Genomic DNA, 52,579 nt, shown 5'->3' on the forward strand with positions numbered 1-52,579 from the left:
GGATTGAGGTGTTTGTGAACGTCCACGTTTGTTCCTTTCTGTTTGCCGGCATTCTTCCGATTCTGGGTGAGATTCTATGATGGTGTCAGTGCGATCCCAGAAGGGGGATCAGAACTTGAGTGAGCGGGGAGGTACATTCTTGAGGTCTTGGTTGATGATGGGTAGGTGGTTGTCGTTGGCAAGAAAACATGTGAACTCCCTTTTGCAGTTTGCATGTCTCTACGGATATTTGGTGACAGAATGTTCGTCAGAACAGGGAGCCAGGAGATTGGTGTCAGGTTCTTGGTTTGGATATCTGCAGAGTGTCTGTTTTGCCAATAAGGAATTCTTCTGTTTTGGCAATATTTAGCGAGAGTAGTTTGAACCGATCCAAGATGAAACGACATCAAGGCGGGGTGTGGGAGTAGCATGTCGATGTTGGGTTCATGGAGTGATTTTTAATATTTTTTATTCATATAACACCGTGCATCAACATCTAATGGCAAAAATCTTTATGGAGAAAACAAAAAAAACGGCAATTACAGCAGATGTATTGCAACTCGCGTGCCTGCTCAAAGATTATAATTGTAATGTTTATACACTATGATTGGCCTAACTACCAAGTAATTATAAACATGCTGTTCCTTGTCAGATTTTGGAAGCTAAGCAGATTTGGGGTCTGGTTGGTACTTGAATCGGTGATAGTCTGGGAATGCGAGGGTGGTGTGTGCTTGGACTGCAATATGGAGAGTGGGTAGTACAGCAATTGATGTTTTAATCCATCTGCACAGAGCTTTGATTGTTACAACCTCTGCATCTTGAGAATCAGTGAGTCAGTACATTGGTAGTTGGTGTGTGGTGGCGTAAGATGTTGGTATTTCTACCTCTTCCAATGCATATCGCCAGTGTGAAAGAGGAGGCCAAATACCCTCTTGCAAGATATTTGGCCTATTGCAGGGCTCCAACTTTACCGTTTACTTTGATTCACTTCCATGAGAATTGGCTCGACATCCCCAATGCATCACCCTCTTGATTTTCTTTTTTATTGAGACTGATGGTTTCCTGGATGAATGACGTTATCACCATGTGTTCGTTGATGACTCGTATAATCAACGCCCTTGTTTGCCTTGTGTCACGGTTTGTGGGTTTTCTGAGCTATAGCCTAGGCACTACATAGATATAAACTACAGGACGCCAGTCTGCAACCTCGCTCCCTCATCATAAACACGGCACGTGTGCGTGTGTTGCGTGCGCGTGTGTTGCGTGCGTGCGTGCGCGTGTGTTGCGTGCGTGCGCGCGCGCTTGGGGAGCGACGGGTGTAGCGGCTAGCGCGCTGCGCAACTTTGAGTTCGATTCACGATCACGGCCAACACCACTGACGAATAGCTGAACTGGTCCTGGGCCTTCCCTGGGTCGACTCAGCCTTTTGTGGGTTTCTGGTGCGGTGTGTAAAATAAATCAGCACCGGGGAGACAAAGGTGGCCGGGCGTGGTGCTGGCCACTCACCGACTCGTGCGTTGTATTGGCCTTCATAGGTGCTCTTGAATATCACTTTTCCCAACAGTCTGTGCAGGCTATATGGGGGATGTTTGTCTTTTGGGATTCATATGTGATGTCTTGAGTTATGGGCCATCCCGTGCAGGTCCTGCCATGTGTGTATGTGCGATTGATAACCCCAAGGGGCCATCCCCACTGCGTTGGGGTGAGGGGCTTGGGGGGGGGGGGGATTGGGTTGTGGGAGCGTGTATCCCCTTTGCCTACGGCATACAAAATCCGGATTTTATCACACATGGTGTGTATGTGTTGGGACTTTGGTGCGTTTGGTCAATGGCAGTGCCGCAGAAGATGTTTTAAATTCATGGCAGAATAATCACGAGTACATCTTTGTTGTTCGCGCCATTGTTATAGCGCAGGGTTTTCACGAAGGCTCTACGCTTCACAGACGGGTATAGCTTATAGTAGTTTCACAGTAGGAGGCGATGTTGCAATGTGGTTTTACCAAATTAGTGACCTTAGGGAGTTTGGCACGTAATTTTGACATTTTGCAAATTTCTATTCAAATGTAATTGCAAGACGAAAATTTTACGTCCGCTACAATGCAGCATTTATGGTTAATTCACCCGGGGTGTTAACCAGGGTGTCCGCTGGGCTCGCACCGCATGCCTCTGGGACAGGCGGCGAACGCGCGCTACAGCTCGGCAAGTGTGGATATAAAATTACTCTGCAAAAACGGAATTCATTTATTAGCCTGCGTACACTTTCGCTTCACCTGGGGAGCGAGAGCGGGTGCACCGCCGACGTATGTTGGTATCAAGCGCACTTCGGCGGGCGGCTTGCGCGCGATTGGTTCGCTCGTTTGGCATTGGGAGTGCGGTACCACGTGCCCGGCCACTCGCGCTGATGAATGAGCTGTTGCCGCGTGCTTGTTGCTTCGTGAGTCGAGCAGCGCTCGCGAAAGCAAGCGTGCGGCGCCTGTCCCCGGGTAGCAACCCTTAAGCTCGGCCCGGCATTTAATAAGTCTCGCGATTGCTTTGCAGAGACGACCAGACAACCCTTTACGGAGCTCTCTTCAGCATTTCCAGCCCTCTGCTCGAGGCAAAACAGACGAGTCAGTCCTGATCCTGTTGAGCACGGCTCTATCAGCGATGCGGTTTTTAGAGGGGGTGAGTCTCGTACAAAGGTGATTAATTGCATAATGGGCCTATGGAGAATTTCAGCGATACGCATGTTTCAGAGGTGTTTGTGAAGGTGGGCCTTCAGCCTCATGAGTACCTGGTGCGGTGTGTAAAACATCACCACTGGGCAGACAAGGGCGGCCAGGGATGGTGCTGGCCACCCACACCCCCTCCTGCGCCGTGCCGGCCTTCATAAGTGCTACTCGCTCACAACACTCGCCCCAAGAGCCTGTGAAAGCTACACGGGGGATCTCTGTCTTTGCCTGTGAAACAGACCTGGTTCGGGACACGCGCGCGTGTGGTCTGCTGCTTCCCACGCTTCCCGTCAAAGGTGGCCTCGTGGTCAGTGATGTCACCGAGGGTCTTTTTCTCAGATATATTTTGTCGGACCGAAATATCCGCTGAGCTCAGCAGTGCCTGGCACTGGCTCGTGAACCGCTTGTCATTGAGTGGATTGAGCCCTTCCAGCTCGCCGCTTGGAGAGAGGGAGAAAGGTAGCGAGTCTTCTATTACTGCTTCTGTCTTTGCTTGTTTAGCTCCTGGGTCCAAACCACCACCCCTGGAGAGACACCGGCTTCGTTTGGCCAGCATAGCGAGGCACGGGCTCCACAATGCTCCGTGTTTACTGGAGTAGTACCTGCTGTGTAGGAGACACAGCGGGGGGCCAATGAATTGTTTGGCGTTTTTTGTGTATTGTTGTAAGCATTCATCCTCCCTAGGAATAATAATGATCACACATTTGAGGTCAATTCTGCTCCTTGTTTAATGAACAATGTTCCGCAGAGTTGAGCGTTTTGTGTTTTTCGAGACATTTTTTGGGGGTTGGGGGGGGCGATTAACACGCGGGAGCGAACGTCGGTGCCGGGAGATTGAGGGGCGTCCCCTTTAAACAACAAGTCACGATATTGTCTTTAGCATCCATGTGCCTCGCATGTGATCCGTGGCAGGTCTTATCCCCAGCACTGCGCCTGGGGGTTGCGTGGAGTGGTGTTTTGGGGGATGGTGCGCGGGTTGGGTGTGGGGTTAGGGGTGGAGGGATCTGTGCCTGGGGGTGGGGGGAGGGTCGGCTTGCGGTGTGGGTTATATGGAGGGTTTGACTGAGGAGGGGGAAGGGGGGGAATGGAGGGGGATTGTAGGGTGGGTGGGGGGCAGTCGGCAGCCACCTCCTTTGTTTCCTAAAAAAGGTTTCGGGCAGAGACGGAGCCTGGGCTGTCGAGGCAGGGTAATTTGCAGTTTAGCAGGCGCGGGCAGAGCGAGAGCAGTGTGCTGGTGGAGCCACGAGTTGTTGGTCTCTGAGCGAACCGAATATCCTGGAAATACGTAGTCGCCGGAGCCGGCCCCGGGCGCTCGCATGCAAATGCGCGTACTCGTCGCGAGTGCACGCGACCGTGGAATGCGTCGAGAATAAATTGTGAAGGGGGCCTGCTGCCGCTGCTGCTGCCGCCGCTGCTGCTTGCGGGCTAGTTGTGGACAGCTGTGGGGTGTGCGCGCGAGCGTGCGTGCGTCACCTCGCGCGCGTAACGCCCGCGAGAGAGTGAACGCGCGCACTGTGCGGCCGGCTCGGAGACAGGGGGGGGGGTGCAAGTAAGATGGCTGCTTTCTAGCACTGACGGGAGAGCAGGGGCAGAGAGAGAGTAGTGGGGGGGGGAAGCTGAGAAGAGAGAGAGAAAGAAGCGAAGAGACGGAGAGTAACACGGAGAGAGAGGCCACGGGAGGAGAGGCGCGCGGAGGAGCGAGCGAGAGGGAGGCGGCCGCGCCGAAGATCCTGACATGAGGCGGCGTCGTGCAAAAGTAAGTCGGGGGGGGGAATTCTTTCCTGCCGTTTTCGTCGCCGTTCGACAAAAGAGTCGCGGCCGGCCGCCGTCGCCACCGTCTCGTCTCCACTGCTGGGCGAGGGGGGATCGTTTTTTTTTGCTTGTGGGAGCCTTTGTGTTGAGAAAAATGCATTCCAACATGGCTGACCGAGTCGGCTGCACTGCAGGACAGTTGATTGTGTCGGGTGGGATTATTCCGCTCTCGTCGAGCAGTGGAAAGTCTCATTTGGCAGGGAGAGATGGGCCGCGTGGGCAGTGAATTCCAGTTCTCTGTCGAAATGACCACCGCGGCGGCTGCCGAGCGGGGCTCTGCGATCCGCTCTGCGCTCTTGGTGTGAACTGCCGTGCCGAACACGAGTCAAGCAACGTAACGTCGGTCTCCTCGTTTGGGGATTTTAAAGTCGCGTGACGCTCCACGGTTTAGTTGTTCACAGTTTCGTCTTTGTTGGCAGATTTTTGGTCGGGGCAGCATGGCGTGGTTTGTGTGGCACTTTTGGATGTGCGCGGTGTGACATAATGTGGGCATTGTGACAGTTGAATTCGTGTGACAGTTGAGTGACAAGTTGAGGCCGCACGAGTGTTGGTTCTGTGGGACACTTTCTCAGCCTGCGGCATACAGGGCTGCAGTTTGTGCCGCGTGGTCTCCTGACCCTGCCTCCCCCGCCGAGTGTTTGTCATTTGCCACTTATCCGACAGCTGCTGATGTTTGCACAGATGTTTTGAGCGTGCTTTTTGAATGCTCCTTAGCACTGGCTTGGTAGAAAAGTCCCTATCAATTTGAGCCGGTGCCATCCGTCCCAAACTCAGATGGGTTGCGACTCCACGCTGTACGCTCGGTTAAAGACGCGACGTTTGACCATCGTGCGAGCCGCCACCGCGGTCTGTGAATGCCATAAACCCACGGGGCGCTTGGCTGGCTGCTAGGTCGTACTGCATGTTTATTATGTCCCCCGTGCTATCGCAAGAGGTGTGCCGGTAACCCACTTTCTCGATGGCTTCCGCACCGCGCGCGCCGCAAAAGTTTCGTCCGCGCTCGCTCGCTCGCTGGCGCACGTGGTTCCAGCTCCTTGCCGGAACGGCACTTGCGCAACGAGTGGGAAGTGCCGGGAGGAGCTGAGCCTCGTGGAAGTGAACCTCGGGGCGAGGGGACGGCACCGGCTGGCGCGCTTCTCTGCATTCCCGCCGGTGGCTGCCGTTTTACTGAAGGGGCAATTGTGAAATTATTTAACGCGGTGATAATGGCCTCGTCCACGTCATCTGAGCCGTCCGAACGGCGTCCTTGGTGTTTTAATGCTTGTTGTTGAAGGGAGTTGTCCAGAGGCACCGAGCGCCGTCGCGTGAGTGACGTGCGCGTGCTGTCACCCGCTGAAGCCCCCTGTGTGCGCGTGTTTTGTGGATACCCGGCAGCGAGGTTCACGTGCTCCCCGCAGCGCTGCGCAGGACGCGCCTCGGTGTATTCCCCTGTGCGAGATGATTTAACGCAAAAGCGCAAGGGGGGGCCAGCACTGGTTTTTCGTGGTGGGGGGCGGGGGGGGAGTTCAGCTTGTGTTTTCTTTACAATCCAACTGCCATTGCTTTGTTTTCCACTGCCTTGCGAGTGTAAATGCGATTGCTGTTGGGGTCAAAAGGTCACCATGGTCAGATTAATATTTAATTTGGCTGACCCTGAGGTATGGGCCTCGGGTTTTGATAACTGGGTGACAATAATAATGGGGATGAATTCTCGTCTTTCTCAAAGCAGCGTTTGGGAACGGCGCAGAAACTCCGCGCGCGTTCCTTTTTAACTTGCGTCCGCACCCATGGGTACGGCTGTAGGATGCTTGCGATTTGCGCATCACTAATTCATACACGCGTCGCCGTCGCACCAAGGGATCGTGTTTTATCCGACCCGTAACGGCGTTTATTTGGTCGTGATGCACGGATGCCGGGAGGTCGTTGGGGGGTGGACGCGCGACGTGTGAACTTTGTGAAGCCCGGTTATCGCTTCGCCGCTCCTCAGCTATCGCATCTCGGGATGGACGCCGTCGCTTGTGAGAAGGGAGCTGAGGCTGGTTGGGAGCGGGGGACTGGGCAGCCTGGCTATTGAATACATTTAAAGGAAGACGTGTTTATAAACGCGTTCAGGAGGCGTCGGCTCCGAATCGCAAGAAACCCTGTCGACGTTTAAGGAGTGGGGGTGGTTGTCGGTGCCTCTCTTATTCTAACACCTGGTAAATGTGAATGGGGGGTGCCCTCTGGATGGAGGGAGGTCCTCCGTGTTGAGGCCGCAAGGAGGTGTGGGCTCGTATGGAAGAAGAGATTTATTTGTTGTTTGTGGGGGCTGGGCAGAGGCAAGCGGCAGCGGTGGTGGGAGGGAGGGCGATGGGTGGGGCAGAGGGGGGGGCTGAGCTAAAACTGAAGCTGATTGCAGCTGCATGAATATGCAAGCCTCTTTGTGCTGTCCAGGGGAACGTGTAGTGTGGGGGAGCAGAGGCGGGGGGGGGGTGTTGTGGGCGGTGAGTAAGAAATATTTGTTTTGTTCAAGAAAGACAATCCCGCCTACCCCCTTTAATGATTCTGTGGGGGAGAGTTAGATATTAGGCAGCAAACAAAGGCTGAGGTTTTTCTAGGCAAATGTAATTGGCAGCAACCCTGCTCCTTTTCTCCATCCTCCTGCCCCTACTCCAGGTTCGGGCGAATGTAGGACATCATAAAATTCGCAACATTCACACGTGTGTTTGTGTGTGTGCGTGTCGTGCCCAGTCAGCTCCCTTACACCTGACAGCAGGCCCTTGCTGTTATTGTCCAGGCAGAGTGGATAGCAGGAGGAGGCGGGGGGGGGGAGCGATTGGGTGGGGGAGCAAGAGAAACGATTGCGCGTCGACGTGCCACATCAGCCTCCCGTGTACGTCCCCACGAGTTGGCGTGCCTCGGGCCTCCGGATCTTCTTAAAAGCCTCATAGGATGAATGTCTAGGTTTAGTGTCACGCGGTCGTGTATAGACGTCATGAGTGTGTATGCGCGCGTGTCGTACGAAAGTTTGGTGCGCGTGTCACGTGACAGTGTGTTTGGTGTGCATGTCACGTGAAAGTGTATGTGTGTCACGTGACAGTGTGTCACGTGACAGTGTGTTTGGTGCGCGTGTCATGTGGCAGTGCTTGGCACGTGGTCGTGGGTTTTGGTGTGCGCGTGTCACATGACAGTGTTTGCGTGTCACGTGGCGGCGTGTTTGGTGCACGTGTCACGTGACGGTGCGTTTGGTGCGTGTGTGTCACGTGACGGTGTGTTTGGTCGTGTGCGTTTATGCATTTGCTGGGCAGACACCGGCGCTGCCGCTACCCCTTTGGGGAGGGGGGGGAGGCTAGTTATCACCCGCCCGTGTCTCCGGCATCGAGCCGCGCGCGCGAGACAAACTTTCACGTGCGCGCGATTTGGGCGACCACGCTCCCAGCGAGGGGCAACTCACCTGCGTACCGCCGCTAGGAGATTTCCCTTCCTGCCTGGATTTTTCCTCGTCGAAACTGGAGGTTTCACTGCTCCATTCCCATCTTGTATTGATGGTTGACAGGTTCTAAAATGTCAGATTGCGATGTCAAAACGCAACTCCAGGTGGTAATCCTGCACCTCCTTTCGTGAGTGACCCTTGGATCTTGAGGCTCGGCGAACGGAGTTGACCATTGCGTGTGTTTCTTCTTGATGGTTATTTTGTTGTGGATGGTGGTGTAGTTGTTGGGGACAAGCTAACCTACGGTAAACACCACATTGACCTTCGTGCATTCCCCCCCACCCCTGTTGAGGACTCACGACTACCAGACGCTGACTGTTTTGTCTCGTCCACGCTGCTTGCTCACCCGCTCGCCCGCTCATTCACCTGCTCGCTGACGGACTAACTCGCCCTCCCGCTCAATCGCCCAGTTTCTCACCACACTGCAGGCCACACACTTCTCTTTTTGCTTCTTTCTGCTTCTCTCCTCGCACAGGTTCGCGAGCAAGCTATTGCAGCGCCGCACCTTTACGTTCTCCAAGCCTCTTGCGCTGCTGGTTTGTGGAAGGGCTGGCCTAGGACAGAACTTGTCGCAGTTCGTGCTGTGCTCTTAACCAGTTAGGCCAGACTTTGATAACAGCGTCAAAGCTCAACATGTCTTCATACTCCGAACAAACGTGGTCAAGCGAAGCAGAGATCTTCTTTTCCTGCTTCGGGACACAGGGGTCTAACGAAGGGGGCTCCGGGCCCACCCCTTTCAACCTGGCACTGCCCCGCTGTGTTTTACAGGTGCCGAGTAGCGCGCTTTTGAAAGCTTCACCCGAAATCGCAATTGCTTAAACCTCATTTGTTCCGGTGGTGGGGCAGCAAGGATTAAGGAGGTGGCGGTGGGACGTCTTGCTTTATTTTCGCTTGATTACCTGCCCCAACGGATGCTACACCTTGGGTTTTTGGGAAGAGGAGGGGGGGTCGTGACACGCACGGTTGGTTTCGTTTCAACTCTGGACCCGGGACACGAACGACTGCATGTCTAGAACCTGGCTACACCGTGGCGAAAGCTGGAAGCTCAGGTGTCTCAGTCGGCTCCTCCGCATTGAAGTTTAACTGGAGGCAACGTTTACTTCCTCTTTGAGTCATTGGTTATGTCTATGCGGACGGGGCGAAAGAATGACGAAAAACGCAAACGTGGAAGCGACGGCGGTTGTAAGTGGCAATGTCGACGGGCACGTGTAACCGAGAGTAGATCGGCTCTCCCGTGGACTCGGCATGTTTGGTGCAGCCGGCGCGGTCGGGGTCCGGCGCAGGGTTCCGGCGCCGTGCGGCACTGACGGGAGAGACCGACACGTGGTCTGCGGCACGTGGTGCGCGCGCACGTGGTGACGGTGTTTACAAACCCCCGGGTCTGCGCAAGCGCGTAACAAGCGCGCGTGGTACGTGAGCGCGCCACGTGGTTGAGCGCGAGACTTCTGGTGGGAGTTTGGCCGCCTTCGCTTTGTTGAGCGTCGCAACTTTTCGTTTCATCGACCCGTTTGGGGGAGCTTCCAGGAGTTTTTTGGGAAACCCGTCTCTCTCGGGCGTCAACAGCGGCGACAGACGCAGCGTCGCACTGTCAGTCCGACGCGTTAATGGCGCCGTTGTAAATGTTTTAACAGGCCTAGTCAGACTTTGTCTCTTATTTGACCATTTATACATTCTTTGATGTTTACTCGGATGTTTTACATATAACCGCGAGACGCTGGGCCGGTCGCTGATGATGATGGGGCATGCCAATGTCAGGAGGTGGGAAGAGAGGAGAATGCAGGTCACTTTAGAGATGGAAGAGGATGAGAGTGCAGGTTACTGAGGAGGTGGAGATTGCATGTCATTGTGAGGAGAAGGGGCAGTTCACCGAGGAGGTGGTGGAGAAGTGCGGTTCACCGTTTCGGAAAGGGGTACATCACTGTGAGGATGAGGAGGAGCATGATGAGAAGGCAGGTCACAGTGAAGTGGAGGATGAGGGGCCAGTCACTGTGGAGGGAGAGAGGCAGGGGCTGCGCTGGCGGGGTGGGGAAGCGTTGGGATCTCTGGTGAGACCGTCGCTCGTGACCGCTACCGGCGGCCGTGATTGCATTTGCGATGTCGTACCGGTGCGAGTTTTCGCGGAGTCTTGTTTTTCAAGCTGCTTACCGTTGACTTGTTTGTCCGCTTCGGTGAACGAGGGGGTTGTGTGGCGCACGTTGAAGGAAGGGTCCTTGCCTCGAATAGCATCTTGCAGTTCGCAAGCGTTGATTCGAGCAAGCCTGGCTGCTGATGAGATGCTGTGTCGAAACCTGTCCAGAGCTTTGCTTGTACTTAATCAATGCGGCTAAAATTATGCACTCCCAGAAGGGCGTTAATGGTTTGTGCAAAGTAAAAGACTTTTCATTTTGAGGCGGATATACAGATGTGTGAAGGAGACGTATTTCCCAGCAAACATGGAACGTTGGGCCACCGTTGGCCCAACGGTTCCACCCCGCATGCCAACGTTGGCACGTTACCTTGGTTTGACTGATTGTTAAAAGCCTCCGATTCAATTCGGAAGTGTTCTTATTGGGTCGTGTATATACGCTCCTCACAACCTTACGATGGAAGAGCCGCCTGTGTTTGCTTTTAGAGATTCCCTGCCTTTCGATGGGGCCGTGGGGGTGGCGGCTTATTAACTTGGCCGTTAAACTCTGAACAAGAGCAGCCACTGTTGCACAGAGTAGTAGTGGCCATCCACCTTTGCCACGCGGAGTCGGTGGTGTGAGGCCAGGCGCTCGTATGAAGATTGCAGTTGGGAAGACTGCGATCCAGACTTCCAGACCCCCTTTTATCTTCGCAAAGTCCCACAGAGCCTCCGCCTCCCCCCCCCCACACCGGCGCATTTGTGGAGGTGCGACGCCAGCGCTGTGAGCGAGCGGCGCGGTTTAGCGCCGTCTGTTAAATTACCCTCCCGTGCCGGCACTTTAAAAACACAATCCCCGTCGGATTAGCGGTGACGTAGGCTCCACCGAGAGGACCGTGGAATTGCGCTCGAATGAAAGCGCCGGCTGTACGGCGCCGCTCGCGACAAGCCCCCCCCCCCCGCAGTTGCTCGTCGAGGCTGCGGCCAGAGCGGTCGTTTGCCAACTTCTTCGACAGAATCGTACCAAACGAGGACATCAAAGGGGGGACGAGTGCCAACCATGCCTTGATTTCTCTGTCGGGTAGGTTTGTTCGTCCAAACTATCTTATTGCGACACACCAATGCGGGGATGTCTCTGCGCGTGAGCTGATTGAGTTCCGAGCGCTGCTGTTATATCCGAAGCTGCCGTTTTCATTACGACGTTGAAGTGGCATTTTTCGCGTACGCGCGCGGTGTCGGAGTTGAACGAATGATCACCTAAATAATCGTTGTGCAAATAACACGGCACGATTACAATTCTGCCTGCTAACAAACATTTTTTTAAAAACGGCACACGTACCAGGGTTTTCCCCCGTGCGTGCCGCGCAAGTCGTGCGATGTAACGTTTTCTGTTTGTCAACTTCTTGCCCCAACCGAGTTGTGGGCGCGTGCACACTCGGGCGCGTGATTGCGAGCCTGCGCACACAGGAGCTGGTCCTTGGCGAGGCGCTCGTGCGGCCCACGTGCCCGTGTTTGCAAACACACGTCCCACAATGCCTTGCGGCGGTGACGTAGGTGCCGCTCGGAATGTGATGAGTTGGTATAACTTGGCGGGGCGCATTTCAGCCACGGTGCGCGTGCGCCTCTTTAATAAAAATACATATAGCCTTCTAATTTATAAAATATATAGCTCCCTAATTTATAATACACATATATATAAAACGCCCTTCATTTCGTCGACATTCGCTTATGCGTGAGAGCAAAACGTCTGCAGTTAAAATGATTCCTTCGCTCTCAAAATGGTATAAATTTATCAGTTTATTTTTTTTTCTCCTGCACCTAAAGTGTCATCAGCTGCCTGCATTTGTAATTCATTAGTCTGAAATGACTCGTTCGTATCCTTCCTGATGCTCAGCGCGATATAAAACTTGGCAGACTTATTTGGAAACGTTACTTTCTATACTTATAAGCTCGAGCCGGACAAATTCGTAATGTCAAATTCTGGCTCTTATTGGGTTTTAAAGGTCAAACCAAAGCTAGAGTCTGCTTTGCCTCCTTCCCAGACGCAACGAAACACTTTGTTTTAATAAAACTATGAAGAAATAGCTCTGGCATAAACATGAATAACTACGTTGATAAAAGCCAGAATAACACTGGACTGCTGCATGCATCGGCCCTCCTTGCTGCACGGCTGGCAGTGTGCGTGTTTGCATGCACGCGCGTGTGGGTGTAAGCCAGGAGAGGAGGAGATTGATTGATTAGGAGCAAGAGACAGAAAATGGAGGCTGCTCTCAGCTCTGCGGCCAAACAAAATGGCTGCTGTTGAAGGGAGTCTGCGGCGGGTGTGGGGAGGGGGTGGTGAGGGAGGGTGGAGGGAGCACGAGCCGTGGTGGAGGAAGAGGAGGGCCGAGTTATCTCAAGCACTGCGCAACAACCACCACCACGGCGAGCTTGCAAGCCTTGCCACACCAGCTGTTCTAAAGCAGCGCTGCGGTGCAAAGGTTTAGCGGTCCGGCCGTAAAGGCATGCACGCCTCGTGCGTGTGATGCACAAACACCCCGATGTCTTTGCACGAACGTGTTGAGCCATTGAATTGGGTCGGGCATTTCGCGTGCACCAGGCAGATGTGTGTGCGTGGTGCTTTGCAAGCGTCGTCGCGATGTTTTCAATTAACCATTTCGTTTGTCACTTTTCTCACGGTGGCGATGCTCTTCCTGGGATTCGAAAGGAATGCACGGGGATTTAGTTGCAAATCTGGTAATGCTGGTGCGACAAATCAAACCCGCCGAACTTGACTTCTACTTGACTCCTTTCAACTCGTGCGGTGTACCGGTAATGGCGCTCGCGTTTAAAAATAGCGCTTTGGTCTTTTTTTGGCACGCGCGTGCCCGTCACGTTGACAGCTCGGCGCTTGCGCCCACTCGACAAGGTTGGGGGGGGGGCAGCAGCTCCAGGGAAACGTGGAGATGTGGCGGCCACCCGCTGCCGATGGCGCGGAGGCGGTAGCGACGGGGAGGCAATCGCGCCCCGTGCGAATCGAGCGGCCTCAACCGGCCACTTGCGCCAACGCAGCGCTCATTCGCACGGCTAGCTCCGGCCGGAGCAGCGGCGGCGCCCGACGCCACCACGTGCCGGAGTCCACGTGGCTCCGCGCTGGCCCCTCCTCTGCCGTCCGCGTCCCATCACCGGTCGGCCATGTCACCCCGCCGCACTCTCGCAGTCGAGCCGTGGTGGTCGCCGAGCGAACGATGAAGACGGAGGTGGCGACGTTGGGGTGGGATGCCGGGTGGAGGAGACGTTTGGCGTCGCTAGGAGGAGGAAGGCAACGCTCGCTCGCTCGTTTGCTCGTTCGCTCCTCGTGCTCGGCGCAGCGCTCGCGTGACTCCGCTGCGTGGTGCGGAGCGGATCGCCGCGCACTGTCGCCGTCCGCGCGGTTAGCGCCAGCGCGTTCAGGGTAAGGCAAGAAGTGCTGAACGCTCGGGCCGGGGGATTTGTACGATATTTGCAGCAGCGGCGGTTTTTATATTTCGGTCGCTTTGTTGTGACCACCGTGTTGTGTGATGATTTTTTTTTCCTTCCTCTGCTGCGGCACCATTACTGATGGAGCGGTTTCATCTGTGTCTGCTCGTTTGGCCAATCCCTGCAAGGACACCTGTGCATAGGGCGCATTTCATCTCGTGGCGTTTACCCGCTTAAGCATTAGCAATAAATAAAAAGCGCATCCCTCAAAGCGTAGCATTTCATTTCACGGCAGGCTGCCGCGATTCTACGCAAAACACTTAGGGTTCGACTCCTGTCTTGGGTCGTGATTGCTCTGGGTCTCTCTGTGCGTTTGTGCGTATCGTGCGTGTGTCTGCTGAAACAACAACAAGGAAAGCTGGCCGGTTGTGGGTTTTAAAGCCGGCATGGGTTCCGCATTCCTCCTGGGTGCAGGGCAACGTGCCGTGCCCCCAGCGCTGGGGGGGGGAGGTGGGCACAAGTTCTCCGCCCAACCTGGCCACTTGCGTCCGCGCAGAGCAGTGCGTACCTTCTTGAACAAATCTTAGTCCCGTTTCGTGGAGAAGCCTCCTGCGTTTGATAGCTTTGTGCTCGTTTTTGTCGCGTTTTAGCAAAGGATTTTTTTTTTTTAATAGGCGACGGCCACATTGAATCATTTGCGCACTTGATAGATCAGAGCAATTCTGTCCGATGGGAAGCATGGGAAGGGCCTGGATAAATGTGGTTATTCGTGATGACTTCATGGGACTAGGCACATTAGCAATTATGATATTAATCGTAAACCGTTGTTGTTCCACTGCTGCGCGAATTCCTTCCAAAGCCGTCGCCGTATTTCAAGGCCGTTTTCCATCTCGCTCCTGCTCCGTGAGCCGATGTCACCCGCTCCATCTCCGTGGCGGGTCCTCCTCTCGATCGCATTCCCTTCTTCCGCTGCCTTTCCTCTCTCTGGTTCCATCCGTCAGCCATCATTATCCCTCCTCGCAACGCGTCCTGCCCCCTCCCTCTCCCTCGCCGTTTGATTTTAGCGCGAGCGTTTGCACCGAGTATGGCAACAGCTTTGTCATTTTGCAGAACGCAGCAGCAGTGACGTCGCCGTCATTGCAGCGCGGCTGAAAGCCTGCTTAGCAGATACGGGCCTCTGCAAGCGGCGCGCGTCACCGTCTGTCTTGCATCACAGCTGCAGGTTCGGGCCGACGCGTTGGCCCTGCTTTGCGTGGGTTTTGCTGCACGCAGGCAAGGGCAGCCCCTTGCTTGGTCCGTGTGCATGTGTCGGCGTTAATTTCCTTTCCGTACAACATTTCACCTTCCGTTATGAAAGCCATTCATAAAATCAGGATTGTATTTTATTATTAATTCCATCCACGCATCTGTTGTCCATGCTTCTAATACCATCATCGGTAAGATCGCACGGACGTGTCTCAAGGTTCGGCCGTTCTCTTGGTGGAGGGGACCCATGGAGGCGTCGGGCACCGTCGGCGTTGTTGGGTGTTTCCGTTTGCCGTGGACGTGCACGAGGATTGTCGGGTGGCAGCCGTTGATGTTTGCAGAGAGGATCTTTGTTTACATCTCGGGTTGCAGAGCAAAGGCCCCAAAGGCCTAGAATTCTGAACGGCCAATCGCTAAACTACACAACTGAAGGTGTAGTAGATAAATAAACAGTTAACGTATTCGTCAACAACACTGCCTTAAAAGGAGTTAATTTTTTTTTAATAATAGGCGACAGCACGTTGAATCATTTGTGCGCTGGCTAGATCAGAGTGTAATGTGTTTATAGATCGGTGCATGCATGGTCGTACGAGAGGGAGGCATGGAGAGGGCCCTGGGTAAGCTGATGGGCACCAACCCGCTCGAGTCCACCCGAGTGCACTCGGACAACGCGGCATCATTACCATGTCTATGAGAGCGCTTAGATGTGCTTACGCACCGGTCAGAATTAAACGGCAGCAACAGCGTAGGGTTGCCACCTGTTCTGGTTTTCCCAGGATCGCCCCTTTCTCTTTGAGGTAGCTCCCCACTGCCCTGTGAAATCTCTTTAAAGTCTTCCATTGACATGATAAGTCACTTTTTTTTTCATATTTCGGTTACGTAATAATGATACGCCACAACGCATCCACGTGCTCTTCTCTCATCATCTTCCCATTATCTGTCCTGGTGTTGTTCTGGCTGAGGTGGCAACCTTCGAGCGAAGTGAGCATTGTGCACGAACGTACAATGCTGCATGTGGCTTGGGAACAAACGTTTCCTTGAAAACGTGTGTCAACCGGCTGCTATTTGTGGGGTATTACTTGCAATGCATATTTTATCGTGGCCCCTTTTTTTAGCCTTGCAGTTTTATCGACCGCGAGCCCATTGTTCGCAGCGTGCTGCGCGCTGAGGGGAGTGTATCTCGCTTACAACCGCACGCACGAACTAGAGTCCTCTTACGCGAAAAACACTCTGCCTCTGGACCGCTCTTTCTAACGACGCGCACACGGCGGAGAGAGCGTTTTGATGCGTGATTCCACAAGGCGCGACGGCGCCCGTGTTATACACATATATATAGGCGTGCGGATTTTGAGCATTTTGTGTCCGACCGTCCCGACGCACGGCGCAGGCGTTGGAATACGCCGCCGGCTTCGGCGGGTTTTTATCCAAAATAATCTGGGATTAGGAGCTCAGCGGGGGAGTGGTGGTGGTGGTGGTGGGGGGGGTGTTGGCCCTGTGCTCGGTACTTGCTGCAGCAACTCGTGTGTGTGTGTGCGTCGATGCACAGTCAAGTGTGCGTACGTCGCAAGCGTGAGCCCGGCTCGTACAGTGCGAGACGGCGAGCAGGGGCACGGCTACGCCCGCCGCTGAGGTCAGGGGACGCCGCTGGCGGCGGCTAGCTGTATGTGGGGGGGGGGAGAGGAAATGAGGAAAAGGTCAACAGGCAGAGAGAGAGAAGAAAGGTGCGCTCGCTCATAGTGGATAGGCCGGCCGGCCGACAAATCGACGTGTCGTTCCGCTGAAAGGGAAAAGAGAAAATGGTGGCAACAGCTGCAGTGGCTGAGCTTGTCACTGAGAGCTCCAACAAAATGGCTGCCCGTGCCGGGGGAGGGCTGCTCTGCTCTGCTGCAGAGGGCTGCGGCGGGGAGGCTGCAGCTGCGGACGTGGGGAATCGATGCGGCCGCGCGCGGTTAAACGTGGTAGAGGGGGGTTCGGGTTGTGGGGAGGGGGAGGCTTTGCCTCGACAGCGTCGTGCTGCACAATTCGCAGACAAAAGCGTTTTTTTTAATTCCCCGTTAGCAGGCAGAAGACGACAAAGCTGTCTGTTCTGCCTGCGTTGATAGAGAAGAATTGTGAAATATTGCTTTGGTTTTCTTATTGATACGAGGGTATGGCACGGAAAGACTAAATATAATATTCAAAGACGTTATTTTATATAACGGTCCGTCTTGCCTTTCAAGCTACTTATTGCCACCCGGTGTATTGAGACGATGAGAGTTTATTTTAAGCGTGTTTAGTTCAATGCCTAATTGTCGCAAGTCCTTGCAAAGCTTCTCAGCCCGTGCCGATCTCGGGCCGTTACCGTGACGACCGTAAATGACGTAACTTGTCAATGATGTGATTCTGCCGCTCCGCACGTCAGGGCTGGACTCGCACGGACTGGAGCGTGCACGGCCGGCAGAGACCGATGCCTCCCATGATTGATCTTCCTCGCCATCGCGAAACACAAGCCTCGCCATTGGCCGAAACGTACGGGAGACGCGCCTCGCTCACCCTGCGGTCGATGCGCATCCAGCCACGCTGAAGGACCTTCACGCGGTGGGGGAGGGTGAGGGGTGGAGGGAGCCCGTGGTTTTGTCACTTCAGCACGAGACGTTTGAGGCCCGGGTATAGTCGGGCTGGCTGCGCTGTCGCGTCGCTCTGCGAGGTCTTCAGGCGCCGCCTGGCAACTTCTCCCCGGCAATTATTCCATGGCAAATCGTGCGTGGTTACGAATCGCCATTGCAGTGCTCAGAGACCTCCCCCACCCCCCCCTTCCCCAACTTCCTTGACCACCCAACGTGCTGCGTAGGATTGCCACCGCTGAGATAAAGACAACGGGACATCGTAGGAGTAAGGATATCGATACCGCAGCAGAAGGGACAAGTGGATGTTAAAGGCATTGTGTTGAGTGGTTGCAGTGTCATTGTTATTATTATGCAACTGACAAACGGCGCTTTTAATGTCCGGGCAAGACTTAGATTTTCCGATTTCCCCTAGAGACCCACCTCAAAAATTGCACGGTTCTGGGAAAAACCAGGACAGGTGGCAACGCCCTCCACCGCTGCCTTCTTGGCGTCCATAAAGGTGCCTCTCCTATGGAAAATCTTGATGCTTTTTTATTTTCTGCTCCTCCGTTTTGCAGTCGTCGGCAAAATTAGCCAACTTCAGCGCTGAAAGCAACACCGAAAAACAATCCTTCCTCCAAAAAACGCACAAACATCCCGTCGTGTTGTTCCGTCGACGCGCCGCGAAATGCTGACGGTGCGTTGTGCAAGGCCGACTGTTCGAGTGCCGCCCTCGGAGTGGCACGGCGAGCGGATGATCCATGCCCCCCCCCCCAACGTGGGGGGTAGTACAGCGGTGGGGGGGGGGAGGCGGGAGGACCCGCTTGCGCTCCAGGATCTACCGCTCCGTCCTCGTCTGCGGCTCGTGCCGCGCACGTGCTTGCGCGTCTACGCTTGCGCCGCGTGACGTCAGCGGCGCGCCTCCCCCTCCCTTTGCTTTCGAGGAAACGTCGAGCGGAGAAGCTGCCCCTCCGCCCGCCCGCGCGGCTCCACTTGGCTCGGCGATGGAACATTAACCCCTTTCCCACCACACGCACGTACTAACGTACATGTAAGCGCACACGCCACCTCCGTCGGGGCCTACCCACGCCTGCGATTCGTCGTTGAGTGAGCAACCGTTCCGGCTGTGGCTGCAATCGTACGATTGTAGAATAGTAGCTGGCGGACGCGGTCGCGTTTTTGGGAAGAATTCGATAATGACTCGTCCTTTGTGAATTCGGACAAACGCAGGTAAGTGCACAGCAAAGTTTAACTTCGTATGATGTTCATAATCACCGGTATACTTTCGCTTGGTGGAAAGGATTCGAAGGCAATAATTTCATTGCACTGCCACACTTGGTCCCTTTTAGTTTATTTATCTCAGCTGCTCGGGGTTTTTTTTCCCTGTATGTGGTTCTCGCGTTATGCGTGCATGGCGGTTAATATAAATGTCATACGATTCGTGTCGTAAGATTAAACTTTAATTGATGAACGCACACGTGCGTGCACAGAGAAAATTACAAAAATGGGCAGACGTTTCAGGTGATTGCCCTACTTCATTGCATGGAAGCTAGACTCTACGCTACGAGTGTTTTTTTTTCTCTTCTATTTGTGCTACCGACAGAGCTGCCGTTGCAGCGTGACCACGACGAAGCGAGTCTCGTATTGCGTGCACCCATGACGCGCCGTGCGAACCGGCACGCGCAAACGCCGATTGCTCTTTAACACTGGAGGAATCTGAACGGCGACGGAGCTCTTTGTTGTTTTGTTTTGCTACGTATGTCCAGTAACGTTCGTCGCCGCAGCAGCAGGCGCCAAACGCACGCCAGGCCAGCCGAGCGCGAGGAGCGTTCGCCAGCGGTGTGTGTCCACCGGGCACCGCACACGCGTGTACTGCGGCACGATCAACGGCTCGCACACGCGCAACCCATTGCCTGATCAGATGCGATGGCTTGTTTTTGTGGAGAGGAACGCGGGGGGGGGGGGGTCCCCGATGGGGGTTGGGAGGCTGCGAGGCTAGCCGTGGGAGCTATCGTGCCGGGCGTGCAACAGCGTTGGCAATAAAACCCACGGTTAACCGCGAATTACGTGATAATTAGATTAATCAGGCGCCCTTACACAGTGGGCCACGGAGCGCCGGGCGTAATAAAGGAGGAAACGATCAAAGTAATCAGAAAAGACTAAAGAGACAAGATGGAGAGCTGGAGGGGAGAGGTCTGTTTTCAACGTGCATTGAAATCGTGCAAGAGATCCCATATTTGAGAATCGGTTTTCCCCTTTTCTCTGGCGACAAAACAGGTGTTAAGATGTTAAGACACCAGACTGAAACCTTTTACAAGGAATCATGTCTGCATTAACCACAATACTTGTGGTCAGAATGCAAAAAAAAAACGTACTCTGACAATATATGAATTGTCTTTGAAACTGATTGGTCCACACCAGAGACAGCTTTCTTTTGAGCCTCGTCTCAAAACGGTGTTAGACCAGAGGACGCCAAAAGGCGTACAGCACAAAGTCAATGCATTATCAGAGTAATGAGAGCTCGGGGTGAGCAGCGACATCATGGGACCTCCTTTGCCAGTACGAAAATATGAGAAAGGGGAAAACCTATTGTCATATTTTGGTACTGGCAAAGGGGAGGTCCCATGATGTCGATCATATATATTTATATTTGTCTAAGGTTTTTATACGTCAATGCCACCGTCCACAGGACTACTTTCATTTAGCATCCTCCCACAGGGCGACTGAACGTTTGGCTAAATTGGGCAAAGGTTATTTCACATTAAAAAACGTGTTTGTTTTATTGCGATTTGTTTGCAAAAAGAAAAGCATTCGCTACAATGGTGACAAAGAATCGCTTCTCGTTCTGAATCTCGACCCCTGCATTGTGACCGTTTCACCGACTCTGAAGGGGGTGGGGGGGGGGGCAAAATTGTTGCGCCCTCTAATCTCTACTGGGCCTTGCGGAGGTGGGAAAAAATGCCATAATCCAGTCGTACGTGGCACAGGAGGTTGTCTGTTGCTCCACATTGCACGGCGATTGGCAATTCGGAATCGCGAGTTCCAACCAATATAGATATTTGAAGTTAAACGAGCAGCCTGTGCGGGGGGGGGGGACTGGTCTGGTAGGGTACTATTATCAAAGCTGCGCTCAGGATTACGTTGGTCCCACTGCTGGCAGTGTGGAAGGAAATTAGCGGAGCTGTTTGTGCGTCAAGGGGGAATTGTTATGTAAAGCCGCTGTTCGGTGGCTGATGAACTGAGGTCTGAGCCGTGAGAGAGGAGGAGGGGGCATTGCTTTTCTGTAGTTACCGTGGCGACCGTGTAATCTGTAGGATTTGTCTTCGTGGACCGTTTTGGTTTGCAAGGTGATGCTTTCGAAAAAAAACGCGCATGGGTGTAAATATTACTTAGCATCGCCAATAACTCGCGAACAAGCGCCATGTTCCTCCAATTAGCACGCTTGGCTACGTACGGTACGAAAAAAGTTCACGCTCGCACACAGTCGTATCGCCCGCGCGCGAAGGACCCATTACTCAGCAGTGTGTCGGTGACGTGGGTGAGGCTTGCAGGCCGGGCGAGCGAGCGAGGTGGGCGACAGCGAGCGCGTGCGATTGGCTGGCAGGGCTTGGAAGCAAGCGGCTACGTAGGGAGTCTCCCCGTGTGGGCGGCGTGAGACCGGGGAAGCCCTTCCGCCGTGGACGGTGGTGACGACACGAGCGAGGGGAGCGCCGCACTGACGGTTGGTTGCGCCGCCGCAAGATCGCGCGCTCACCGCCGAGCGTTCTCCGCGTTTGTCTTGGCGTGTCGCTCGCTGCGGACTCAGCGTCCCGTGCCTCCTTCGCAAACCTATTTTGACGAAACCAAACTCGAGTGTCGGGAACGATTTGCCAAACTGATGCGGCAAACGCGGTGAACGGTTTGTTTAGTTGGCGGCTCTCGGCACGCGCGCACTGAAAGGGAGTTTCTTCTCGTTTATTCTGTTTACACTAAGTTCTGGCAGTGAGTTTTGTGTAAATAATTTGACTTTTTACGCTCGTTAGTTTGCACATTGCCTGCACGCTGCAATGGCATGTGACTGCCGCCACTGCCCGACGGTCTTGGGCCGAGGTTGTCGCCTTCTGAGAGCTAAGAGAGCTGCTTTGCTCAATGGGGCCTCGCTTGCTGAAACAAAGTCTGTGCGAGTGACTTGAGATTGGGACAAAAAGATGTGACAGTGTGACCTCATGTTCCGCGATATTGGCCAAAACTGTGCCGCATTTAAATCTGGCTTTAAAAACCGCGATCTAGTGATAGAAACAGAAAGACAAACTTTGGTAACTTTTGACATTTATTTTTATCTTACTATTTGAAAGTGGGGTGACTACAAGGTGTCAAATTATTTTAAGAACGGAGGAGCGGGTGCTGGTGGGGGTGTACGCAGAATGAGCAGGTTTTGAGATTCCATTCTAGATTTGAAGCTTTCGTGACTGCAAGGATTCAAACTCTTGGTTCTTTCGGTAAAGTCACGTAGATAAAGAATGAAATAAAAATTAATAAAAACAATAAAATCACGACGTTTCGGAAGCAACACAAGACGGAAGCTTGTGTTGCCTCCGAAACGTCGTGATTTTATTGTTTTTATTAATTTTTATTTCATTTTTTACCTACGTGACTTTACCGAAAGAACTAAGAGTTTGAGATTCCACTTGGCGCTGCATCTACTGACCCCTTCGCAACGCTGTGATCCCCCTGCTCACCTGGTGAGCTCCGTTCACCTGGTCATCCACCCGCTCACCTGGTGAGCCCCCCGCTCACCTGGTGAGAGCCGCATTCGGTTCCCACTGTGCAAGAATGTTTGCGTCGCGCTCGCCCATCGTGGGCTGCGACAGCCAGAAGCCGCGGATAGGAACGAGGCAGATCCTGGAACCGTTGTGCGCTAGCCGCCGCGGCGGTGGCGGTGAGGTGGACTGCGGCCGCCGCACCTGTGCGGGCCGCGTCACGGTCGAGTTGTGTTTTTAAAAGGACTTGAGGAAACAACACGTGGCCACGTGTAGGGGGGGGCGGGGAGTCATGGGGCGCGGTACAAACGAAGCGTTTCACAACGGGGTGTTTGCTGAAGGAGGGGGGGGGACAGGGGCACGCGCTGCAGCAGGCGCTTGCTGCAACAGGCAACGCAAGCCGGGCTTGTCGAAACAAGTTTGGCTATTTATAAGCCGTGTTGTTGTGGGCATGATGTACCGTGTGTGTGTGTGCGCGCATGAGCGAGGAGGGGTTGCTACTTGTCGCTTCGGGAATGTATGGACACAGCTGACCAGTGCAACGCTCGCCCAAGCAGCCCTGCCCGGCACAGTTGAAAGTTTCTCAAACGTGCGCTTTGTGCGCCGTTCCTGCCGCCCTTGACACCTGTCGCTACGATCCGCTTCGTACGCGGCCCCGATGAGTGGACGCCCTTGTGTGGGATTCTCCCAACGCCATCTTTTTCAGATTTTCCTAAATTACTATGATAGTTCGATTGCTCCACGGGATTTGCTTTTAATGACCGATGGTGGGGAGTGGGGGGTTAGGGGGAGTGGGTGAAGTGCAGGGGGAAATGCTGTGCAACGGCTGAGACCACCCCGAGTCACTTCCTGATTTTGTTGTGAAAGGGGAATGGTTGAGCAGGCTGGCCACTCTGTTCCGTTTGCGTAAGGGGACATTGGTTGTTATTCGCCCTTATCGTTTCCTTGCAGAACGACCCCCCCACCCCACCATCAAGGAAAGGAAAAACACGCGACAGTTTTGAGTTTGCGTTCGACTCCTTTCCACCAGAGAGCCGCCTTAATTGAGAGCCGCAGGGCCTGGGATGGACACCCCGTGGAGCATGACCCAACGATTTTGAGCTCGGCGCATTCGGCAAACGACGGACATCTGCATTCGGCCGTTGCCGGCGGGTAGGGTAGCCGCGCCTCTGCGTCTCGCGTGGACGGGAACGGCCGCGGTAACCCAGCCGTGCCTTGCACGTTCCGCTCGTTGAGAAAATAGCTCGGCGAGGAGCCGGAACTGCGTCTCACGTCGACCACTGCCGAGTCTTGAAGGTCGTCAACTGCCAAGGCAGTTCGAATGCCAGACAGATGGCTAAGCTTGTTTAAATACCCTTCAGAAGTAAACATTCGGACAAGGAGGCTAATGCTGATACAAACCGTGGGCTTGCCCTGCTGGTGTCACAGTTGAGTTTTATTACTTTGTCTAGCTTTCATGTTGACTTGGCATTAATGTTTGATGGGCATTGACCCACGGTTACATGTACACGCAGTCCTCTACTTAGGATGGAGATGCGTTACGACGACCCCATCGTAAGTCAAAAATATCGTAAGTCGAAGATGGCCTAGCCTACCCAGGAGTCTTAAAGAATGGTGATAATTTATCAAAACAGAGAAATTTACAGTACCCTACTGTATAAACTATATACTGTATGTATTTATTAATCACAATACTGTATTGCACAGTAAAATGTAAAGTAAAAAAAACAAGGTAAATTCTTAGCCTACCTTTATGAACTGCAATTGAATAGAAGGTTTTTTCAGGAAACAATCCTATCTGCTATAAAAAACGTTTAACATGCATTGAACGTATCGTATCGTGGTAACCCTAAAATTAAATCGCTAAATCTACGTATCATACATGCATTGAACGTATCGTAATGTATAATTGTACTGTACTCGCCAAGATTCTGTCAGTCGTCTGCATACTTGAACGATGTTGTTGATGGCTACATTAACCTAGGCTGGAGATGCGTACATCCTGGCAGCGTCCCAACGTACAGTATCGTACCCCGTGCGCTGCTGCGTTTGCCTGCTGCGCGAAATTGAAAATATTTTTCAATTTTGTCATATCGCCATCGTAAGATCGAAACATCGTATGTCGGACCATCGTAACTCGGGGGACTACCTGTAGTTGTTTTCAGTCTAGTTGCTCTTCGGTTGTGCCGTGTTCACTCCTGTTTACCATCCACAACGTTGAGTGGGAGATGGTGCTTGGGGGGGTGGGGGGAGCAGAGGGAGAGTGACAGACATCTGTTAGGCGTTGAGAAGCTGAGTGGTGATGGGCCTCTGCACCAGGAGCTCAGCGCACTGGTGGTCAGTGTTGAGGCCCGACATCCCACGTGACTTGTCCCGTGAACCCAGAGGAGATTCTCCCAAATTCCTTCGGAGTGTTCTGCTCGGTCATCACCATCGCAGGCAATGGAAACGACAAATTAAAATCGAGGACTTGTAACCAGATTGCAGCACTCACGCCTGCACGTCGTGACCGTGTGGACAACCGCGTCGCACCCCCAACGTGGCTGGCGGGCGAGAGTGGCCACCCGGTTTTGTTGGTTCTTTTGCAATTTATAAACTTGCACCAACGTCGCCTCGGCGCAGACCAGAGGTCGCAACCGGGTACCCGATACCCGTACCCTACCCGATACCCGGCTACCCGTACCCGGCCAGGTACAGGTACCCGTTTGCGACCCTGGTGCGGCCGGGTACGGGTAGGCCGTGAGTCACTGGTGAGTAACCGTTTGTCACTCATTTCCCAACGTCTTGTCTCTTCTCACAATTCAAGTTCCTAGAATCAACCCACCCGCGCCTGCAACATGGCTTCATCCCAGAGGTCGCAATCAGGTACCCGATACCCGTACCCTACCCGTACCTGGCCGGATACGGGTATGGTACGGGTACGGCCGGGTACGGGTAAGGAATCAAAACCCGTTTGCGACCTCTGGCGCAGACATTCTGCTCGCGTACATTGCAGTGGCGTTGGGCAGACGAGGCATTGAGGCATGGTGCCCGTGTCCTGTTTTACAGCTGAGCCAGTGATGGAAATTCCGCATTCCTGCCTGTGGCGGGAGGCGAGTTTATCGTAAGTCACTCGCTCTGCCACCTGAGCCGATGATCCGAGACTGGCTCAAGTCGGCATCTGTCGTCGTACGTGACTCGCGGTCGGCCGATGAGCCTTCCTCCCACCCCTCGCTGCCCGGTGCGTGCCCCTCCGCCGCGTGGCAGCGCGCGTGTGTGGCCGCATGTTATTTGAGTGCCAGGTCATGCGTGTGCTTACAGTTGACACGCGTGAGCCAAGTCACGTGTTTTGCGCGCGTGCGCGAGGATGTGATTTCAGCAACGTCTCGTTACCTAATCTCCCTCCAACCGGTGGCAAATAGATCCCTGCGCCCCTTGTCGCGCCAGGTCGTTTCCTCCCAATATTCCACCTCAATTCCAACATCAACAAAAAAACCTCTCGCAGATTGCCGACTAGCGTGGCTTCGTCACTTCCGATAATTCACGTCTGTGTCGTCGGGCGATTGTGATATGGTTTTCAAACGAGGGGCACAGCAATGCTCCATATGGTATTTTTTTTCTAATCGGCTGAGCAGCTTATTGCCGAGTCTCTCAGATTACGGCTCAAATTAAACAGATTTAATGGTGGGAGGCGGGGGCGGCTGTGGTAGCTGTGGCACATAGCCTAGGGGGGTGGGCCTCTGATGGCTTGCGTGTAAAATAAGAACTGGGACAAATCGGAATCTCTCGCATCGTGCAGGGCATGGGAGTGGGTCAGGGAGGAATGTCTCTGGCCCCTCGTGTTCCTCCTTCCGGACCGGCCCATCCGGTCGGTTGTCTCGAGCTGTTTTGTTGTTGTGTTCTCTCGCGTTCCTACCAGAATGTTGGTAAGTTGGATAACGAATTGGATAGAACACACAACCCGGGAGAAAATCGGTGTTCATTTCGATCAGTCAGGAGGCTGTTGTCGTGAGACATGTGGCAGGCCTTCCCATTTGTTGTGCCAGGGTGGAGCAGCTGACTTTCCACACAGTTTTTGTGCTTCCAAGATTCACAAGCCACATGTGGCAATTGCGGCTGATTTTTTTAAGTGAGCAGCACGTTTCTCGAGTGGAATCGCCCGACGTTTTATTTTCTGTTTTCCGTCAGGTCGAACCGTGCCGAGGGGGGAAGGTGTCCGCTTCAGGCTTGCCAGCTCCCTTCTTTTGTCAAGGCGCTCTTCCTCCTCCCTCCCAGCTTAAATAAACGCTCCAAGCCCAGGACGTGTCATTCAGACCTATTCTTCACCTGAGGACGGCTGCTTGCGTTGTGGCCGAAACGTCGTGACTTTACTGAAAGAACCAAGAAGAAGCTCCCTAATAGTGGATGAGGGGAGAGCCAAATGTGAATGGCATCGCATTGTTGAGTGGATTATTATTTATTATCAACTCATACTCCTTTTTTAGCGTCCCGGGGAAGACTCGAAAATTTCCCAGGACGGGCAGCCACGTGAATAAGAGGGGGACGATCCTGGGAAAACCAGGGGACGGGTGGTGACCCTCATCCTCTTCGTGAATGAGAAACGAGTGTTTCCTCCCCCCTCCTCACCGCGGGAGGGCACAGTGCAAAGTGCCGTCGCTTTGAAAACCGCTCGCCTCGTTTTACTTCTTACATCTGCATGCTTTACGCTTCTTTGAAGAATTTTATCCGGCGCCCATCGTTTGCGACACCGACATTCGTTCATTTTTCCACCGCATTGATGCAGACTCATCGGGCGCAGAAACATAGCGCAGAGCCAGGCCCATGCGCACCCCCCCCCCATGCCTGCTGACTGCCCCCCCCCAATCCCTCCTCCCCAACCCCCTTCTTTCACCACCCCCTCTACCCCCTATCCCCTCCCCCGCACCCCCTGCGGTGTGGTCACACCCACTGCTGGGAGTGAAGCCTGTTGTTGTTGTTGCTGCCGCTGCTGCTGCTGCGTGCGAGTGGCTCACGGTGTCGAGAAGCCCTCCCGGCAGTGACAGTTGCGCTCGGCGGCGGCGACGGCAGGCGGCCGGCGCTTCAAGGTCACGGTGACTGGGGGAGGGAGAGCGCCGTCGTGCCCACGGGTTCCGCTCGTCCCCGCGGTCACACACCCCCCCCCACTCGCTTCTCTCGCTCGCCCGCTGTCTCTTGGCCGTGAGATTTTTAAAAAACGCAGCGACTCTGGACGGCCTGCTGATACCGGAGCGATCGGCGGCTCAAGTTTTGTTGCCGGATTTTCGCAGCCGGGTTCATGGACTCCCGTGTGCCGCATGCGCCGAACTCGCCCCTCTGTGTTTTTACTTGTGAAGGAGCGAGCAGTGGTTGTGTGTTGGTGGTGGCGCGGTGGTGATTGTGGCAAAGGTGGTGAGTTTATAGGAGACATTCCATTTCAGTGGACTTTCTACCCAGTTGTAAAGTTCAACAAACTTCTCAAGAGATTGCCAATTGTTACACTTTTGTTTACATTGCTGCAGACGCCCCTTAGGTAATCCTGGTTGCAGCTCGGCTCACCTTGTTTAGAATGAAGTCATTTATGGTCATTACGCAAGCCTCCATGCGCTGCGCGTACACACGGGCGAGGAAGCAGTTTGGACAAACCTGCTACACATGAATGTGAATCCAGGGTACACGTGAATAAACATTCACGCGCGTGGACGTACACACAAACCACGCGCGGATGAATCGCTTGACCGCCGTGTCGTAGTCTTGAGCGCAGCGGACGTTTGCGGCGGCGGCGGGCACCTGATGCCAGAAATGAATCGACTCTTTCACTGCCGAGAGGCGAGCGGCGCGGACGCCGCGGCTGGTAAACAGCCCGCCAAGATACCCCCCCCCACATCCCGCCCGCTCTGGCGCAGCGACGCATGGATTATTTTTTTGTTTGAGCCGAAGACGAAAGTAGCTTCCACCGTGCAGATGAGCTATGCTCTGTCGGTGGCCCTGATCCAGCGAACGTGCCAACGTTGGCCGTGTGGGTTGGAACTATTGGCACAACAACGTTCCATGTTTATTGGGGGAGGGATGCTCATGCCAAATACAGAAGTAAAATAATAAGAATAAAACATAAAATAATTCTCACGACGTTTCGGCCACAATGCAAGCAGCCGTCCTCGGGTGAAGAGCAGGTCTGTCGGAAAGACAGCGTCATTCAGTCGCTGTCTTTCCGACATTCAGACGCTGTCTTTCCGCCAGACCTGTTCTTAACCTGAGGACGGCTGCTTGCGTTGTGGCCGAAACGTCGTGAGAATTATTTTATTTTATTACGTTTTATTTTTATTACTTTATTATTTCCCTTCTACGTGACTTTACCGAAAGAACCAAGAAGATGAATCCCTGCAGTCACGAAAGCTTTAAATCCAAACAGAAACAGGTTTTCACGCGTCGGGGCGGAGGGGTTGGCAAATCACGCAGCGAGACGGGTAAAACTCCCCGCTTTCGTTGGTGCCATTGTTGTCAATTGTAAATCACAGTTTCATGCAGACGAGGAGGAAGGGCGGCGACAACTTTGTTTAGGCCTTCACTGTAAACATGCCAATGTTGTCGTGGGGGTGGTGTGTTTGGAAGGGGTGGTCCCGTTTGTCGGGAATGTCATCTTAAGTGTCTCCTTAGTTATGGTGGCTCGATGGTTCGCATGCAGAGAGAGGGCTGTGCCAAGAGCTTCCTGAACCTCGTGCTTGAGTTTTTATTATTATTTATATTTACGTTTCTAATGTCTTGACGGTCACATTTGTACTTTTGTGTGCGAGTTGCTTTCTGCAGCAATTCGTACAGTAACATATATGTATAGTGTAATTATACACTGTATCACAGATTAGTGGGGGCGGGGGGGGTGGGCAAGGTAATTTGCCAGAATCTTTGGTAAACAGGATAAAGATCCAGGTAGAAAACCACTTGGGAGAAAATCCCTCCCCACCCCCATCGGCCACACAAAAGTTATAATCTTGCTGAAGCTCTACAAAGTAAATCCAGAGAATCCTCATTCTCCCTATCTGCTGTCCTACCACAAAGATCAAATCTCCTGAAGCCCCCCCTCCTCCCTGCCCGATCTAAGTGCGCACTGATTTTTGTGGCCGCTACTGCATCGCAGGTGAGATTTTGGTCGGCTGTTTAACAACTTTGGAGTTGCGACTCTGGAGGCCTGCGCGTGTACACAAAGACAAGGAGGCAGTGGAATGGTATGGACCGTGCTTGCCTAACGTATTCACTAAAACCACAGATCGGGGGTTTGCGCAGTCAAAAAATATAATTCCTGAAGTCCATAGGGGTTAGATGAACGTGCAGAACTTTGATTAGGTACATGATACAGCTTTGCTGGCTTGGGGCGTGCAGCTATTTTTGTCGTTTTTTTTTTAGGCATTTAGGACAGACACTGCCAGGGTCTGAAGAAGATGCGAGCTATCCTCAGATGAGGCTATTAGCATTCATGAGAAACGTGGCTCCTGCAATCTGATCACGAGTCCCCGGTTGGAAGATTGAGGTGGGTAGTGGACTTTGTATACTTGGGCAGTAATGTCCGTATTGCCAGGGGGCTTTAAGAAGGAGTTTGCAGAAGGTGTATTTGTTTAGCGGGGCTTGTGTTAGATGCGCTATGGAAACTAGATGCGATGGGTAGGCCAGGTGTGTAATGCACAGGGCAGTTGATGAGGCGGGAGTGATATCCGTGTTTATAGATTTTAAACTAAGCAGTTTGATAATACAAATGTCCTTGCATTTAAGGACAGGTGTCTTGAGGCGGATGCTGAGAATATCTTCGCAGGACAGGAGGAGCCATGCAGACGTGATTGTTGTGGTTATAGGATAGGGGGGCGAAAAACCGGTTGCGCTGGGTTGGACGTGTGATGGGACAGGGTGCTCAAATCAGGTGGCAGCCAGCCCCGAGCCCAGCGAGTAGGATCGCAATTCCCAGTAAGAAAACAGTGGTTTGAGGTTGTAGTGGACCTTGTGCAATTAATTCGTAAAATTCGGCAGTAAGCAGCGGGGGGGGTGATGGGGGGGGTGCTGCTTTGAGATGGATTTCAAGAAGGTGCATTGTTTTAGCAACACTAGGGTGTTGACGGGCGGCTACGGAAGCCACTTTGCAAGAGAAGAGGGTGAAAGTATTTGAGTGCGAGCGAGAAAGGGACATTTTTAGGTGGGAAGAGCCAGCCCCCTCATCGTTCGGGAGATTCTCCAGAACCTTGCGAGGGCGGGGGGGGGCGGGCAGGAGCTCTGATCAGGTGGCCGGGGCCCAGCTCCCTCTCGCAGCGCGCGTCGTCACGTCTCCCGCGCACAACGTTGGCTCAGTATGCATCCCGCGGCGCTGTAATGCGCACCGTCTAGACCGGGCTTTTGTCCGATTGTGTTGCTGCGCGCTCGTGATTCTTGTGACGCAAGCGGCGAGTGAATTGAATCTCCTTGAGTTTACTGGCTGTCCCCCCGACATCAGATGGGTGCCCGCGGGTGGGGGTGTCGGCGTGGGGGGGGAGTGGGGAGAACTTGGCATCTACTTAAATTTCTTTGTAAATTAGCTTTCTGGAAAGAGGTTTAGTTAATTCGTGTCTTGTTTATTAACTTGCGCTTTTGGGGTGGATGTGGGAAGGGTGGTGGGGATGTCGGAGCAAATGTAACTTTCCATTTCATTGCAATGATTAAAACATGAGAAGAATGCCATATTTTCTGGATTATAACACGAACCCCCAGCTAATGCTTTGAAATACGGAGGAACGAAAAATGTGCCTTGTAATCCGGTTGATGCAGAATCGGCTTTACACAATCACCCCCCGGCCCACCAACGCTTAGCCGTGGTGTTTTTGAGGTCCGGATTTTAGTTGCCGGAGGTGTCTCGTGACCCACGTTGGTGGTGAGTTCATTGACTAATGACCGAGCCGAGAGATGTTTAGACTCTGCAGCCTTGTGGACGCGTGCGCCATTGCAGAGAGAGAGAGAGAGCCCCTGTGGTTGTGGTGGTGATGGTCGTGTGAGGCTGCCGAGTTTGGCGGATTACTGTGGGAGTGTGGTGGTTGACAGTCGGACTTAACTCGCTGTGTGCGCCACCATGCTCCCATTGCTTCTACCAGCTGTGCTGCCATTTAATTTAATTCGCCTTGCTTCTCCGCTGGTATTACTTGCGTGACGAGATGTTAAAAACCTCGCCTGGTATGCAGGAGGTCATGGATTCCGACCCTGACGCCTGTATGCTTGGAGTTGGCATGTTCTCCCCGTGCTCATATGGATTTTTCTCCGGGGAGTCCGGTTTTTCCCTCCACATTTTAGAAACATGCGTTTAGACTTGGGCTTCTGTACATTTCCACGTGATAAGCCACTTTGTTGAGCTGTCATATGCGACCAGGTCGCTTCCAAAAAAGAGCTACATAGCTCAGTGGGGCCTTATCTGGCCAACATTCTTTTAATATAGAGAGTTTTTTAGTCTGCGTTGTGAAACACGACACAGTAACTGTACTCCATAAATACCACTGCTGGGTAAAGGCCTCTCGTGCCCCTTCGATGTAATCATCCACCCAGCACCTGCAGATGAGCTGATTTAATCGCTCCACCTCCTCGGTGAATGTCCCCTCGGCCCGTTCCGCTGTGTCGGTCACAGAGGTTGTTAGATTATACTTCGCCAAACTGGCAAAGTATAATCCGTGTTTTCTGGCCCGGCCGCACATCTGCAACGTGTGTGTGCGTGTCTGTGGTGTGTTTTTGTAGGCAGCTGCAAGGAGCAAGGCCGTCAATGGCTCGAGGAAGTCACGACCTCCGGACCCCGCGGGGCAGTCCAGCGATGGCGCCCGCGACGCTGAAGATTCCACGCCCCCAGCCGCCGCCGCCGCCGCAAAACCCGGCCAGGAGCCGTCGCTCGCCACCCCCTCTCGCTCGCCATCCCCGACGGCGCCCCCTCCTCCCAACGGCGTGGCGCACGAGAACGACACTCAGGACGACTTTCAGGACGATTCCTCTCAGGGCAAGGAGGTGGTGGTGGAGAACGGGCAGCCCGCAGAGCCGGAGCAGAATTGCCATGGCATGAAGCGGCACATAAACGGTTCGTGCCCGCAGGCGATACCGCCGAACAAAAAGCCACGGTTGGAGGACGTGGAGCTGGACCTGCTGAGGTTGGCCGACAGCCTCGCGCTGGCGGCGGAAGGCGGCGAGGCCGCCGCGGTGAACGGCGGAACGGGCGAGTACCCGCCCAGCCCGGATGACGGTGCCAAGCGGGCGCCCAGCCCCATTGTCACGAACCCCCTGCTCTTCCTGTCGGAAGCAGCCTCGGCCCAGCAGGGATACTGCAAAGCCACCGCGTGCTCGGAGAGGAAGCCCGAAAACTGCGACTGCAAAGGCCCGGACTGCCCCGACTTAACGGCGGCCGCCGAGAGCGGCAACGACTGCGAGCGGTCTCCCGAGGCTGGCGGCAGCTGCGCCACTCCGGAGCCGAGCGGAGCCGCGCCGGGCCCCTCGGCCCAGGCTTCGCTCGGCAACGGCGGCGTCGGAAACTCCGCGGCGTCCGGCGGCAGCGTGCCGGCGGAGAGGTGCAGCTCTCCCGCCTTGGCACTCGCCGGCGGCAAAAACAAAAAAGGGGCAAACGCTCACCTCTCGGGTTTCTTTCAGAGCTTCCTCGACTTTGCCCTGCAGCAGCAGATGAGCCCCGAGCAGGCGACGGCGGTGAAGGCGCTCGCCGAGTTGTCCAATGGCACGGGAGCCCAGTTGGCCGGCGCCGCGCCCAAGCAGTCGGCGGGCAAGGGCCGAGCGGGCAAGGCGGCGAAGGCAGCGGCGGCGAAGGCAGCGGCAGCGGCGGCGGCGGCGTCTCTTTCGCAAGCGAGCAACGGCGTTGGCACGTCCAGGCAGACGCTGGCCGAGCTGTGGCCCGGGCCTCTGCAGCAGAATCAAGAGGCGGCAGCGGCGGCAAAGCACAAGCAGCATCTGCAGGCCCAGGCTTCTGCACAGTACTCGCAGAAAGCGGCGCAGCACGGCGCGGCTGCGCAAAATCACCAGCAGCAGCAGTCCCAAGCGCTGGCGCCAATGCAGGGGCAGCCGCCGCAGGGGCAGTCGCTCCTACAACAGAAAATTCTAAACGATGCGCACATCGCACCCCTGCTGGTGCAACCAAATCACAGCTTGATGAACCACCAGCAAGAGCTGCACTCGCAACTTCACAGCCAACATCTTGCTCAAGAGCAGCAGCTTACACAGCACCAGCAGCAGGCGCAGCAGCATCAGCAGTTCTTGCAGAGCCATGAGCTGGCACAGCAGTATTCGCATCATCAACACAATCAACTGCTTCTGCAGCAGCAGCAGCAACTGCTGCTTCAGGATGCCCAATCGCAGCAGTGCAAGTGGCAGCAGAGCGCAGCGTTGGATGCGCAGTCACAAGGCCACACAAACGCCCACGGCCAGGTCTCCGACGGAGCCGCCTCCGTTGCCAAAGAAGACGACGCCCCCGTGCCCCGTAATAACCTGCACCAGCCGGCGGTCGCTTCCTATCACGGGCAGCCGCTGTCGATGGGAGCGGAGGGAGACTCAGAGCAGAGCAGCCGCCCCTACTCAGAGCTGTCCGAAGAGGTGCTGCGAGGTGATGCCTCGAAACAAAGGTGCTCGGAGCAAGCGACCACCAGCAACCAGTGCAGCACCCGCTCCGTCATTATGAATCACGTGGCGTCCGTGTGCTTCGACGCCGACAAAGGTAAAAGCCATCGTACGTTTATGGGACTCGACGCCGAGCGATCAGGGACTCTCCAAGGTGCTATCACAAGCCGACGCAACTCGAGCGACCCAGCGGAGGAGCACGGGCTCCTGCAGTCGCACCTGCTGCCTCAGGGAGGCCAGCACGTGATGCACGCCCGCCCGCAGCACGGCGAGCGCGACGCGAAGAACTCGGCGGCGGCGAGCGAGCGCTACGGGCAGCACGGGCAGCACTGCGAAGGTTCGCAGGATCCCCAGGGCAGCCTGTCGCTGCTTGCGCACGCTTCCGACGCCCGGCAATACTACGGCAGCAAGAAGCAGATGCATTTCCAACAGCCGATGCCGCAGCAGATGCAGCCGTACAAACACTCCGAGGTGGAACAGAAGTCGCTGGAGAGGCTTCTGCAGCAGCACATGCAGAGCGGGGATGAAGGGCTGTTCCAGAAAGTGCTCGGGAGCGAGCAGCAGCAGCAGCAGCGTCTGCAACAGATGCAGTCGAAGGAGCACCCCGCGCAGGGACACAGGGACAAGGCAGCACTCAAGGGGCAACATAATTCGAGTTACAAAAGCGGCCTGTCTCGCAGCAACAGCATTGGTTTTCAGCAAGCATCTGGGCCGGGAGAGCAGCAGGATAAACGAGGCTCGTCCATGAAAACATCCCAGCCGGACAACGGAGTGATTTGCTTCTCCAGTCGAGGTGCGAGTGGCCACGACTTGGGGCACAGAGTGATTCGCAGTGGTTCGCCGATGTCGAGCCGAAAAGAGCAGCAGTCCTCCGTGCACGACCCGAACAACGACGACCTGAAGGAGATCATCCGGCAGCTCGAGATAAAGATCGCCGAGGACCCCGAGTCGTCGGACCATTTGTCGCAGCGGCAGCAGCACCAGCAGCAGCAACGGATGGACGTCTCCCACCCACAGTCGTCTCGCCCGGGCTCTGTTCGCGCATCCGCCGATCTCCCGGCTAACCAGACGCCAACGCCGCACAACATGCGTTTGAAAACCGAACCCACGCCAGCCGAAATGTGCCACCGAGCGAGCAACGATTTGGGGACGCACGGTTCGACGCGCACTTCCTTTTCGTCCCCATCGCCATCTTCGCTGCCGCCGTCGTCGTCCGTGCCGTCATCCTCGACCGTGAAAGCTCACCTGGCGGCCTACCTGCAGAGGCAGAGCCTCCAGGTGAAAGTGGAGAGCTCGGGGCCCATCACGGTGCTGTCCACCCTGGCCGCATCCGTGGGGATGGACGGGGAGGAGGACAAGGGGGCCACGCTGTCGGGAAACTCGACCCCTGCAAAGCAGCCGCCGTCCATCCTCAGCAGCTTCCTGGAGTCGCCGCTCAAGTACCTGGACACACCGACCAAGAATATCCTGGACACGCCCACCAAGAAGGGCCAGTTGGACTTTCCTCCGTGCAGCTGCGTGGGTGAGTACGGGACGCCGTGGGAGAAACGGAGAAAACCGTGCGCTCGCGCGGCGGCGGGCACCTTGCCAACAGTAGCGTCTCTTTCCGTGTCAGTGTCACCGTCCACAGGAGGAGTCGGCGTCGTGGATAGTATACGTGTGGACGCCGCGGTGGGGAGATGTTAACTACCTCGCCTGGTATACAGGAAGTCGTGGGTTCGATCCCAACCCTGACGCCTGCTGTATATTTGGAGTTTGCGTGTTCATTCCGTGGTCGCTTGGAGTTTTCTCCAGGTCCTCCGCGTCTTTTCCCTAAACATTTAGAAACATACTTTCAGAGTATTTGGCTGCTGCTGTACATTTTCACTGAATAAGCCACTTCGTTGAGGCATCGTTTGCGTACTCCCCACAGGGCCACGAAGGGCAGGCGCCACATCTTATGAAAGTGTAGACTGGCGAGGGACCCGTAAGGCCACGGCGGCACACGAGGATCCCGCGAGGGTAGGGCAGGGTGGTGGCGGGGGGCTGGACCCGTGTGAGCAGTTGGGGCCTGTCTAGTGTAGGCGGTCGGCCGTTGCTGACGCGCCGCGTCTCTCTCTGGCGCTGCCGACGCCGCTGCGAGCGAACGGCTCCAAGTGGGTCACTCGGTCGACGCCGCCCAAACGGGGCGCCGCGCCACGGAGAGTTGGGCGCTTGACAAGGCCCAGCCTCTCTCTGTGTGCGCGCGCGTATGCACAACGTGTTCGCACGCGTGCCGCGTGTGCGCGCGCATACAAAGACAAAGATCCCCCGTATAGCCTTAACAGACTGTAGGGGCAAGTGCTGTTAGCGAGCACCTATGAAGGCCGGTACGGTACACGAGGGGGTGGGTGGCCAGCACCACGCCCGACCGCCTTTGTCTCCCTAATGGCGATGTTTACACACCGCACCAGGTACTCATTGTAGGCTGAGTCGACCTAGGGGAGGCCCAGGACCGGTTCTGATAATCGTCACTGGTGTTGGCGTGAGCGGGAATCGAACCCGGGTCGCCAGGTTCATAGCACAGCGCGCTAACCGCTACACTACCGCTCCCCAGCACTGCGCCTGGCCACCTTTGTCTCCTCAATGGCGATGTTTACACACAGTACCAGGTTCTCATTTGAGGCCGAGTCGACCTATAGAAGGCCCAGGACCGATTTCAGATAATCGGGGTGTTGGCCGTGAGTGGGAATCCAACTCGGGTCGCCGGGTTCGTAGCGTTGCGTGCTAACCGCTACACCACCTCTCCCCACAAACGCACATACCCCCCCCCCCCGCACACGCACCTATGTGTTCACATGCACAAACACACAGTATCACGTGCTGAATTCTCGAGCTTTGCAACTGAAACCATGCGTCCCTTTTAGCTACCACGTGCATTCATAAATCGTGGCGTGCAATGACGATGGCAGATAATAGCTGGACCCCCGAATACCTCTTCACTCTAGACGTGGCGTTCACTCTAGACACGTGGTGGTGTTCTTTCCACTGGCACATCCGAGCCGAGCCATGACCAAACCCCATGGCATTCTGTCAAGACATCTGAATCTGGCCCGGAGCCAAGTAGGTCCAGAGGTGGGGGGGTTAACGATGGATTGTGTGTTACGTCAAATGGCCTCACCGTGTCACCGAAACACTGCATGTGACATTTACAAATTATTCTCTCGGAGCACAAAGTCAAAGATCTCCAGTATAGCCTTCACGGACTGTTGAGGCAAGTGCTGTCAGCGAGAACCGATGAAGGAGGGCACGGGGCACACACCCATCTGCTTGGCGTAGATTTGAAGCTGTGGCACTAAAGGCAGTTATTGCCACATAGTGCCCTCTGTCGACAAGACATGAACACAGCAGACATTCACAGCAGAGACACACAGACGCAGGAGCACGCAGACACATAAATTGCTCGACGTTCCTGAAAAGTAACAGAAAAAGGCCTGGAAATGTTACAAGCCCTGCTGATCCGTAGCTAATTTCCTTCCTGCCACCCGTGTTAAACGACCTGTCACCAATTAAACTGGTGCCAATCAGCAAACCTTCCACGGTGCCGTTGGCGTTTGCAGGTGCTTTTAAATCAGCCGGAGCATATCCATTATTCAAGAAGCCAACCTCTGGCATCAAGCTGTGTTAATGACTACGGCCTGATTTCTCATCTGTCATTTACGTCCAAAGTGTGGCTGCTGGCTTATCTTCAAAGCTAAAATCTAAAACACTTCGGTCTGGTTATAGCCACAGCACCACCTTCCGCAGGCCGCTCTGATTAACATGAACAGTGTTATACTTGTAGATATGGACAAGTAGGTCATGTGCCAGAGTAGAGATTATTAAGTACCACGTAAGGTGTATAATGTTAATTGTGGCGTTCACATAATTCACTTCGGCCACATCAATCACTTTATGCCACCTTAGGTATTACCGACAGGTGAAATATCTGGTCTGGACTCATGGCCTACGAGAGACAGTTTACCACACTGTCCATTTTAGGTAGTTTCTGCAGCCTTTGACATCATTGCATTGCCTTTCCCGTCATTGGAGCATCTGGGGACGGCCCATAAATGGATGCCATTGCATGTTTCTTATGTATCCCGTTGGGTCTTGTGAAGAATTCAGAATTTTTATCGAGCTCGCGTATGCAGTGCGCATGGCGTTCCACAAGGGCTCCATGTCAGGCCCCGTTGTGCTCTTTGCGATCTGCGCAGTTGTCTGTGCGACAGTTGTTGACGCGAGGATCGCCATCCCACACCGGACTGTGTTCGCCCCATCCTGCATTGGATTGGATGGATGCATTTAAGCATTGGTGCTTATCGCCCAATAACAGCCCAGAGCCAGTGGTGGAAATTCCACACTTCTGTGTTTTGGATGAGTCTCTCCAGAGGGATCAACCACTGTTGAATTCTCCACAAAGTGGTTTCTTATTTAACGACCCCCTGGAGAGGTGATGGACTGAGTCAACCCCCGACCAGGATTTGAACTTGCGACCTTCAGATTGCGAGCCGCTGGCCAGTTCATGGAACTAATTACCCCGTACGATCCTTCTCGGACACCGTGATCGGCGAACTCCCGTCTGCGGGCGGTGCAACCAAACCCATCCGTCTGGTGCCGCTGATGGAGCTGTCGTAAACTTATCTCAACTTTCGTGACACAGACTCCCATTACAAGTTTGGCCCTGTGCTTCACTGCTTGGTGTTAACTCGGTCCCCCGCACATGTTTACATTGGGTCAAGAACATGTGGGCAGTCGGCCCGGGGCGCAGTGGGTGGGGGTAGTGGAGGGGGTGGGGTGTCAGCGATGGTGAAATGATGGGAGGGTTGAAACTGCCTTTCAAGTATTTCGGTCAAAGGTCATAAATACTCCCGGCAAATGTGGCTGTGGGAATATGTATGGGACTGGAAGCATGGCTCGGTATAATTGTTTTATGTACATAACGTCGTCGTTCATGCAAATTCCATCTTATAATGGGGTGGAGCCACAGATAAACGGGAAGGTAACAATTGCCCAAGCACTGCCATCCCCTATATATTAAGGTGTTTTCAGCCACCTAATGAGTGTTTAAACATTTCATTTCAAGGGGTACGCAATGAGCATGCTTTAAGAAAAAGGAGGGGGGGTGAGGGGTGTTGTATATGGTTGAAATCTGTGTGGCGAATATCTGAGCGCGGTGTGACGACGATGCGCGATGTTTCAGATCAAATCATCGAGAAGGACGAAGGGCCCTACTACACGCACCTGGGAGCCGGCCCAACGGTGGCAGCCGTACGCCACCTCATGGAGACGAGGTCGGTGGCACAAAGCCTCACGCGGTGTTTGTACGGGCCCACCAATTACCGCCCCCCCCCCCCCCTTTTTCCACTGGCGCGTCAGAGCCGTGCGGGGGGGTCGCGCTCGATGATCCCGTGGAATTTGTGATGTTTTGACCCCACACCAGTTACATTGCACGGGGTTTTGTTAGCTATGGGAGGAACCCAGAGAACACGGAGGAATCCCACGCAGAACGGGCAGAAGAACGTACCCACTACACGCAGAGACTGTGCCCCCGTCGGGGATCGATCCCAGATCCACTGCGCCCACTCCATATTTTTCCTTTTCAAGACCGCGGTGCTATATATGTATATAGATGAATGTGAGGTTATTATTTCGTTAATTGTGTTTTTGTACACCCACAGCTGTCGCGACAGCAGCAGGATTTCCAAATAACGGTGTAAAATATCGAGGTGGATTGATTGAGTTGCCGTTTTGAACCACATCGATGGCCAGGTTTACCGTCTAATGCACTTGTGTTTGGGGCACGTGGCCGGCTCTCTCTGCAGGTTCGGTGAGAAGGGCAAAGCCGTGCGGATCGAGAAGGTGGTGTACACTGGGAAGGAAGGCAAAAGCTCCCAGGGCTGCCCCATCGCCAAGTGGGTGAGTGAACTATGAAACTATTTATAAACTACGTATTATTTTCCTTTTACAAGATAATGCCCACTGAACTATGTAGCTCCTTTATCAGAAGCGACCTGACCACAAATGATATCTCAACGAAAGTGGCTTATCTCCTGGAAATTCATAGCATCCAAACACGCTGATCGGATGTTTCTAAATGTGGAGAGAACAACCGGGAGGACCCGGAGAAAAATCCACGCGACCACGGGGAGAACATGCAAACTCCAAATGTACAAGCGTCATGGTTGGGATTGAACCCACGATCTACTGTATGCCGTGCGAGATAGATCACATCTCGCCACTGGCGGTGTGGACGGGAGAAGATGTGGCCGTCATTGTATTCGCACACACGAACCTCTTCCGGCAGCTTCCCGAGATTTTTCATTGCGAGCGACAACGTCTTAAGGATTGCCCCACTGCGCCCCCTAGGGTGCATTTTTGTTTAAGGGTTTGATTTGGCAATTGAATGTATTTGCCAATCGAAGAGTGAGAGCCATATGCGATGTGTTGCTTAAGTTTCAAGTGTATTTTGTTTAACTAAGATGATAATCTTTAGTAGTTAAAAAAACGTTGAAAAATGTTGTTTGCATGAAGTGTCATCGGTAAAACAATAATGCCAGTGCAAATGTTTTTTTAAAGCTTAACAATTTAAGCCAAAGCGTCGTCGCATAGCCAGCAATATTAACAGGGGGGAGACGTGGACATGACATCATTAAAGTGACGTCGCTTCGTATCGCGTTGTATTTTAAAATCAATCCAGAACAAAACCGTTTTGGATCATCAACCAATTTGTCTGTATTCGTGAGTGCCATCCCACCGCTGGCCTGCCAAGTCCTGCGCCTAGTGTGGCAGGTATGTATATTAGCAAGCGTCGGTGCTCTGCAAAGGGGCCTGTGTAAGTGAGCGGTGGCTGTGGCGCGGGGTGGGGGGGCCTGGCAGGTCCTGCGGCGTGCCAGCGAGGAGGAGAAGCTGCTGTGCATCGTGCGCGAGCGTGCCGGTCACCGGTGCGAGAATGCCGTCATCGTCATGGCCATCATGGCGTGGGAGGGCGTGAACCGGGGGCTCGCAGACCTCCTCTACAACGAGCTCACCTCGACGCTCAACAACTACGGCGTGCCCACCTGCCGGCGATGCAGCCTCAACGAAGAGTGAGACCGATCGTCACGCAACGCGCGTTGCTTAAAAGTTCCCCGAGTTTTTAAATAATTTTGTTTTACCCCAGGTGAGAACTCTAAGAGAGAGAGAGGGAACAGGAGGTGTAGAAGGCTCATTTGCAACGAGCGTTGACCTGGTAGCAATTCGATAACCATCTATTAATTGCTTTTTCGATTTGCTCGGCTGCATCAGATGGTGGAGGGTCTTGCAACAGAAATGTGACCACATTATGACGTGGCCTAATCCAACATTTTTTTTACGAATCATACTACGACGGTGATTAAATAAACAAACGTTTGACAAAATTGACGCTGCTGGGCACCAAACTGACTGAGTCTCGTTGTGCGCGTGTGTGCGTGCGCGTGTGCGCACGTGTGTTTGTGTGCGCGCGTGTGTGTGTGTGTGCGTGCGTGCATTTGTGTGGACTCGTCGCGTCTGCCCCTCCTCCGCGTGGCCCGCCCGTAGCCGAACCTGCGCCTGCCAGGGCCTGGACACCGAGACTTGCGGAGCCTCCTTCTCGTTCGGCTGCTCCTGGAGCATGTACTACAACGGCTGCAAGTTTGCGCGCAGCAAGTACCCGCGCAAGTTCAAGCTGAACGGAGATGACAGCTCCAAGGAGGTGCGCGTGCCAACAGCCGTCGTCCCCCTCCCTACCTTCTACCCAGAGGTCGCAAATGGGTTTTGATTCCTTACCCGTATCTGGCCGCACCAGGGTCGCAAACGGGTACCCGGCCGGGTACGGGTAGACGGGTATCGGGTACCCGGTTGCGACCTCTGAGGCGCGGTGATGTGACCCAGCCCGTGGCGCGTTCGCCGCTTGTGGCGGCGGTTCGCGGTTTGAATCCAGCGGCTGCCCTGATTCTAACGCTGCGGGTGCATGAACCGTAAATGTACGCGCCGTCTGCTTGCACGGTGGACGTTGAAAGGGTCCCTTGTTGTCATTCGCAAGACAAGGCCAAGCTGCGTCGGCGTGGGTGGGTCACCGAGTTTGTGTTTTGTGGCGATAGGAGGAGAAGCTGGAGTCTTACCTGCAGGAGCTGGCAACCCACGTGGGGCCGGTGTACAAGCAGCTGGCCCCAGACGCTTACACTAACCAGGTATTGCACATGCCACCCACACGCACACCAATACCAATACCCGCCATTCGCCACTAAGTGACGGTGATGTCACCACGGTGCCTCTAACAGGCCAGGTGCACTTTGCGGCCACGTGAAGTGTCGAAGGCTCGTTGACAGGAGGTCTCGGGACAGACCCAGGTGACATGGGTTGGCTGACTAAGATGACTGGTAGATGCACCGGCTGTACCCCCTACTGTGCCAACTTGCTGTGTTTTAACCACCCGGCGCTCCACTCATTGTTGTGAGCGTCGCTCCTCTGCCGTCCGTTGTTGCTGGTGGGCGACTGCCTCTAACTACCCAGTAGCGTCCTTCATGAGCCTCCTCCATAGAGGCCAATCTTGACACCGCTGGTACCAGTCGTGCCCGTTATGCCCCCTCTATGCGGCCAAAAAGAAGCTGCTTGAGCATGCGGTGGCTGCGCATGCGGGCTACATGACCCAGCCAATGGAGCCTTGCCACACACACACGCACACGGGAAACGTGTGAATTCACGCATTGTGATGGTGAGAAAGGAGCAGCCAGCGCAAAGGCGTGGTGGCTCTGGCAGAGGGTGGGTTTACTCAGCCCGCTGTTCGTTACTCGGAGCTTTCGTTTATACGGCAAGGCATGGCGCGACGCCGCCGACACACCACTGCCGCCCTCTCCTGGTTAGGTGGAGCACGAGGTATCCGCCCCCGACTGCCGCCTCGGCCTGCAGGATGGGCGGCCCTTCTCGGGCGTCACGGCCTGCGTCGACTTCTGCGCCCACGCTCACCGCGACCAGCACAACATGCCCAACGGCAGCACCGTGGTACACTTGCCACACCACCGCCCCCAATCCACCACCCCTCCCCCGTGAAAGCAAATCCTGACCACCTTGCAATTTGTATTTGCACGATTCTTACAGCGCAAGGCTACTATCGCAGAAGTGCCGTTTCACAGACGATCGTAGAATGTGGTGGTTTCATGGGAGGGTGGGGGGGGTGACGCTGGTGTGTGTTTTTTTCCAGTTGTGTAACTTGAGTGAATTTATAAAATTTGCAATATTTGGGTCAAGTGCCGCTGGCGTGCGCGCGTTCCTTTTGTACTCTTTTTCGAATAACGTCAAGGGATCTCCCAACGTCCTCCGTCAACCGGACGGACGCGCTTAGCGTGTTTATATACACACGCCACGCACAACGCCACATACGCCCTGCGTTGCCCGCGACACCACCAGGTCTGCACGCTGACCAAGGAGGACAACCGGGCGATCGGCGTGGTGCCGGAGGACGAGCAGCTGCACGTGCTGCCGCTCTACAAGCTGGCGGAGCTGGACGAGCACGGCGACCCCCACAGCCTGGACAAGCGCATTCGCACTGGCGCCATACAGGTGAAGGCGGCGACATGCCGGTCACGTACAGGTGTTGAGTAGTTCCGACGGACGTACTCGGAGACGGAGGTGAGTTAGGGGCTTCCGCCAGGGTTTATTAACACGTATCACTACTTCACAGGGTACACAACTCCCAGGGGCTACTCTTGAGTCGGGTCCCAGCCGGCTAGCTCCGGTCTCTCTCTCTCGTGTCGGATCGTGGAGTCTGCCGACTCCACCGACCGGAGAGAGAAGCACCTCTACGGCTACCACCGGCTTCTCCCCAGACTCCCTATTGGATCCCTCTCACTATCCCAGGTTCCCTCTTCACCCTGTTTACTATCCCCGTTCCTCCAGTGACCCCGCTTACGTCACGGGGTCTCCCTTAAATACCCTAGGAGGCGTGACGTCACATGCACTGCCCAGCGCGTGCGACCCCACGTCCCGTGATGTCACCGCACCGGACAGCGCACACGACGCCACCACTCTCCTCTACTCCTCTACACAGGTAACAGGAACAACGGTCACACACTGCTAACACGCGGGTAACATACCTGGCGTGCGCGCGTGCGCGTCTGCCTCGCCATTGCAGGTGCTGAGGTCGTTCCCGCGGGAGGTCCGCATGCTGGCCGAGCCCGCCAAGTCCGGTCGCAGAAAGAAAGCCGAGGCCAAGCGAGCCGCCGCGGAGAAACAGCAAGCGGCGGCTGCGGCGGCGGCCGCGGCGGCGGCGACGGCATCGCCGGTTCAGCCGCACGGCCTTCCCAGTGCGGCGGGGGGCGACGCGAGGGCGGAAAAGTCGCAGGTCACGCCGGGAAGAGGCTCCAAGCATGGCGGCGGCATGGCCGACGCGCAGTCCTTCACGTCGCCGCAGCACCACTCCCAGATCCAGCAGCAGCTGCAGTTGGCCGCCCTCTCTGGTTTGCAACACCCTCTCCCCTTGACAAACACGGTGCATCGTCGCGTATCCCCGACCGACGCGTCGTCATCCTGCCCGATTGACCGCCCACACCCAGTGCCCGCAGGAACGCATTTCTCCGCGTGGAAAGCAGTTTGCGCTTTTGTAGTTGTGAGGTAACCAATTTGCGTCGTCTAAGGATGTTCGCATATCTCCTTTTCACGTAATCTGCCCACACCTCATTGCCCATTGAGTTGGACATGTGACGTGTGCTGTATGCGGAATTGATCCGGAGGTCATACGTTTCTTGAATTGGATGTTCTGCGAATGTGGGAACAAACGAGGGGAGGGAATTTCCAAAGTTGAGGCATTCGTGAGAAAATCAGGAAGAGATAGTGATATTAGCTGTGTACAATGTGATGTCTTGGACACTTTGTGGATGAGATGAAACCGTAATGTAGACGCCCCCTCGGCATGTGTGGAGGAATCAATGAGTGTGTTGGTGGGGGGGGACCTGCAGTGTGGTTTTTTAACATGGTGTGGATGAGACGAAGCGGTCTAAACTTGCTAGGCCGATTCATCACCATGCCGAGGCTCGGGTGGCGGCCGCGAGTCTTGAGTGCTGAGGGCGATTGGTTTCTCCGCGGTGTCCGATTCAGGCAACGGTCCGCAGCAGCTGGCGGCGGTGACGCCTCCCCTGTACCACGCGGCGGTGGACCCCCTGGGGCAGTACGCCGCGCTGCGCTATGGCGCGCACACGCCGGTGCCCAGCCCGCACTCGGCGCTTGCCTCTCCGCACTACCAAGGCACGCCGGCCACACCGCCCTACCCGCACGCGGGGCTCTACCCGTCGCCGCAGCCGGACCCGGCCCTGCCTCCGTACCACCCCTCGTACCACCACGCCCACCACCAAGCGCAGCTCATGGGGGCGCGGCCCACCCTGCCGCCCATCCACACGCTCATGCACCAGCACTACCCCTATCCCGCGGCAGCGTCCGCGCCGTCCCCTGGCTACCACGGGTACCAGGGCGCCACTTTCTACGGCGCCTCCCCGTTCGCCGTCTCGCCCCACTACGCCGAGGATCCGACCAGGGCGGCGATGGGCGGCTACGATCTGGGCGACGAGAGGGCGCAGGCCTACCTGGCGGCCGCGGCGGCCGCGGCGTACCACCCGTCGGTGTCCCCGTGGGCCGGGCAGCTGGCGTCGTCTCCGCATGCCCACCACTCGCACCACCCGCACGGCGGCGGCTACCACCTGCAGCAGACGCAGGGCACGACGACGGAGCTGCCGCCGCCGCCCCCCCACGTGGCGTCCTCGCCGCTCAAGGTCGGCAGGGACGAGGCCACGCCGACCAAGAGGGTCAACGGGGTCATCAAGGGATTGGGCGTCGCCGAGGGCTGCCACCAGAAAATGGGCGACGGTGCGCACGCGGCGCAGGGTGCCGCCTCCCAGGTGGGCGCCGCCCACCAGGACGACCAGGAGGAGGTGTGGTCGGACAGCGAGCATAATTTTTTGGATCGGGAAATTGGCGGCGTGGCCATCGCTCCCGCGCACGGCTCGGTGCTCATCGAGTGCGCCAAACGCGAGCTGCACGCCACAACGCCGCTCAGGAAGCCGAACCGCCGCCACCCGACGCGCATCTCCCTGGTCTTTTACCAGCACAAGAGCCTCAATGTGCCGCGCCACGGCCTTGCACTATGGGAGGCCAAGATGGCCGACAAAAAAGCCAAACGCGAAGCGGCGGAGATGGCCGAGCTGGAGTCTGCCAACCACCCGGCGGCCGAGGGCGGCGGCGGCGGCGGCGGCGGCGGCGACGTGCCGGCGGCACCGTCCACTGAGACCCCCGTCAGCCGGGCGCCCTCCCCATCCTCGTTGTCGTCGTCATCGGCGGTGGCGGCGAAGAGGGTCAAGGTGACCGAGGTGAAAGAAAACGTGCTGGACTTCCTGGACTTGCCGCCGATCTCGTACGCGATCAAGGAGGGGATCCCCACGCTGCGCGCGCTCTCGCACGCCACCTGCTCCGTGACGACGGCGCACTCCAAGCCCTGCACGCACCTCTCCGGGAACTACTCTCACTTCGTGTGAGCGGTCTGGGGGGGGGGCACCGCGGGGGGCAACCCGTGGCGGCACGCGTCCGCTCGCGTTTCACCGATGTCCGCGCCGGCTCGTCAGATTCGTCGCCGTTTTTTTTATCAACAAATACACGTGCACAAACACACAAACAAAAACATTCTCTCAAGTTTCTCACAGGTTGCTGTACAAGTATTGAATTACTGGTTGTAAAACTGAATCTCTTGCAAAACGTAAAAATGGCAGCTTTAGCCTGGAGTCGACATCGACTTCTGAACGGCAGCTAACAACGAGACTCATTGGCACGCGTCGTGGCACCACTGCAGAAGCAAAACAACAAAAAATTGTTTAAAATGTAAAAAAAACCTTCAAATGTGTTTTATTTCTGAGGGATGGTGTCACCGCGTCACGTGTGCTTTGTGCGTTTTTTTATTGTATTTTTTTACTTTCGGTTTCTTTCACATCGAGGAGCCTCCTTCTCGCTTTGGGCTTTCGCCACAATGCAGGGGTGGGGTGGGGGAAATGTTTCGGAATTACGGGAGAAAAAAATTAACCCGTAAAAACAAAGTTTTTCACTATAAATCCTTTATATGCGTGGCGGCTAGAGTCCTCTCGTCCTCTGGCTTGAGATGGCTGCCACCTATGGGTCAGATGATTGCCTGCCACCATTAAGCAATTGGTAATTAAATATAAAAAAAAAAATTCCTAAAAAGTGTAAAGTTATGGAAAAAAATTTTCACGAAAAGAAATTGTCACGCACAACGAGTCTGTGTGCAAAATGTCAGCTCGATTGGATCACGGGAAGTGGGTTAAAAAACGACCGAAAGATTTGCACGGCCATAAGCGCGCAAGCAAGCCAAGTTAACTTAATATAAAGGATTTAAAAATGATTCAATCCTTGCAGGCGAAGGCGACCTGGGAAGAGCTATATCCGCAGCCTCGAGTCTCGCGACTCCATCTGGGTCATTTAGCGTCTCCCCACGCAGGCTTCCTGAAAGATATGCAACGATTCCGTCGCGGCAAATTACAAACCCGGCGTGAAGTAATCGCACCAGCTGATTTAACAACCTCCACCAAAAACTCATTGGGAAACGTGTCTAATTGCAAGCTTACTACTGTACGGTCCCAATTACAAAACAACAATACCTTTTTAAAATACACCAGCAATTAAACTGCAGACAGATTCTGCGCGGAATGCGAATGAGGCCACGGGTGTTGTTGTTGGTGATGGTGGTGGCTACGCCTACGAAGCTGCCGTTGCGAGCGGTGGCGTCGCTGCTGGTGGATGGATATAGGTGCTGGTTGCTTGGTGATGAGAGCAAGAGAGAGTGGGGCTCTTCCTGGCCATGCCTGCCAGGTACAAGATTTGGCTTCTAGCAAAGGATCTCTCCCCTGTGAGCTGACGATCTATTTCGAACGCCCATTCTGAATCGCAAAGTTACGGTGTTGCCAGTGAACGAAACGAAACAAATTCTACAACTGCAACCAATATTAAGACCTGCTTTAAACGTGAAATGTCTTAAAAAAACACACACATCGGAGGTGACATTTAAACCACCCGGTTCCACGCAGCGGTGCTTAACGGGGCCGAGGGTTACGGCGGGGACGGGGTGCTACGTTTGCCGGTGCTCGTGCGAAGTCGGGAATGCCGAGTTTTCGTGGTTCTATGCAAGCGAGGCGTTGGGTGTAGCCGTGTTGGGGGGGGCGGTGGGGTGTGGGGAAGGCGGTGGGAGGGGGCCGTGCACTCACATCGATTGCTGCCAATCCCCCCCTTCCACGCCCCTGGTGCTGCCTCGTGCCTTCGAGGTTCACAGGCTCCCACTTACCCCACCATCCCCCCCCACCTCTGTCACCCGCGGGTGTTACTTCACTTCTCCGTCATCACCGTCGGCGGCATCATCATCATCATCATCGGCCGAGATTGCCAAGCGTCTGATTTCATTATTTTTTATTTACTGTAGGCGACGGCGATTATGACGTCTACCGGTCAACAACGGTCATCGCAAAGTGTGTGACGCAACAAAACTCTGGTGCTGATCGGTCACTTTTGAAGTTGGTTTACATCAATCCGGTGCGTTTTTATTGGGTGTGCGGTTTGCGTGTTTTACCTTTAGCCTAGAAGACTTCTTTTTTGTCGTCGGTGAGGTGGGGTTTTTTTTTACACATGTAAAATTGCATATAATAATGATATTGTGATTTTTTTTTAACTATGTTTTGTCGAGGGATTTTACGATTTTAAAGCAAAACAGGCACGTACACGTTGCTAATTAGGGTATCGTGCGTGCGTGCGTTACAAGTAAGCGTGTATTGGGATTTTCTAAGAGTTTGCTGGATGCTATTGGTGCTCAACATCACAGGGACTTTGACTTGAGGAGTTTCGCGACACTGTCTAGAAGAACTGCGTTCATTACAAAGCGATTTTAATTTACGTTCAGTTGGCGGGGGGGGCGGGGTGGGTGAGGATGGTGGCACTGGTGGTCAGCGTGGGGGGGGGTGCCCCCCCCCAAGCCCCCTTTCCTTCCCCGCCGGGGTAAGAGGCAGTGCCGATTGAGCTCCTGCCTTCTGTCGTGTGTCGTTTGTGTTTTTTTATGAATTTTTTTTTTTTACAGGGTAGTGATGCATTTGTTAGACAAGTTGTCTTTATAATAATAAGAATGACGATGATTCTTTAACCGGTTACCATTGTAGATTTACAATTTTCTGTTAAAGAAAGCACTTTTTCACTTGATTTTAAGTAACAACTTGAAAACGCTAAGCGAATTTTTTTTTTTTTGCGGGAGTGCGATTTGGCGCGTCTCGTCATCTGTGTCGGGCGCTACTTCCATTGCCGCTCAACAGCAAACCCCCCCCCCTCTCTCTCTCTTCCCCCCACTGCAGGATCTGCAGCCTACTGTATAGAAAGATGTAATTGTTCAACTTACTCTCCGGCTCTCTCCACACCTGGGTTGAACACACATACTGTATTCGTTATCGAGAATAAACGAATGTTTAGTTCTAAATACGTGTTGGTAAAAATAGACATTTACGAAAAATGTGCATCGTGCTATCGTCGGAAACGACGAGGGGTGGTGAGGTTAGCAACTCTGTGAATCTTTTTTGGGGGGGGGGGGGGTCCCTCTTTTTTAAAACTGAAGCATTTATCCATCGCGATGAATAGTTGCTGGTTTCCTTGAGGCAGGAACCCCCCCCCTCCTCCCCGCTAACTCTGAAAATCTGCAGGTGAAACAGAAAAGGAGAAATCCTCGGTGAGGTTCAAGCGTTTATGCAACTTTTCATTGGGCAAAAAAAGGCTCTCGCAAAATCGGCTCTGGCCCTCCCGACATTTTGCTTTTAAAACGGGGAAGAAAAAAAAACCTATACAAAAAAGACTTTTTAAAAATTCCTAATTAAAAAAAGTTGAAGTCATTTTCAGATAACTTTTGAGAGTGTCCTGACAAACATGGTGCTAATTTCCTGCTGTTATTAAGGAGTAACATGAAAGCAAACACTTTTTTTGTAAAAACAGATTTCGACTCGTGGAGCCGATCGCAGTGTGCTAAAACGACGTGCAGGTAGAGACTGCGAGCGGCGAATGAAATACCTCAACTCTCAAGTCTATAGCGCGAGGTGTGGCTGTGCTTTTTCAGGAGAGATCAGCATGTGATTGTTGGAATACAGCAGTTGCCCAGGAAACACTTGAGGTCAGGTCGTCGTCATCGGCGGCATCCATCGTTTGTAGCTCTGGTGAGGGGGGTCCCCCCTCGTCCTCTGGTGAGGTCTGGTGCTGCCTAGTGAGATCTGTGGGCGGGGTGAGGATCTCCTGGTTCTGGTGTGCGAGGTCTCTGTCTGCTTTTGTTGGTCTCTGGCTGGGCCTGTGAGTGTGTGTGGCCGAGGCTTGCGGGTGTTCGGCAATGCCTGTCATGCAAGCCGTTCATTGGCTATAATCGTGAAGATTCGGAGCAGAACTCGAACCATCCCTCGTAGACTTGATACAGCAGCAGAGTTTAAAACAGGAGAAGGATCATGTGTGGGCATGAGCTTCAAGTTTGTTACGGTCAAGGGGTTGCCTGCCTTTCTTGTTTTGTGACTTGAACTCATTTTCTTTCGAAGAAAAACACAAGGAAGATCAGGGATAAGCTTTAGTCTTTTTCTGCCTGTATTTTCGCTTGTATGTATTTTATTTCTTTCTAAATCGGAAGTGTGATATCCTTCAGGGGTTGGAGCGGTTGGTGTTTTAAATCTTCATTTTGTAAGTGTATTTTTGTTGTGTGTATTGCCGTGTAAATTGTTGTATTTAGCCCAAGGCCTTTGTAATTGTGGTTTTTCTTCAGCCAGGCAGCAGCCTGTTGTTGGATGAAATATAATTACCTTACTGCCTGCCAATAAAATACAAAAAAAAAATACAGAATTTAGTAAATTTTTGTTCCATTTTCTTTGGCAAACTATTAGAATGGATTCGGTGGCTGTTTTTGTTTAACGATGTCCCCCCTCCCCTCCTCCTCCCGTGTAGCTGACGAGTTGCCCTCGCAGGGCAATGCTCGCCCATTGCGTAACTATTTCAATCTGGTTTGAAAATAACCATTACGATATTAAGCAACGGGATGAGTTGTTGGTAAAATGCTGGGGAGAGAAGGGGGGGGGGGGTAGTCCTGGTAAAACCATGCCAACGTCGTTGTGTGGTTGGCCCAACGTTGGGCCAACGGGTTGGCACGTGTCATTGGGCCTCCAACGGTTGGCGGGTGCTGTTGTGCCCAACCGTTGGGCCCAAGGATTGGGCCGTGACATTGGACCCAAGGATTGGCCCGTGTGGTTGGCCCAACGGTGGCCCCCCGACTCTACCCCCGACGACGTTCCACATTTAGGGGCAGACCGTGCTTGCCACATCGGACGTGAAAAAAGATTACGAGTCCAGGGGGAGGGGGGGTGCAGATGGTGCCAGTTGTGGAGTGAGCGCGTGTCCAGGAGGTAGTCTCGGGGGATGGGAGTGCGAAGCGCGTAAGGCACGACTTCAACCCCCCCCCCAATGGGAGCTCCAAATCCCTGTTACATCGCTCTCCTTGATTTTTTTGTACTTAGTGTTCATTTATCGTCATTTATTTCATAGCGTATTTTTTTTATTATTCTAATAATTATTAAATGGGTTTGACTGAGGATTATACGTAATATATGAAATTGTATTGTAATGAATTGAGAAGGTAATTGATTGGAATTAATTAAGAGAACTGTAATCATTCCTAATATGCTGAGTTATTGTGGGTGTCTGTATTTTATTTATTTATTTCATGCACTCAAGATATGGTTCGCTGTAGAAATGTGCACACCCCCCTCCCCCGCCCGCCCGCTCCTGTAATATTTCTTGAAAGGTCGACTTCTTGCAGCAGCGCAGAATTTCCAAATCTTGAAAGCATTTCAACTGGATGTTTCCCATCTCATCCCTGCTCTTCCGAGTACTCGGCAGTACCTTTTAGTCCACTATGTTAACTGCGTTCCTGCACATTGTTGTTCCCTTCACGTGCGTGGGATGCTGGCTGTTGCAGTGATGGGTTTCCTTTTTATTTTCCTCCTCCATATCCTAATATTAAAAACGTTGAGCTGCTCTTCACGTTTGCGCACTTGGTGGTTCCTTTTCGCACGCGGCACACCACCGCCGCAGTTTCGCCGTGGAACGCGCGGCGCACCACGCTGGCGTTGCTATTGCGACGCTGTCTGTACGAGTGCGGGACACTGGTGTTGTTCGCTTGACACTGGCGGTATCGCGCGGGACACTGGTGTTGCTGGTGTGGCACTGGACGGTGTCGTGCGGGACGCTGGCGTTGCTATTGCGACGCTGTCTGTATGAGTGCGGGACACTGGTGTTGTTCGCTTGACACTGGCGGTATCGCGCGGGACACTGGTGTTGCTGGTGTGGCACTGGACGGTGTCGTGCGGGACACTGGCGGTATAAGTGCGGGACACTGGTGTTGTTCGCGTGACACTGGCGGTGTAGCGTGGCACAAGTGCGGCCTACACTGTGTGTGGGATTTGCCGCAGCAGTGTAATGGTCAGTCCACTGGACTTGCAAAACGGAGGTCACCGGTTTGATTCCATCACCCACTTCCACCAGCAGTGGCTTTGAGAGCAAGCAATTGCAAGGGCGTGCACCTTTCACCCTTTTGATTTCACCTGCAGAGAAAGTAACGCCAATGTACAACGTGTAAGCACTGTTAAATTCTTTATTCTTATACGCAGTTTTTCCAACAAGTTAAATGAAAAAAAAACAATCTAATACCTGTCGTTTTGAAATCCATTTGTTCTGTTTGCCACCGGTGTTTAACAAGCGGCGCTATCCGGAGACGGTTCCACGCCAACCGAACCACGGTTCCGGCGCGCACGCTGCGGAATTCAAGTGTGGCCGCCGCCTCCGGTTTGCTCTGCGTCCCGTTTGTTCGGTAAGCACCCCGCGTCGTGGTCTGCGCCC

The 52,579-nt window shown here is 54.3% G+C and overlaps 1 protein-coding gene across 1 annotated transcript; it reads left to right on the top strand.

Annotated features, from left to right (window-relative positions):
• The first annotated feature begins 4,271 nt into the window (after positions 1-4,271).
• LOC144946458 (uncharacterized) lies at positions 4,272-51,720 on the top strand. Its single transcript, XM_078875345.1, has 11 exons — positions 4,272-4,445; positions 31,772-35,162; positions 38,841-38,931; positions 39,463-39,556; positions 40,517-40,725; positions 41,198-41,351; positions 41,740-41,829; positions 42,503-42,640; positions 43,046-43,198; positions 43,770-44,094; positions 44,732-51,720. Exons 1-11 carry the CDS (start codon positions 4,425-4,427, stop codon positions 46,156-46,158), a joined length of 6,093 nt encoding a protein of 2,030 aa, XP_078731471.1. The 5' UTR covers positions 4,272-4,424; the 3' UTR covers positions 46,159-51,720.
• Positions 51,721-52,579: the final 859 nt, after the last annotated feature.

Source organism: Lampetra fluviatilis, chromosome 41, assembly GCF_964198595.1.
Source record: "Lampetra fluviatilis chromosome 41, kcLamFluv1.1, whole genome shotgun sequence".
Classification (NCBI taxonomy): domain Eukaryota; kingdom Metazoa; phylum Chordata; class Hyperoartia; order Petromyzontiformes; family Petromyzontidae; genus Lampetra; species Lampetra fluviatilis.

What these genes read in the sequence shown, in the direction of transcription:
- LOC144946458 (XM_078875345.1), top strand. Translation starts at nt 4,425, where the DNA reads ATGAGGCGGCGTCGTGCAAAA. An exon ending in CAGACGCTTACACTAACCAG is followed by an intron (nt 41,830 to 42,502) that starts GTATTGCACATG and finishes TCTCCTGGTTAG; the next exon opens with GTGGAGCACGAGGTATCCGC. An exon ending in GCAGTTGGCCGCCCTCTCTG is followed by an intron (nt 44,095 to 44,731) that starts GTTTGCAACACC and finishes TGTCCGATTCAG; the next exon opens with GCAACGGTCCGCAGCAGCTG.